Raw genomic sequence first — 71,575 nt, forward strand, 5'->3', positions numbered from 1 at the left:
CTAGGTTGGGAGCGCGGGTCCACCCGGCGCTATGATAAAAATAGGGTGGACCAGGAGGAAAGGGGGGCAGAAAAAAATGAGAGCGCCGATGATACGCTGCCCATTCCATCATATAAGACAACAGACATACCGGACGTGACAATCCTTGACCATGACATTGCTAAACCAATACTGACAGCAGATTCTCGATATCCTCCACACAGGTTAAGGCTCACTGAGGGTTTATATCTGAAGAACACTGACTGGACAATAACATCAGTCAACCTCGAGGAGCAGGGTGCCTGGCCAGTGACAGAAGGTGAGTTCATCGTTATCGGGGATTGCAAACACACTCCGCAGGAGATCGAGATCCTTCCGGGGACGCTCATTAACAACCCTGGGAGAATCTCTCTCTGGCTGCGCTGCACCCCCCCACCAACATACCTACCAAAAAATCAGATAGTTGCTCAAATCATTCCTACCCTGGGGTCCCGAAATAACTCGGAAACACCTAAGGTCTGCCCCGTGCAGGCCATAACGGAGGAAAGGCCCCGGGTAGAATGTGAGTTCAGTGTGGGTGGGGAGGCCTTGCACATCACAGGCCTGTTGGACACGGGGGCAGATGTGACGGTCGTGCCTGAAAAAGACTGGCCGTCACATTGGGCCTTGCAAAACGTTGCTGGACACGTTCAAGGTGTTGGGGGTCTCCAATTGGCGAGACAATCGAAAGGCGTGGTCCAAATTAAGGGGCCGAATGGGCAATTGGCGAACATCCGCCCATTCGTTTTGAACTATAAGGAGCCCCTGCTTGGAAGAGACCTGATGTCCCAAGGGGGGTCAAAATTGACATTCCAGACCCCTCTTCGGATTTTTCCGTTGTGGTCACTGAGAAGCGCCCTACCCAAAAACTAAATTGGCTTACGGATTCCCCAGTGTGGGTAGAACAGTGGCCGCTGTCAAAAGAAAAATTGAAGGCGCTTGAAGAGCTCGTTGAGGAGCAATTGGCCAAGGGCCATATCGTAGAAACAAACAGCCCCTGGAATTCTCCGGTTTTTGTAATCAAAAAGCCGGGGAAGGACAAGTGGCGGCTCCTCCACGACCTTCGTCAAATTAATAACGTCATAGAGGACATGGGGTCTTTACAACCAGGGATGCCTTCCCTGACCATGCTCCCAGAAAATTGGAATCTGGCCGTAATTGACATAAAAGATTGCTTTTTTCAAATTCCCTTGCACCCGGACGATGCCCCTCGCTTTGCATTCTCAGTGCCTACCATCAACCGAGTGGCCCCAAGGAGACGCTACCATTGGCGAGTTCTCCCGCAAGGGATGAAGAACTCCCCCGTCATCTGCCAACCGTATGTGGCCTCCTTGCTGTCCCCTGTCCGCGCAGCCGCGGACAAGGCCATCATCTATCATTACATGGATGATGTCCTTGTGTGTGCCCCGAGCGATGACGACCTGTCCCACGCGCTTGACCTGACAATCAATTCATTGATTGCTGCAGGGTTCGAGTTGCAGAATGAGAAGGTTCAAAGGATGCCGCCCTGGCGATATCTCGGGCTTGAAATCAGCAAGCGGACCATTGTTCCGCAAAAATTGGAAATCAAGACCAAAGTGAGCACCCTCGCGGATCTTCACCAGCTGTGTGGATCTTTGAATTGGGTAAGACCCTGGCTGGGTCTGTCCACCGAAGACCTAGCCCCCCTTTTCAATTTATTGAAAGGGGGAGAGGAGCTGAGTTCTCCTAGGGTCCTCACCCCGGAAGCAGAGATAGCCCTCGAAAGAGTGCAAGAGTGCATGTCCAAGAGACAGGCCCACCGATGCGATCCTGGCCTGCCATTCAAATTTATCGTCATGGGAAGACTGCCACACCTCCACGGGGTCATCTTCCAGTGGAGGGAGACCCCCAAGAAGGATCGTGGCAAGGAGGACCCGCTTTTAATCATAGAGTGGGTCTTCCTTAGCCATCAACGGTCCAAAAGGATGACCCGGCCACAGGAACTGGTGGCTGAGCTGATCCGCAAGGCAAGATCGCGGATCCGAGACTTGGCCGGTTGCGATTTTGAATGCATTCACGTTCCAATCGGGCTTCAATCGGGCCAAATTACGAAAGCAATGTTGGAGCACTTGATTCAGGAAAACGAATCGTTGCAGTTCGCCTTGGATTCCTTTACAGGGCAAATTTCTATCCATCGGCCTGCCCACAAAATTTTTAATCAGGACAATAAATTTGTGCTATCATTAAAAAATGTTCAGAGCAGAAAACCCCTCAAAGCCTTGACAGTGTTTACAGACGCGTCCGGCCGATCTCACAAGTCAGTTTTGACTTGGAAGGATCAGCAGACTCAGCGGTGGGAGGCTGATGTTGAAGAGGTGGAAGGATCCCCTCAAATCGCTGAGTTGGCCGCAGTCGTCAGGGCATTTGAGAGGTTCTCTGAACCTTTCAATTTGGTTACCGACTCTGCTTATGTGGCGGGGGTGGTATCCAGGGCAGAACAGTCTATCCTTCAGGAAGTGCCTAACATTGCGCTTTTCAATTTGCTCTCAAAATTGGTAAAATTAGTCTCCCACCGAGAGCAACCCTTTTTCGTGATGCATGTCAGATCGCATACTGATTTGCCCAGGTTCATTGCGGAGGGTAACAGAAGAGCTGATGCTCTCGCTGCCCCAGCCGCAATGGCCCCGTTGCCTAGCATCTTTGAGCAGGCGAAGCTCAGTCATCAGCTCCACCATCAGAATGCGCCTGGCCTTGTTCGCCGATTCCACCTAACCCGGGAACAGGCCAAAGGCCATTGTGGCCGCGTGTCCATCCTGCTCCAAGCACGCCCTACCAACTTTCAGTGCTGGAGTGAACTCCCGAGGGTTGAAGAGTTGTGAGGTGTGGCAGACCGACATTACTCACTTCCCGGAATTCGGCCGCACAAAATATATACATGTATCGGTGGACACTTTCTCTGGGGCTGTCTACGCTTCTGCCCACACGGGAGAAATCCTCGGATGCCTTAAAACATCTCATCCAGGCTTTCTCCTTTCTGGGAATCCCGAGGGAGCTGAAAACTGATAATGGCCCGGCGTATCGCTCCAGGGAGTTCCGCGACTTCCTGCAGCAATGGGGAATGGAACATAAAACCGGCATCCCCCATTCCCCAACAGGCCAAGCCATGGTTGAGAGGACCCATCAAAACATCAAAAGGGTCCTCCACCAACATCATCAGGTATTAAAGACAGAGCCACCTTCCACCCGACTGGCCAGGGCACTTTTTACTATAAACTTCCTCAACTGCTCCTTTGAGGGACTAAATCCACCAGTCGTTCGGCACTTCGGTGCCAGTCCCCAGTTCCACGCCAATGAAAAACCTCCAGTTATGGTCAAGGACCCCGAGACCGGAAAGACAGACGGGCCTCATGGGTTGGTCACGTGGGGTCGTGGATACGCTTGCGTGTCCACCCCCACGGGACCAAAGTGGATACCATCAAAGTGGGTGAGGCCCTACGTTCCGAAGGTCTCGGGGACGCATGGAAAGAAGTCAGTCCAGGTCACAGAAGCAGCGTGGAGGCGCAGGAGGAGGGAGACCGAAGGTTTGGAAGAGCTCCCCTTTTCCTCAGATTTGCCCATCCTTGATTAATTTGTGTTATAGTCTTTTTCAGTTTAAAGATGGCCTCAACCAGAGTTGCGTCCCCAAGCCCGAGGACTCTCCACCCAATCCTCGGGATCTGCCTGGCGCTCTGCATCGCCTGTCTCCCGGTCGCCGGATGGGTCATCCCGCAGCCAAAGGCGAACGTGTGGGCCACCCTGGCTCGAGCCATGGGCCAGGACCACATTTGCCTTTCGGCTGCGTCGGCGGACAACCCCCTCTCAACCTGCCTCGTGGGAATCCCTTTTAAGCCTGAGGAGTTTCCTCAGGGGCTCCTCCAGGCTCAGAAGATGGCCAACCAGGATAAGCCTTTCCGTCCATCCATCATTAAGAATCCTTTGTTTCTGTGGTCCTTTTTCCTCCGTACCCTCTCCCAAGCTTCAGCTTTTCCCGTGGAGCTGGAGCTCCTTGGTTCTGTCAATGCCACCTTTTGTGTTAAATTTGTGTACTTCCCCCCGAAAGGGCAGGAGAGTCTGTACCACCGTATCCACGCTAGTACCAACATGCCCCGTGGGTGGTGTAAAGATACGGTGGAAGTAGATGTACCCACGAATTTGGAAAACAGACCTCTGGCCCTTCCGAAGGGAACATTTTTTATCTGCGGGGACAAGGCTTGGTCAGGCATTCCCCCTCACCACATAGGAGGTCCATGCACTTTAGGGCAACTGAGCCTGTTCACCCCAAACAAAACCACTTTGGCTAATTGGCATACCAAAATTTCTTCTAATTCGGTGAGACAGAAGAGAGACCTTCGTGCGATGGACCCGGATTGTGACTCCGAAATTGTACATTGGTCAAAAGGTAAAGGTGTAGCTGTCACAATCTTTTTGCCTTGGGTGGCCATCGCAAAAACTCTAGGCGAATTGGCCCACCTAGAGTGTTGGGTTGCGAAACAGGCGAACTTAACAACAGATGCCCTGACCAACCTCCTAAGTGATGAGGAAACAACGAGGCAGGCCACTCTTCAAAACCGGGCGGCCATCGACTATCTACTACTCTTGCACAGCCACCGGTGTGAAGAGTTCGAGGGGCTTTGTTGCTTTAATTTAACCTCCAGGGCCGAAAACATCCACGACTCCATCCGGCAGATGAAAGAAATGGTTGCCAACATTAAACGGGAGACGGACGACTGGATCAGCGGACTGTTTGGCAGTTGGGGACTCTCGGGTTGGGTGACATCAATTATAAAGACTATTTTGTTATGTTTGTTCGTTTTGATGCTGGTAATCGTTGCGATTGGGCTCCTTAAAAGGATGTTGTTCAATTTAGTTAGGACCACACACTCCCCCACCATCAACCGACTCCAAGCGCCACCAAGAGGCCTCGAAGATGACATCGAGCTGGAATTGGAGGAGAGGCCGGTTACCCCAGAAGATGAAGATGGGAGGAATCCGGACCTAGAAGAGCACGGCCTGGGGTATCCGACTCAGCATGAGTGGTTCGCGGAGTTGTACCCGCAATCCGAGTACCTCCCTCCTCCATTCCAGTTCCGGTCTTTTTAAAACAAAAAAGGGGGAGATGTGGCGGTGCACAATCTGTTTAAAGGTTTTATTTATGTAAAGTTCTGTAATTCATTATAATGGTTCGTTCCTTGTACTCCCCTATTTTCTGTATGGTTTCTACTTCTTTACTGGTTAAGGAGTCCCTGTTCGTTTTCTGTCAATCATTCCCCTGCTTATTTTAGCCCTGTCAATCCTCTCCCTCTCCCCTTGGGCGCCCCGCCACTCAGGCTGGAACCCTTCCCTGGTTTCTGGAAAGATCCAGGGAAGGCGTCGTGTGATAGGTGGGTGTCCAGGGAAAACCCCTCCCCCGCCTCGGGATAGGTTGTTATGTATGAGGTTGACTCCCCCGGTTACACCCTGATGTTTCCCTATTGGCAGACCTGTTGTCGCCACCCCTGATCCCTCCCCTGGTTAAAAGTTACTGCACGGGTCTGCTCTGGGCTCTTCTCGAGCAGCAGCTGACTGAGGCAGAGCTCCGTGCGAGTCTGTTCTCTTCAATAAATTCCATCTGTGTCACCCTGCTCGAGCGAGAGTCGACTCCTTTCTTCGCCACCGTGGTCCTGAAGCCAACTAGTGCCTGTCGCTGTGTGGGGAACCAAGGCCCCACAGGGAGGAGGTGGCTCACTACACCTGCCACCCCGACCTTTAGAGCGTTTGCCGCAGTGCATCTGAGCTAGCCTGGGGCAGCGCTGGTCAGCACCTTGAGGGACACTGCGACAGACTGCAGGTGGCTCCAGAAAAGGTACAACAACAACCTCCCTGGAAATATTTGGGGGTCAAAATTCTGGAACGGACAATCCGTCACCAGGAGGTGCAATTTGTGCAATCGGTGAAGACACTGAATGATGCTCAGAAGCTGGTAGGTGTTATCACTTGGTTACGTCCTTACTTGGGACTGACCACAGCACAGCTGTCTCTCTTGTTTGAATTGTTGAAAGGGGACGCTGATTTAAAGTCACCTTGTGAATTGACCCCTGAGGCACGGAAAGTGCTGGAGGAGGTTCAGCAAGCTGTTTCGGCTTGCCAGGTGTACCGCATTGAACCTTCCATTGATGTCACTGTGTTCATCACCACTCCTGATTTACATCCTACAGGTATCATTGGCCAATGGAATGATGATTGGACGGATCCTCTGCATGTCTTGGAATGGGTCTTCCTGCCTCATCAGCCACATAAGACGGCGACGGCGCTGTTTGAATTAATTGCGCGCTTGATAATCAAGTGCCGGCAACGGTGTTTGCAATTGATGGGTGCAGATCCCTCAAAGATCATACTCCCGGTTCAGAGGGAGGAATTTGATTGGAGCTATGCAAACAATGTTTCGCTGCAAAGTGCTCTCGAGGGTTTTTCAGGGCAGATCACTTATCATCTGCCTAGCCACAAGCTATTGCAAGTGGCCAAAAATACTCAATTTTCTCTACGACCCAAAAAATAGCCAAGAGCCAGTGCAAGGTCCCACCATCTTCACTGACGGTTCAGGCAAAACAGGAAAAGCCATTGTTACCTGGCAGGATGGATCTGAGTGGCAGGTTTTGGAAGGCCATGAGGATGGGTCAGCCCAACTGGTTGAACTAAGGGCTGCTCTCATGGCATTTGAGAAATTTTCCCAGGAACCTTTCAATTTGATCACAGATTCCGCCTATGTTGCCGACATCACACAGCGATTGGGTTGTTCAGTTTTGAAGGAGGTCAGTAACCCTGCCTTGTTTAATTTGCTGAAGGCCCTGTGGTGTGCAATTCAGGCCAGAGTTCATCCATATTACGTTCTGCATGTACGGAGTTACACTAACTTGCCAGGATTTGTAGCGGAAGGTAACACAAGGGCTGACAAGTTGGCTAACCCAGCGTGGGTGGCCCCTCAGCCTGATGTGCTCGTGCAGGCCAAGGCATCGCATGGGTTTTTCCACCAAAATGCGCATACGCTGCAGAAGCAGTTCCAACTGACGGCCACTGAGGCTCGTGAAATTGTCGAGTCGTGTGACGACTGTCACGCCCTTGGTGCGCCATTGCCGGCAGGGGTTAACCCCAGAGGCCTTAAAGCCTTGGAGCCTTGGCAGACCGACGTCACCCAGGTCGCCGAGTTTGGCCGGCTCAAGTATGTGCATGTCACGGTGGACACGTTCTCATCTGCGATGTGGGCTTCTGCTCACACAGGAGAGAAAGCCCATGATGTCATTGCCCACTGGAGGCAGGCCTTTGCTGTTCTTGGCATACCTTCTGCTGTGAAAACCGACAATGGTCCTGCTTATGCCTCGCAGCAGGTACGGCAGTTCCTACAGTCATGGGGTGTCTCACATAACTTTGGCATCCCTCATTCTCCAACGGGACAGGCGATTGTAGAACGCAATCACGGTACACTCAAGCGTGTTCTTCAAAAACAAAAACGGGGAATGCAGGGTGAAACCCCACACAGTCGGTTGGCAAAGGTTTTGTACACCAACAATCACCTTACGGTGCCGCAGAACTCAAATAATCCTGTCATTCTGAACCATCATCTCTCGTTGCAGGCTTCGGACGGTGAGCAACAGCCTCGAGCGAAGGTACAGGTCCGAAATTTAGTCACCAAGCAATGGGAAGGACCCTATGACCTAACTGCTATGGGGAGAGGGTATGCGTGTGTGTCTACGGACACTGGGACACGCTGGCTACCTTCAAAGTGTGTCTGACCTGACCTGTGACCACAGAGGCAGAATTCGGCCAACAGACAAGGTGGAAGCCGTGATCAACTTGAAAGTCACCAAGTGGATGAATCCTCAAGTGATCACTCTGATGATTCCACCACAGACGGTGACTGAATTTGTATATATTCCCTTTGTATATTTGTTCATTTTTCTTTTTCTGTTTTTCTTTTTTTGTAAAGTTAAAAGGGTGAGATGTCACCTTGGTTTTTCTGAGTTTTTTATAGCCTTTTGATCATAAAATGGAGTCAGACTTTTTAGCTACTGTACAATATTAGGAGCAGTTTTCACTTTTTCTCACACATGTAACATAAACAAATCCTTTGTTTTTCATTCTCTGTCCTTTGTCTGCATATTTCTAACCTGAAAACAATTGTAACTGACAGTTGGTCTGGCCATTCAGCTGGGAGGTGATAACTCCAAAAGCCACTCCACTGTCGACCCACAAATGCATAAAAAGTAAGAAAAAAACAGGCAGAGGGCTCTCCGCCTTGTTCTCTGCTCTGGGGGGCTTTCGGCCTTGGCTCTCTCGGAGGAACCCTCTGCCCTGCGAAAATCTCTTGACTCTGTGTGATTGCTTTGCGTATCCCAGTCACACCCATTCTTTCTTTATATTAAAGCATTTCAAAATAGAGATTTCAAGATTCGGGAATGTAGTGAGTTCTAAGGTATTCATTTCCATCTCCAAACAGATAGTCTAAAAGGCTGTGAGGAATGATTTTTCTTTGACAGAGAGATGCTGAAACCTGAGTTAAAGCAACTAAATTAAGCATTATGAAAATACAAAAAGCCTTTCTACATTGGCTGTATGGGGAATTTAGGAAGACTGTGAAAACACCTGAAATGAAAGCACCAGGATATATACAAAGTAGGTCAGGTCCTACCCTCTGCTGCAGATTTAAGAGCCTTTTCTTCTTTGATAAAACCTACCTGACCAATCAGCTCTACCTCGTCACATAACACTAACTCTTATATTAGGCAGTGCTTTGACAACATTGGTTTAAAGAAAAAAATAGCATGTGCTTGTCAGCATTTTTCAGCTACAACTGCAGTGTGTCGGATGCCAAGGTGGGAGATACTGTTTTGAGAATTAATATTTTGACAATTATTTGATAATTTTGATAATTAATATTTGCTTGAAGCACACCTGCACCCAAGTGATTTCTTTCACTATTGGGTTTGTGTACTGACAAGAAGCTTATTCTTACTATTAAAAAATAGGAAAAAAAGATGATGACTCTTTAACTTTTTCTATACAATATATCAAAAATAATTTCCAGTATAATTAATATGTGTATAGAAAATTTGAACTAGCAAGACAGTCTTGTTATCCTGCTGATTAGTTTAGAAACAGGACCTGTGTTTTCTTTAGGAGCTCTTCCTAATGAAATCTCTTGAGTCAGAAACTGTCAGATGTGAGAACACAGCATCTGATACAGAAAGGCCTTGATCCTGCCAGGGGTTATGGAAAACTCTCAGGGAAGAATCAAGTCTTGCTGAGCACAGCACAGAGGAGCAGCACAGTTGAATTGTGGTTTATTGAATTTCTGTGGTTTATTGCTGTTGAGGCATTCCTCTCATCTCATACTCCTTTTTTCCAGGTGATGGAGTGCCCCTGCAGTCTTGGTCCATCAGCTGATTGATCACAATTACATCTGGACGACAATGCTCCAAGCTGCTGGAACCAAGCAACTGGGCTTTGCTCGCTGCAGGTGCTCTCCACAGCTGTGGTCCAGGCAGTGCTACCTGGAGTTACATAGCTCCTTGATTCCCTTCTTATTCCTCAGGTTTTTGGCAAATTTGCCTCATCCTTCCAGCTTTTAGACAGTGCTGATAATAGGTCACTGCAGGAACAAGATTCATTTATCCAAAGCTCTTTAAAGACTGGAAAGGATGGACTTCAAAGGCAAGAAAATGGGACGCAGTGCAGGTGAACAGGGGAGAATGGCGTGCATTCAGATTAAATGAGCCCTTCTGTATGGAGGCAGAGAAACTGATTTCTGTCTGTCTTTTCTGATGTTGTGCTATAATAGCAAGGACAAATATAAAATGGAATAGATCTCAGTTGAATGGAAAGTTTAGAGCTGAGCTAGCAGAAATGCCAAATCCACTAGGGAAGCGGGGAGGTGAGTTGGGATGCATGGCTGGAATGTGTAACTCCTCTGGTGGCTAAGAGGTCTGGGTCTTCAATACAAGTTCATGTGATTAAAAAACCACAATTGCTGTGACCCTACCTTCTGCGACCTTCATCTGAGGTTCCCTTCCTCTTGTGCTGAAAGGAAATAGTTATCCTAGTGATGCCTTGGGAAGGCTGACCTGAAACAGAGACTGGACAGAGCTAAAGAATAAAGTATTTATTCTGCAACTACCTCCTCCCATCCTTTTTTTTCTGCTGTGTGTAGGGACACAGCCCCTTTCCTGGGATAAAGCTACAGGTGACCACTTACATCCCTCAGGCTCTGTGTTTCCCTGCCTGGTATTTCCTGGCCAAATACCAATGCTCTGTAGCTTTATCTTGACTGGGCAGTGGTCACTAATAATTGCAGGCAAAATCAAATATTCAATCAGAACTTTCCCTGCATAAATTAACAGGGGAAAAAAAAAATGAGAGGACCCTTACAACTCTATTGCACTGTTACAGCACTCAGGGCCACAGCTTCCTTCAGGGCTGAACCTTGCTACAAACCAGTGAAACTACTCTGCTGTGATTTTATATTAATGACTGCAGGTCACTTCTCACTTATGATGTTTTAATCCTTTTCTGATTCCTGTTTCTGCTGAAACAACTGCTGCCTGTTGTTTCCTTAGTCTCCCAAACTGAACTTGCAAAAGGATTTTTACCTAGTTGCGTCAGTAACCAGAGTCATAAAATAAAAATAATCAAATGCTTTCTTTTTACTAAAAAAAAAGAGTAAAAGGTATCATCCACCACCTACCACAATTGTATCAGAATCACTGAAGTTTAGGACAGACAGCATTATCTGTCTATACAAAGCATCTCCTATTAAGCTGGCTATACTGACATGATAAACTTCCTGATTAGGTTATTCCAATCCGTCTCTTTTTATGGCTCCCCAGTCTGTAGTATTTTTATAAATAGCTTATCCTGTGGTGTACTTATTAATATGCTTCCACAACTTAAATGGCATAATTATCTCAGAGGTTCAATTAAAAAGTAATCTAGTAGGAGGTAGGATTCCCAATTACTGAGTGTGGGAAAGACTTCTGTTCTCACTGTCTTTCATCTCAGACATAATTGAATCGGTCTTTCTCCCAAATAAAATGCAGCTTTTCATCCCTGTGGAAGGAGGAGAGAGGCCATGGAGACCTGTGGAGACCACATATAATGATGTTTATTTTACCTCCATTTTTTTCTTTAAAGATACAATTAAATTTGTTGTACACTCAAATTGCAGCCACTATGTGCACTCTCTTATAGACAAGATAGAAAAATAAATTCCTTTCATTGCTGTTTATTGTAATTGAAGAACACTTTTTCTATTTTGGGTTCATTAGCCAGGCCCTTTACAAGTGCATTAGAAGTAAAACAAAATCAATTTACATTTTAATTCTTACAAATGTTTCACTTTGGAAACTTGTAAATAGGTACCACCACTATTTTCTAAAATGTCAGAACATTCTGAAGATATAAATCTGTAATTTAATATTCCTAACTTAAAAGTCCAGATATAATTTCCAGGGACAATAATTGTGAACAGTGCCAGGGCTTTATTAGTCATCTGCTTTTCTTCCAGGGAATTATTCACAATAGTTATGGTAAAATCAAGCTTTTGAAATGGGAATATTTCTATTAATGCTGATAAATTAGTGGCATTAAAGAATGAATTGGTTTTCCCCACTCAGTTTTTTTTCCAGACACAAAGACAAGTTTTATGTTTTAGACTTTTCAATTTGACAGGTGCCACTAACTGACGGTTAGGCTCATCCATGTGTCTTCATTATACCCAGATTGCTTCCTTTGCAGGGAATGTGCAGGATTTTTGACCAGAATGTTCATCTTAAGGAAGCTTATTTTGAAAAGAATAAGCCCATGCATCTATCCACAGTGTTTTTCAAAAATATTTTAATGAAATATTAGTCTATCCCTGTATGATTGCTATTTTCATGAAAAAGTCTTGGATCACCCAGCTTTTCTCTCTAATAATTATTGGTTTGAGTGTGTGTATGGAGTAATTCCTTGGCCATCTTTCCAAATCATATAAACTTTTTTCCTTAAAAGATCTAAAAATAGGCATAATTTAAGATCACAAGCTACTTTCCTGATTAAAATATTCCCAAGTTTAGATCATTGGTGAAGAAAAACAAAATTTAATTTCTTTGGCTTTTTTAATAAGGAATTCATTACAGAAAATTTCAGACTAGAGCATAGTTCGATGAGGAGAGTGATGGACTTCAATCCCTTTTGCTGTTTTGAGACTGAACACAGCATCAATGAAGATTTTATGGGACTTGACATTAATTATAATGGGTTTTTATACCCATGGAATGAGAAAATGAGTCAAGAAGTTTCATGGACTTCTGACATCCCACCTCACCTCCTGACTTGGCTTTTGGAATCGGAGCCCTAAAATTTTGCACGCAGGAGTTCGGAATGCTGAAGGCCAGTGTACAACAGGTTGCTGCCTAGGAAAAGTGGGAACACTTTTCTTGGGTACCCCTGCAAATAGGGATGAATATCCATTCATTAAAACAATATAACTATTGGTTAAAGTTCAGTGAGTCAGCCTAGGAATGTTGCTGTGCTGGAAGATACTGCATAGCAACCGCACTTCAAATATTTATTTACTTATTGTTTCCTTGCCGTTAATAATGGAATACCGGAGACCCTGTTTGCATTTCCCTCCTGTTAAACAAAGCACATTCATTTGTAGATTTAAACGGGCCACTTTCTCTGTTGTGAGCTGCCAGGGATTCCAGCTACTTTTATAAGTCAGGGAGAAATTTGTGTAGTTATGGGGAAAGTTTCAGATTATTTATTTCATAAACTTGTTGCTTTGTGTCCCGCATCCAAAAAATGGGGAGCTGGGTTTGCTCACCGAGGGCTGTGTTCTTCCTGGCATTTGGGATGGAGTTCCTGAATACACATTTTCATATTTTAGGTGTCAAAACAGAAGTGGGCTCATTTAAAGTGTTGTAAAGTTTTGCAGCACCACCGAGGTGAGCAGCGAAACCCTGGCACCACTGAACCTTCCAGCAAGGCTGAAGCTCCCCGCTGGTGAGAGGACATTGCGGGCAATGTGAAAGAAAATTATTTCAGAGTGTGAAGACACACATCCCTCCTCTATCCTGCATGGCGAAGCGGAGGGAGCGCTCCAGGAACACAAGCCCAACACCATCCAACTGAGCGGGAGGCTCTGGCACCACCCGCGGGTGGCGTGGCGGTCCCACTGCGTGTCCCACTGTCCGCTCTTCTCCAGGGCTCGCCGCCTGTGGATGCCCCTGGCAGAGTGCACCGCGGGCCAAGCGCTACGTCCCTTTCCCTCGGGCAGGGCTTCCCGGCATTCCGCGATCCCGGGCAAGGCCGAGAGGAGCGGCCACGGCCCCGCCTCAGCCCTGCGCATGCGCGGCGGCGGCGCACCAAGATGGCGGAGCCCGGCGAGTAAGTGCGGCATGGAGGGAGGGATGCAGGGAATGCGGGATCCGCCGCCATCCGCGGCTAAGGGCGGCCCGGGGAGGTCGGGACGTGACCGGGACGTGACCGGGACGTGACCGGGACGTGACCGGGACGTGATCGGGTTGTTCCGCCCGCAGGCCGACGCGGCGGATCCCGCTGGTGCCGGAGAACTTGCTGAAGAAGAGGAAGGCGTACCTGGCCATCAAAGCCACCCAGGCCAAGCAGGCTCTGCTCAACAAGCGCAAGGTACGGCGGGTCCCAGCAGAGCCTGGTGCTGCAGCCGCAGCTCGTCCTTCTCCGGAGGGAATCGCATTTCCTTGAAATTCCTAGGAAATGATCCGAGTGGTCGGGCCCCTCAGTGAGGGGTGCTCGAGTGCCGCGGGTGGCCAGGGATCATCTTCGGGGTTCCGAGGGGAGCTTGAGTCCCTAAGCATCATCTCCGTCGCTGAGCCTTGTAAAGAGGACAGAATTTTACAGGTTATTACACCGAAACGGAAGTATATGGAAGACTGTGAGTTGTTCCTGTTGGATCAGTTGGTGGTCGGGTGTTTGCAGCCACATGTGGGAAACTGCAGCTCTGCTGAGTTGTCTTTGCTGCCCTGGGATTTCACTGCCTGAAACCACCTTCGTGTTGTAACTCTGCATGGAAACCGTGCTTTTCTGAGGGTGCGTTTAGAGTTATTTATCTGTTAGAGCAGCACAGGTCATGCTGAAGCCTTTTTCTGTGTGTGGGAAGGCACATGTACTAGTGCAGACATACCCTGTGCACATTGTGCCATTTCCAGACTGGCAGAGCACAGCAAACCTTTCTAATTTCAAATCTGAGACTTGTTTTGCTGTACCTCAGCTGATACGGTAGATGTCTGTCTCAAAGGTTTCCCAGTGAATTTTGTGGGCAGATTATGGGGAGAACTCCTGCCATTTTTGTTTGTGTTTACATTTTTAAAAGCATCAGTGGCCTGTATTTCCAAGGTGGAAGTATAAGCAATAACATTAAATAGCCACTCTTTAAGATTCTCATTAGAAAAAAGACCTTAGTGATGAGACTTTGATTAGGTCTGCCCGCTTTGAAAATTCAGACCAATTTCATGGGTGATTTACAAGGTGAAATAGGACAGAAGACACACAACATTAGATTCTTTAATTTAAAATGGCCTGCTAATTTAGCCCGTAGAGTATCTTAAGTATAATTGTGTAATGCTGTCCATTTTCAAGTCCTACTCATATGAGAAAACACTATCTCGCTCCATTTTCCCCAGTTTGTATTTTTCCTGTCAAAAACTCTTTGCTCACTGTTCATAAGTAGTAGTTGTGTGTAAATTCATGTGTTGTCCCTCAGTTCTGTCTCCCTTAGGCTTAGATAATCAAATTTATTTTTTTACTGCTTCCGAAGCTGAAAGAACATTGTTCACTACTTCTGCATTTCATTTGGCCCTTCGGATATAAACCTCTGAGACTTTTGGGGTGGGTGACACTTTGTTTTCCTTTTATCTATAGCAGCAGAAGGGGAAACAGATCCAGTTCAGGCGCCTGGAGACCTTTGTCCGGGATTCATGGCGCAAACGCCGGGATGACACCCGGCTGAGGCGCATGGAGCAGAGGCCTGGGCAGGCAGCAGCACCTCAGGAGAGCAAACTGGCCTTCGTCGTGAGAATTGTGGAGTAAGAACCTTCCCCTCTTTTCCTTTATTGCTGCTACTCTTTGTTGCGTCATTTCTATGCCAAGGCAGTGGGATCAACCCAGACATGTCTCCTTGCAGGTGATCTGAGGCCTTTTGTTGCTGTATTAGAGAAATGTGATTACTAATACTTTTTTTATTTTTTTTTTCCCCCCTCAGTATTAAGGGAGTGACTAAGAGGGTAAAGAGAGTGATTGAGCTGCTGCAGCTGAGGAAGAATTACACTGGGATATTTGTGAAGCTGAGCCCACTGTCGCTGAAGATGCTCCGGATCGTGGAGCCTTACGTGGCGTGGGGGTATGTACCGCTCCCGTGAGTTGGGGGTCATTGGATGCTCCAGTTGCTATTACACATCCATTACTTCTCCTGTAATGGTCAAAATTTAATTAACATCATATCTAAAATTGTTACTGTCCCTTTTCTCATTGTTCTTGACATAACTTGGTTACTTTCCCACCTCTGCACAAGAAAGTGGGATGGGGCTTCCCTCTGCATCTTGTCTCTCTGTTACTGAATCTGATTTTTGCTTCTGCAGACAGCCTAACCTGAAATCTGTACGAGAGCTCATCCTGAAACGGGGCCAAGCCAAGATCAAGAAAAAGAGGGTGCCTCTGACAGACAACGTGCTGATAGAGGAGCATCTCGGTAAGGAAGAGGGTGAGAAAATTGAGGAAAGAGTTAGGCATTGAGAGTTTACAGTGTGGCCTGAAAGGGTGAGGAGAGAGAAAATCTTGCCAAACTGGAGGAAGGCAATTCTGGAGCAGTGTGAGATGGATGTAGTTGGACGTCTCTTTTTTAATTTTTCTCTTGTGCAGGGGACTGTGGTATCATTTGCCTGGAAGACCTTATTCATGAAATCTACTCAACTGGGAAGCATTTCAAAAGAGTAACCAGATTTCTGTGGCCATTCCATCTGTCGGTGGCTCGCCACGCATCACGGAACAGAGTGGGTTTCCTCAAGGAGATGGGCAAGCCTGGCTACAGAGGTGATGCAATCAACCAGCTCATCCGTCAGCTCAACTAGTCAGGTGAGCACAGGGCCTGCTGGGTTAATTCTTACAAGGTTTACCCTTCATTCCTTTTCCTAAGGACAACCACACTGCCATTGAAGATGAAGGGGGAGCTCCCTTGGTTTTGATTGTCACTCTACAAGTGACTTCAGAGTAGGGGAAACTAAAAGTGTGGGTCCCATTAGGAATCTGCACATGCTGTTGGACACCTCCATGAAGGCTTGGTTCCTGGGAGATAATATGACTTTGTTTATTTTCTTTCCTATTCTGCAGGGGTTTTGTGAAAACTTCAGGACCTATGACCTGTACTTTTTCACGTGTACTTTTCATGGCCATTACCTACATTCAGAGATCTATATGCAACTTCTCTTGACTGCTGGTGCCTCTATAAAAGAAGAAATAGAGATGATGACGGAGATGGACTTTGGGCTGGCCCTTCTTAAAGAAGAAGATAAATTCTTTTTGGTACAAGAATGAGCTTCTTGGAGCAATTTGATGTAAAATAAGTGGTTTTTATGCTCACTACTGCAGACTTCACTCTCTGAAGTGCACCTGCTTCTAGGGGTGAAGGGGTCCTGCAGTCACAATTGTGCTGACAGGCAAAATAAAACACCGAAGTGTTCTGTTACAGGAGCATAAGCCCTGGCAGTGAATAATCTTACTTTTTAAGTACCTAGATTGTATTTATTTTAAAAAAAACCACTATACGTTTTGTGCTCCTGATTTAAAGAGGACTGTCTTTTTTACTTCTGCTGGATTAGGAAGAATTATTTCCTGAAAATAGGAAGGCCCAAAAAGGTGGTTATACACTCATGGGGTGGGGTATATGTAAGCACTGTTTTTTAAATAAACTTTTGAAATTACATTATTATAACAGAAGGTCCTACATCACTGGAAAGAGTGGAAAAAAACAGAATTAAACACTCTGGAATGAATTTAGTGAAGGAAGTAAAAAAAAACATGGAAGAGTCTGAAAGTTTTAGGGTTTTAAATCCCTAATTTCTTCTACAAAAATGGATAAAAACACATGAAGAGTCCAGTGCTGTTTAACAGATATGGAAGGCACTATGCTTAGTCATTAGTTCACTGTGACTATTTCAATTGTTACTTGACGACTTGGGTGAGAGCAAAGTGTTAATCCATGAATGGATTCTGTATGGATTCCACACCACTTGGAGACAAAGGAAACAACTAGTTAAGTAACAACACAAGGAGGATGCCTTTTGGGTGTTACTTGGGTGACAGTTATAAACTAGGATGTTGCATTCATAAAACCATCTGAAATATGAAGGATTGCAGACTCTGAATTAGAGAACGCTATAAAACTTGAAGCTTTATTCTGTAAAACAAGAATACAAACATAGAAAATGCTGGACAGACAGTACAGACGCACACAGACTTAGAACAACTGTCCCCAGAACTATAGCCCAGTGGTCATTAAAATACAAGGCTTCATGTATTTAAAGTTCTGATAAACAGCTGCTTCCATTGTAGAGAGGTACAAGATTTGCTTGGTTGATTCATTTTAGGCTTATTTCTGGTAGTAAAACAGCCCAGGCTTTTAATGTGAGAATTGGCACACTAGGAATGAGATTTTTTTAGTTTCTACAGAGAACTTAAGACTGCTAACAGAATGTAGTTTTAAAATAATTTTAAAATACAAAATTACAGGATCTGAACACAATTCTAGGAGCTAACCTTAGATTTAGGCAATTTTTCTAGCAGAGGCAGTGTTTAACACGCCAGTAGTTCAGCTCATGAAGTAAAATAAGAATTGAACTATGACCATTAATACCCCTTTAAAATCTCTTTTAAAATGATGCCAGCTTAGTCTAGTGTCACATTATCACAGACAGGCATTTTGTCTTTGTGTCAGACTTCATCAAGAGGACAGTAATGATGTGTTCATGGCTTAGCTGCATGATGAACAAAAACTATACAAGGTGACAGGATATTTACAGACACAAAACTTGCCCCTGCATCTTAGGGAACAGAATCCTTCTTGTAAGCCACCGTGGTGTTGACTTTGTGGATTGTGGTAGTGAAGGAACGCAGCCGAACCTCTTCTGAATTGGCTATGAACTGTGGTCCTGACTCCTCCCACTTTTCTGGCACTGCCAAATCTTTATCCGTGTATATCAGCAAGTCAAAGGCACCTGGGAGCAAGGGAGAACGAATTCACCATAAGGAGATGGCAGGTTTGAAGTGCATCTTCCAGAACTTGAGACAAGGACCAAGGTTTTCAGAAGTTACAGTGGTATTTGTTATGTGAAAAAGACAATAGTTAAAATAAGTTTTATTCATGTGAGGCAATTTTAGTTTACTCAAGCAAGTATCATAATTTACTTTTTTTTAAACATTAATGCTGTGGAACTGACCTCTGTGTAACACTTCTTATGAACAAATTATTCATGAAAACTTGCATTCTTGAGGGCATATATACTAATTTCCTCAAGTTTGTTAAGCCACTCCAAGTTCTGTCCTGATCCCAGTCTGACAAAGTGCTGTCTCGCAAATGTGATGGTACACAATGTGCAATAATTTAAAAAGCCTCAGAAAACCAGGAAATAGCTTCTAAAGCTGGAAAGTTACTCAGGTTTTTCAAAAGCATTTGATTTCTTTAGTGCAGTTTGGAATACTCACAGGCAGATTCCAAGAGTGGCAAGAAGGTTACTGTGGCAGTTATTTGTCTGATGACAGAGCGAATTTCATCCTGAATTGCCTTCTGAGATTTCTCTCGTGGCCCACTGGAAAAGTAAGAAAACTGGTAAGAGAAAAAACTTTACCGTGTTGAGTTTCCTCTAAATACAGTTCTCTTTGTTAAGCTCTGGCAGTCTGTTTGCTGCAGTATTTTTAGAGTAGTGACACTTTCAAGTCCTTAGAAAAGTGATAGCTGGTCTCCCTTTATTGTTGCGTGTTCAATCATATAACGACTAGTTTGCAGACAGAGGGCAGGGCACTGAGAAAGGTTTGAAGGAACAAGTCCACGGCATTGATCCCGTGCCTGCACCGGTATTCGGGACAGGGAAGCGCAGGAGTGGAGGGACCGCGGTACTCACTTGTCGTCCTTCGCAGTTTTGTCACACTCGATATCGAACTGCCACCGCTCCAGGACCTCGCTGCTCTCGATGCTGGAGATGACCACCACCAGGCGCTGCACGATGCACTTGTACAGCCACTCTGCAAAGAAGCCACGGCAATCGCTTAGAGCACGAGAAGCAGCGGCAGAGACACCGCAGGGAGGGAGGGCCCCGCCGCCGGCCCGCACCTTTCATCTGCTCCGTTACGTTGTTGAGGTAGTTGGCCAGCTCGGGGTCCGTGGTGACCAGCAGGGTGAGCCCGTACTTCTGCACGCGGGTGAAGGTCTCGGGGGGGTAGATGCCCCGCTGGTACAGGATGCTGTTGATCCCATAGGCTGCAGGATTTAGACAGAGAAGGAAAGAGATGTGTACCACACCAGCGGCCATGTCGCCCCACAAGACGCCGTCTCCCACCCCCCCTCACTTTCCCTTCCACCCTCCTTCTCTCCCTCTCTCTCTCTCTCGCAGCGCGGTCCCCGAGGCCCGCCGCGGCCCCCTCACAGAAGAACTCGGCGACGAGCTCCGCGCTGCCGCGCAGGGTGATGCCCTGGTGCTCCCGGCCGAGCTGCAGCTGCGCCGCCATTGCCGCCGCTTCCCCGCCGCCCGGTTCGAATCCGGCCCCGGCCCCGCCTCTTCCTGCGCGCGCGGCCGCGCACCGCCTCGGGCAGCCCCACCAACCTTCCTTCTGGGACTCGCCGTGCCCTGAGCCCCTTTTCCATGGAAAACGGGCTGCAGCCGGGTCCCGAGGCTGCCTGGTGGAAGAGGAAAGGTTTTTCCCCCATGTTAAACTCCCCGTCCCTCCCGGTGCCGTAGCGTCTGGGGGCGGGACTGAGGGGAGCGCGGAGCGGGGGTGGAGCGACTGAGGAGCTCTGCCGCGGGAGTGCTGTGGGAAGTTGTGTTTTAGCGTTTGCCTAGATATATTCGACCTTATGAACCTGAAAATGGTACTTTCCAGATATGCATTGAACAAATACTTAATTTATGGTTTTTTGGTGGCTTTCGTGGTGTAAGTCATGCAATAGCTGTTTCAAATAAAAATACTATTGTGCAAGCACTGTGAAGAGGCAGGTGGGGAGAATGTGGCAAAGCAGGATAAACAATTTTTCCTTCAGTCCATAATAACTCCAGAGGAAAAAAAAAAAAAGGGGGGGTAAGAGGCATTTGGGGTCGTTGGGCTGCCTTGGTGAAGGGAATTTGCTACTTGGTCAAACAACTTCAGTCCTGTTACTACAGGAAGACCAAGGAAGATGTTGCAACCAGCAGTGGCCGTCACCTGGAAGAAGCCCTGGCAGAGGTTAACATGTAAGGGAGACTGAGCAAAACAAGTAAATGTTGAAGTATGTTGATAATATGAAGAGGGAAAGTTGTGGTCTGCTAGGGTAATAAAAAGGTGGCCAGCTAATTTGCTGATAAAATCAATTACAGGCAATAAAATGAAAATGAATGTATTTGCTGGGCACAGAAGAGCTGCAAAAGAAATTATTCCCTGAATGTGATTTTTCCAAAGTATTATCTGATATTATCATGTAAGGTATACCCGTGGTTAGATACCCATATTGCCCTTGAAAGAAACAAATTGAACAGTCTTAAAATGAAGTTGCATTCAAAACAGAAATATTTATACTGAGGTTAAAAGCCATGTGATCATTACACAGTTCAGTGGGCCAGCTGCTAAGAGAGTGAATTGATGGTGTGATTCCTTACTTTACTGTAATAAAACACCTTTTCTCAAAAGCTTAGGCTGTCTCTTGGTATCAGTTTTCATCCGAGAGGAAGTATAGTTTGCCTCAAAGTTCAGGTAGCTGTAATTAAAACAAATGGTGTAGTCCTGAAGTCATATGCTGAAGTCCTGAAAGGGTCTGAATAATTTAATTTAACTAGGGGAAATTTATTCTGGATCTTGTTCGCTAGTGATTGTGTTATACATAAGTATTCTGAATAAAATATTTTCTGAGTACGAGTGGTATATTTCCAATATGCTGTGATAATTGAAGCATTTTTCATCTGAAGCCTGACTTTTAGAAGTTGGATTGCTGTGAGTATCAGCTGTTTTGCTTAAAACCTTATGTACTGTGGTGCTCTTATTTATTTATCCCAAAATAGTCTCAGCCCTCTGGGGTTTTTTCTACACTTGGCTCCTTGTCTATTTTGCTTTTGGAGAGCTGCTCATTTTTGTGACAAGTAAAAGATCTTGAAAGTGTGAGACATGGCAAGATAGTAGAGCTTTTGATTAATATTTAACATATTTCTCCTCTAGCTGTCTTACAGTTAAAATCAGACAGAAGAAAGGAATCCAGGTGTTCCTTGGTTTACCACGTTAATTTCACTCTGTTTCAGTTTGGATGGTTTGCGTGCACACACGTGCAAATGCTTATCAGCTACAGACTTAATTGCTTCTTCATTACTTCTAACAAGATTCACCTGGCAGGCACAGAGAGTGTGGTTGGTGGCCTCTGTTAGAGCTCTAAGCTTCCTGCATCTGGCCTCTCTGAGTTTTGGGTCACTTTTCACTCTCTGGTTCTGTGTTGTGATTAACACTAGTTTCTGCCCTGATGTGCTCCCTTCTCCCCCACAAAAAGTCCCCAACACCTCTGCATTTTGTCTGTGCTGTAACTAAGCTGCAGTTGGCACCTGACCATGGCCCAGCCAGGTGTGATGGGGACATGCACACAAGTTCTTTGTGTTCCTGACCGCGCTCCATAGGCAGTGGCTGTAGATGGAGGCTAGGGAGTGTCCAGCAGCGGGAGGGTTCTGCAGCTCTGCCAGGGAGACTGCTGTGGGTGAGTGGCTGATTTGTGACAGGCTGCTTCCTGACCAGCTCCGAGGGACTCTCACAAACCAGCATGACAAGCTAAGTTAGAGGTTCTGGGACACAAGGAGTTAGTTGGCTATCCTTGCTTTAATTATCTCATGATAAAACCTTCATTTTCATAAGGCATGTGAAATCCCAGTTGGATTTAATTTAGGTCTCTTACAACTCTTCAGTCACTGTTCAGTTTCTTAGTTACAGCTTGATGTTACAATTTTTTTACTTCTCATTCTCGGAAAGGAAATGTTCCATATTTAGCTTGGCTTTTCTGCAACATTTAGTGATTGTTTCCCCATGGCAATTGTCAGTGAACCATGGACAATCCAAATCAGTGGTGTGCTTTCATTTTTTTTTTAAGGCAAGCCAGGTCACGTCCCAATAGTAATTCAGCACACTAGAAGACACGATCCACTTATAGAGTTCATTCCTATTATTTGTTTATTTTTTAACTTTCAGGAGGATATGGACAGGTCTCTTCTCTCCAGCATAGCAAAGTAGCCTATGAATTGAAAGTTTCAACCATCTTTGTAGCACTAAATTTTGCAGGATAAGTATAGGTGCCTCTTGTCTGCTGTCAAAATAAAATTTCTTTTCAAGTTGGCTAATCCTATTTTTAAAACATGAAACATAGAGTGGTATTATAAATAGTAATGCTGTGCCCTTCACCAAAGGCAATGAGAATACTGCAACAGTGAAAGATTGTCTTGAACTTTAAGTGTTCATGAAAAGAAATGGATATTAAAATGAGTTGGTATGGGCCAATAATCTGTACTGTAACTTTTAATATGATGAGTAGGCTTCCCAAAGGGATTTCCTTTGGTTTTGAATGCCATGTGGAAATTTTTACAGTTGGTTTTCTGAATGTATTTTGAAATTAGAATAATTCGGGTGAGTACTTATTTCTTTTAAAAAATGAAAAAGCTTTGATGTTTCAATACTTAAGTGAATGTTAGAACTCCATTTAGCTTGAAAGTAGCTATTTCCAGGTAGTGGCTGCCTTGTACAGTGAAATAAAATTCTTGTAGATTTTGAGAGTTTTGAAGTTCCTTCTGTAGTGTGGGCCTGATTTTCTGGGTTTGAGACATTTTAGCCTGCTAGCAGCTGCTAACTTTTTCTCAAGGGAAAATTTCTCAAGAAAGCTTCTTCTCAAGACAATCTTGGCAAACAACTATCCTTTCTCAAAACAATCTTTCTCCCGGTGGTGCTTTTCTGTTTCTCTAGTTTAACCAATGGGATTAGAGAGGTGTCATTCCTAGTCACCAGTCATGCTAAGTATGTATCAGAACACCTTATAAAACATCGTAAGAATTAGACAATAAAGCTTTTCTATACTCTTTGCCTTCTGAAATATTTAGTGTCTCTCGTCTTTCTTTCGTGTCCTACAACGACACTGTAGAATATAAAATTGTGTCTTTTTCATGTTTGGTTTTTGGGGAAGCTCTTCCTTCGATGACCTGACATTTTTAAAGGAAAAGAAGTTAATATTTGTGACGGTTTTACGTCTGAACTACCAGGAGATGGCAGCAGGCACATGCGTTATCTGCACCCCTTCAGTTTTGGCTGGAAGTATAGCGAGTTGGTTTCACTGTTAGGTTCTTTAATAGTTTTACATCTTTTTCTAGTTTTAAAATCATTGTTCCAGAATAAAGGGGATACTTAATGCTCAGTTTTTGTGTTTACCTTTGGTTGCTGTTGCATTAAAGACAATTTAACAAAGGAATGATTCTTTAAACATTTCATGTGAGGATAGGAATCCTGTTTCAGAATTGGGAACAAGAGGGTTTTATTGAGCTTTTTTGTGCCTTGAGAACTTCTTAGTTCTCTTAGAACTCCTTAGGCTGGATGATGTCATGTTACACTAGTAACAGGTATGTGAAATCCACTGAATCCTGCTCTATACAACTTAATCCTCTTCATTACTTAACCCCCAACCTGAAGGTTGATAGTTTGAAAGGTGAATGTTAATCCAGTTCAGTTTAGCTCCTGTCACGTCTGAAGTTTTCATATTAATAAATCAATGGAAAATTAAGGAGTTTTCAGGTAGCTTAAATTTGCTAAGCCCATATTACTGGCAGTTTAGCTTTAAATGCAAAATGAGCCTCCTTAAGTACCCTGGAACATTGATTTATCATTTATAGGTTTATCAGCAGAGGCATTTGGTGGGTCATCAGAAACTGAGGAGAAAAGGATCTTGAAGATTGGTAGCTCAGTAAATATGCCTTGGTAGTACCATAGGGAATTTTGATTGGATTCTCTTGTGTGGTTGCAACATGTTAGATGGGAATTGTTGCTTTGTGGTTGCTTTCTAATCGGGTCATTTCTGATGTATAACCATCATGGGCTTGTTCAGTTGATAGTGTAGCAAGGAATACAGTGCAGCTTATGTAATGCCTGGGAGTTTTCATGACTGAATAGGGAGATACATTGTGAAAAGCATGTTTTTGGCATTAGAAATGTTTGAGGCAAAAATATGAATAATTCCTTTATTTCCACTTGAAAGTTAGCGTCTTTATGCATTTTTTCCTACAGTTAGATCTCCAGGCCAGTTAGGTGTCCTGTTGGCAGAATGATAATCATTACTGAGAACAGGCATAAAAATACTCAAAATATTTCTCTGAAGTATTGGACAGTTTAAGAAAATTACAAAGAATGACTTTTTAAAGCTATTTACTCCTGTGTGATAGGAGGAATTCTTCTATGAACATAATTTATTTCAAGAAAACATAATTTTCTGTGTGTTTTGAGAAATTAATGCATACCTTTCTGAAAAAAAAAAAAAAAAAAAAAAAAGTCACCAATGAGTCATAATAGTGAACTGAAGTAAAATATTTTATAAGACACACAGGCCACGTGGGCTGGGACTGTGCCCTGAGCAGTTCCTCTCCACCCCATACCTGCATCTCTCAGTGTGTGCTGTTTCCCTGGGAAGTCCCATCTCATAGCATGGAGACAAGTACCTGACTCCTAAACTTTCTATGTGCCTTAGTCAGAACTCATCTGCTCTGCTGGTTCACAAACAAACTTGAGCAGAAGTAACATGAACTGTTAAAAACACCTTTATCTGGAAATCAGAGCAAAATCTGGTTACTAGCACTGATGCTTTAACACCCATTAAAGAAGCTGTCTTTGCACAAGAACAGCGTTGAAGTAGATATGGGAAGTATCAGCTACAACCCAAAGCTTACACAATTCTGCATCTCACGTGAAAAGTGAAGAAAGGATTTGCTACTACAATATGAACAAATGCATTTGATTTTCTAAGTCATTCATGAGCCTAGCAGGACACCCAATTCACTGCTTGCTGTTAGTCAACATCGGCAAAATTTTTAGGAGAAAAACTAGAGAAGGGTGTAACTATTTAAAAGTCCCATTTCAAAATTCAATTTCAAAGCAGTTACGTATGCACAGTGGATGGTCTCACCCAAACCTCATGATGCAATGTTGCTAGGAGTGTAAAAATGGAAACCAGATGGCTTCGTAGTGTGAGTAGCCCTTTGATGCTACTTGTTCCTTACAGTCTTTCTTCCTTAAAATCTGATTTGAGTGAAAACATGGCATTATTGATCAAGGTAAAGTACTCCGTGGTTGTAATCTGACACTCAGTGGAAGGTAGACCACGGGTGTAGATTCTTACCTGAAGGGTCTTGGTCACTCTGGCTACTGAGGAAAAATTCCCTTGCGGTAGCTGGGAGTCAGCAGTCTCCTTTTCCATCCTTGCTTGCCTGGAACTTTATAGGAGCTTGGGCTAATCAGTTTAGATGTAGCTTTCAAATTTTCACAAAAGGATTTAATAGTCCTGCATCTTCTACTATGGAGATGCCTTCTGTACTGACATACTTTTATTTTCAAGAAAAGAGTATCTACTTTTTTTTGTCTTGGTTTGATTTCTTTTGGGTTTGTTGTTGTAGTTTTAGAGGTTTGGCTGTGATGACAGAGCCCACACTGATTTAACATTATATGAGAACAGTCATTTAACACTGCTGAGAGAGACAGGAAGACAGAAGCTGAAAGCAGGAGTCCCAAGCCATGTCAAAAGAGGACAGTGGCCAAGAGGTGTTTCAAGGGCAAGAGGATGAGAACCCAGCAGCAAGAGGAGAGGGAATCAGCAAACTGCAGAGCACATCTCCTGCCCTGGCTGCTTCCGGAGACACCAAGGATGAGGCAGCCATGTCTCCAAGTGGAGCAGGAGCTTGCCTGCTGCCCTCAGAGGCCCCTGGAGACAGATCTCCTTCCCTCCCAGCCACTCCCGGCCCGCAGCAGCCGCAGCCACAGTCCCTGTTCAGGCGGGCGCTCAGGGCTGTGCGCAGGGCCTTCCTTGGCACCTGCCGCCCACGGCGGCGGCAGCAGTAGCAGTGCCCTGCTGCCAGTGCCAGGCAGGTGCCAGGAGATGGCTGCTCTGAGCCTCAGCAGTGTCCCTGAGAGAGTGACACAGGGATACACAGCAGGGATGGATGCAGGGACAGTGCCTCAGGCATCTGGCTGTCCCCAGACCATCCTGCTGCCAGTCTGTTCTTGGCTGCTTCTGCGTAACACCAACCAACCTAGAATTCTCCTTCTCACACTTTAGTTAGAAATAGTTTAGTCATATGGCACATAGTGTACAATTAGACTATATTTTATATTTCTTTGGATAGAATAGGGTATAGTTTTTCTTCAATAAACCTGTATGTTTATCCCAATTAACTGACTGGTGTGCATTGAAAAAAATAAATATTCAAGACCAAAAATCATGTTTTTCTATGGTTTCTTGTATGTTCCATGGAACAGCTGCGTTGGGAATGGCATCAGGGTCAGGTGCCAGGGCTTTGTGATGAGCACTGTGACATCACAGGGCCCCACTGTGACCATGGCAGGAGTGAAGGAGCGCAGAGCCCTGGGGTGCCCACTCTCGGGAGAGCACTTCCCGCAGGAGGCTGCATCTCCCCTGGAGCTCCTGGCAGCTCTGCAGCACAGGGTGTCAGAGAGAAAAATGGAGAAGCATTGGAAGCACGGCAGCTCCCTGATGCACAAGGGGCTGCTGAGCGTGGACTGGATGCAGCAGATGATGGAGGCAGCAGGAGGGACAGGCTGGTGGTGGGATGAGGCCGCATGGAGCTACCTGGTGACCGGGGCTGGGCTTGCTGGCACCGTGAGGGACGCTGTGCCATGGCAGCTGCCTCCATCCCACTGCTCTCCCTCCTGCTGCTCTTGCTTCCCAAGGGTGAATCACAGGCAGGCACAGGCAGCGCCTCTGCAGAGCCAGGCCTAGGCCTCATCCCTCCATCCCTCCATCCCTCCATCCCTCCATCCTGTCCCACCCTGTCCCTGCCAAGGACAGGATGGGACAGGATGGGACAGGGGAATGAGCCTCCCTCTGGCCAGGGAAAGCTGCTGCACTGCAGCACTGCAGCCCCATCATTCCAGGGCTCTGCGACCTCAGTGTAAAGAAATTCTGTGTCAAGCTGAGGAAGAACTCCTCCAGAAATGCCCCTCTCTCCTTTCTCAGTTGGCAGGAGAAAACATTTCTCAACCTTGGGCAGCCATTGCCAACAGGCCTGGAGGAGCTGGAGGCCTTTTCAAGCACGCAGAAGGTGCTGTGGTGGCTTGAAACCCATGTTCCCAGTGATCCAGGGAGCTTGGCCAAGGAGGACGAGGACTGGGGAAACAAGACTGACAAGGAGGAGACCCAAGGGATATTGGAAGAGGACGTCACACATCAGTGGAGACAATTGGGCTTCAGTAACATTTACATCCAGTGGAAATCCAAATCCTAATCTCCCATGCCCAGGAGAGTGTTGTCATCACAAAGTTTTAAGCTTGTTTGGCTGGGCAACATTCTTTATCCCATCTTTTGAAACTGTGCCAGAGAACAGAAGGGAGTTGAAAATCCATTTGGTGACAGCAGGGAAGAGGAAGAGATTGAGCTTTAATGGTCAAATCTGGCAAAGAGAGTGCAGAAGTACTGCCCAGCTGTCAAATTAATTTGTGTTTCTTTTACTTTATTTTCCATATATTTTCACTTTGCATAAAATTTTCAGTACCAATAAAACTTAAACAGTGGGATGTCTTGCTCTGAATTAAACTTGTGACAGAGAACCTTGTTTAATATTTCTTTTTATTGATAGTCACATTTCTTTATATAGCATTTTCATTGTAAACTATGTTAAAAACCCACAAAACAATGTCAGTGGGAAATAGTAACAAAGATGTGTTGCCCTGGATGGTTAAAAGAAATGAGGGGTATTTTTGTCCTATTATTATTATCTAAGTAATATCCTAAAATACTGCAGGATGACATACCTTGTCTGCCTGTTGCCTGTGCTAATTTGTTGGGTAGAATGCCCTGAATCCTCTTGTGCAGCTCTTCCCCTCACCAGCATGGCCCCATTGCTGAACTTTCTCTGCCAAAAGCTCCATCTCGCTGTGCTTGGCTGTCTCCAGTTACTGCTGCGCATGACGTTTGCATTACTCTGATGATGTTTAGATTTCCTCCTCATGGCAGCCTTAACCTTGCTCCTCGTCTTTGGGCATGTTTTGGCCAACCAGGTTGCGCAAGAATTTAGAAGCTGTAAAAATCTGTACTGACCTGCAACGTTACCCTTGGCGATTTTGCATTATATTTACCAAACAATTTGCACTGTATTCATATAGAGAAAAAAAGAATCCACCTCAGTTCCCTGCAGATGGCAGAGGACATGCATGTGATCACTTCCATCTCCAGTTTCAGCTGCAGTTTCATAAAAAATACAAAAAAAAAATTTAAAAATGCTGATAGTAGCAAAACTAAACCTAAACTGAAACAAAAGCCTGTAGCAGAGGAGCAGAAGCAGACATGTTACATAGACATTCTCGTACATTAAACAGGATGCTGTAAAGCCAAAGGACATGAACTAACCCACCCACATGGTGGGTAAGTGTTGTAAACAGAAGTTCTGTATAACACCTCAAAACATGCAGCAACAAATTCAGTTCTTCAGTTTCATGTACGTCAAGGTGGGGTTGCAGTACCCCATGGTACCACAAATGACATAGGTGTGTAAAAGATTGTGGTGTTTGGGCAACGTTCATCAGCCACCCCTGCTTGAAAGAGTTATTCAGGGATGTGTAGTCAGTATAAACTGAATTTTACAGCTGCTGAGCACAACTAGAACTGGAAAATTAGTGACTTGAGAGTAACATGGAGAAATCACAAATGGGAAACTATTGGCTGTGAGGGATTTTGAGACCCTCAGAAGATTTTGGCAAAGAATTAAGTTTCGTAAAAAAAGCCTCCATGTCTTAGGATGATGAATTGTGAATAAGGATGATTTAGCCAACTCTTAATATGTTAAAGGCTCAGAAAAACCCAGCTATACCTTCTTTGCTAGATACAGAGCAGTTGGTGTCTGAGCTGTTGCAACAAGGCAGTAACTTGTGTTTGTGTGCACACCTTTCACTTTCATGATCCAATTCTTGATGTGGCTTCAGAAGCATTTTGGAATACTTGACTTAGTTCTAATTTGCAGAGGACTCCTGAAATATTTTTCAGTCACTATTCAGTATTAAGTAATAGTGACTGCAAGCTACTACAGCCAGATTTGGATAAATCAGCTAGTCTGAAAAAAAATACTGACCTATGTAGTGCTATCTTAGTTTTTCTTTATACAGACTATTTGTGCTGTGTTAAATCATGCTTGGTGTGTCTAGAATAGGCAGTCTCAGTCCCTACTCAATCCTGTCATGACCCTTTTCCCTCTTTCTTTTCTCATTTGTTGAGTGGAGGAGAATGACATGGTGTGGGAATGTGACGTTAGAATGGCACGTCTCCCTTATGTCCCCTTGAGATTCGTAGCATGAAATTATCAGTACCTTTAACAGCACTAAGGTGAAATTTTCTGGGGTCAGTCTTTTTTTTCTTCTTTTTTTTTTTTTTTTTTTTTTTTTTTTTTTTTTTTTTTTTTTTTTTTTTTAATTTGGTGAAGGTGATGTTACTCACTTATATGCCTGAGAATGAATTTTCTTGTATTTGGCTTACTGTATTATTAACTGGAACACTAAAAATTATGCTTATGTTGGAATAGGACTGCTCTTTATAACAGGACTCATTTTTGTGAAGCAAAATGATTGTTCCCAGAAAAATGCATTTCTTCTCCATCAAACCTCCATTCTATTTGTTCCGAGAATCTAAAAATCATTTTTAGTAATTTATGGACTGCTGTTGCTAATATTTCCATGATCCTGTTAAAAGTGAGTGCTTTTTCCTCAGTGGCCAGTTTTTGTGTTTTAAATAAGCAGAATGTCAGTTAAACTAAAAGCAGGTCTAAATCATGTAAATACTAAAATTGGCATTGGCTTGCTGGCAGATTTTATAATTTATCAGAATCTCTCCATAGTGGTGGCGTGGGGTTTTTTCATCTCTATTTTTGTAAGACCTTTTGAATGGTTTGTTCCTATTTTTTTCCTCAACTGGATGATTTTACCCACAGTTTTCTCCTCCCTCTCTAAGTTTTCTGTCACTCCATGAACTGCATATCACCCCACCTACCCAAGTGTCAATCCTCCCTGATCCCTGCCCTTTGTTCTAGAAACCTCCCTGTCATTCCTTGTTGACCCGGCCCCCTTGCCTAAACTCCTCCCTGACTCTGTCTCCTGAGAATGCCAATCCACAACCAACCCCACCTTCAGATCTAGGAGTTTCTATGTTCTTTGATGTCCCATTGGTTGTTTTAAGATGAATCCTTCCCTTGCTGTCCCATTGGTTGTTACATTGTGAGCCCCTCCTTAAACTCCTCCCTGATGTTTCCTTAATTGGTTAATGGATTGTACCCACCCCTTGTTCCTCCCCCATTTAAAAATCAGTGTCAAGCCCTGTTTGAGGCCCTTTATCCCTGACCCTCTCTGGATAATAAACTGCCTGGAGAAGCACACAGAGGATCCCTCCTTGTTCTTTGCCTCGATCTTCAGCACTCCACCAGCACAGAGTCGTAGAGAGCAGTGGCAGCCCTGCTCTTTACTGCCACTCGGACTGTTTGTGGTGCATCCCGTCCAGGGATGACTGTTACAAACAAGTTCTATTCAAATGATCTATGTTATAGTTACTTAATTGTTAAGTAATTCCATTAAGATTGTTAATGCTAGTTCTGTTTAAGGAATTTGTCTTATTCCTGTTTTAATATTGATTAATCATCTTATTTACTTGTTTGTTAATTAAGAATTCACCTTATTACCTGTATCTCTGCTCCCATTCGCCGGATAGTGTCTGAATATGCAAATAAAAAGAACACTGGAATTCTGGGAACGACTCAAAAACGAGAGACTATAAAAAGCAGAGAACCAAAGTAGAATCCAGGACTGAAGTCGCGCTTTAGACTAGTGCAAGGGGTACGGGGGGTTTGCCGAAGCAGCTTTATTTAGTCGCCATGACCTGAGAAGGAGTCCCCCATCGCTGGATGACCCCTGATCAGCGAAGCGAAACGGACTCCCCGGCAAGGGGAAGAAGCCCACGAGGGGTGTGGGAGGCCCAGCTTCGCTGTGAAGCGAAGCTGTGTGTACCTCCTCCTCTGCATTGCCAAGGGAGCAAGCAGGATCACCCAGAGCCAAGTTAGATAATAAAAACATAAAAAAGAGCAAGTCTCCTGGCTCAGTCTCTCTGACTCTCTTTTTTTTTCCAGAACAATGACCACTCTTGGCGCGTGCCAGAGTGAAGAGCTAGTTGGGGATTTCTCTGGCTTGCACCAGTCCATACCTGAGGAACATGAAAAACACCCGATAAGGTAAGGAAGTAGGAAACATGTAAATTTACATGCTGTGTGGAAGTGAAATAGTCACAAGGAAGTCAAGTTTTAAATATTCCTTGCTTGTATTTACTACTCACTTATATACTAATTTGTATTACATGCTCTTCCATTATTTTATCTCACATAAGGTTTTATATGTATATATCTGTATCTATATATATCTCTATATGTATCTACACAGACTCACACCCACTTGCTCTGGTGGTTTCCTTTTCCCATGATGCCTTTTCCAGGTAATAGAAAGGAGAAGGTTACACTTGTATTCAACATGTGCTTATTCATAACACATCCTATTTCCAGCACTTTGAAGGAGATACAGAAACAAAGAATGGTTGAAGTTTGAAGGCATATCAGGAGGTTTTCTTGTCCAACCCCTCCAGCTCAAGCAGGATCATCTAGAGCAGATTTCCCAGGACTGGGTCCACATGGCTTTTGGATATCTTTAGGGATAGAGATCTTATCCCTGCTCTCTCAGCCTCTTCATAGGAGACTGATTGTTGCCTCATATCCAATCTGGTGTCCAGATCCTTTTCTGGAAAGCTGCTTTCTGCCTAGTTGGCCTCCAGCATATCATGCTGCATAGAAGCTCTTTTATTCTTCCACAAGTGCAGGATTTTGCACATTCCCTTGTGGAAGCTGATGAAGTTCTCCGGTCAGCCCATTTCTCCAGGTGGTTGAGCTCCCCCTGGATGGCAGCATGGCTCTCTGGTGCATCAGCTGTTTCTCCCAGATTTCTATTATCAAACTTGCAGAGGGTACATCCTGCCCTATCATCCAGACTATTAATAAAAATATGGCAAGAAACATTTGGATAAAGTAATTTACTGAACAGTTGGGTTTTTTGGTGTTTTTGTTGTTGTTTTGAGGGGTTTTTTTGGTTTTTTTGTTGTTGGTGGTGGTGGTGGTTGGGGGTTTTTTGGTGGTTTTTTTGTGGGTTTTTGGTTTTTTTGTTAGTTTGTTGGGGGGGTGTTTGTTTTGGGTTTGGGGGGAGGGGTTGGGGTTTTTTTTTGGTTTTTTTCTCTGAGGAGGAAGCCTTAAAATCCTAGCAAATCAATTTGGTAGTTTTAATTTCGTATCTTCACTTTTCTACAAGCATTGCAGTTTTTATTTCCTTTGGGCAGTCTGCACCGTGGGCATCTTAAAGGCTTTGGCTTTGGGCATGAAGACTCTGGAACTAAGCAATCTCCTTTGTCTTGGCAGTATTAAAGCATTCACAGCTGCAGCTGTCTCCTACACACCACAGAGTACCTCCAAGTCCCTTCATTTTTTCATGAAATTCGGCAGAATGGGAAACCTCAGGGAACTGTAGAAGAGTAAAGCCTGCCAGATGCATATGCTTTAATTTTTTTCTTTAGAGAGAGGCTCAGTGACCTTTTCTCTGTCAGTGGCAGCACTGTGGTTCTGCTGCTTTCAGTACCTCATGATGACAAGGTTGGCAACAAAGTTTGGCATCTTGGTAACGTGAAGACACCTTTAGTTGCTTTTGTCTAAGAAAGTAAAACCCTGAACAGAACTCCTCACCTTCCTTGGTGTCTCAGTAGTGGCAAGAATCCTAACTGGTTTTATAATGGTGCATGAAACAGGGTGTTGGTGGGGTTTGGGGCATGACCATCATCTGCCTAAGTCTCTCTTCTGTACACTAGGGTAAATTAACGCAGCCAACACAATATTGCACGTGCTTATGAACCAGTGAAAACCTTCAGCCCTAGTTTATCTACAAACCCCATGTCAGAATATCTTCAGGGATGGTGCTTCCCCTAAGGGAATGTTCAACAAGGCAAGTTCACTTAGCTAAACAGTGAAACCAGGATACATTCATAAAAATGGGAACAGGCTTTGGCACAATACTTGCGGAGCCAGATGTCTGTCAGTAAGTCACCAGAAGCAACGAGAATATCGAGTATTTGTAACATGAGACTTCTCTTTTTAATAACATCTCCAAACTGGATACTTTAATGAATGTATGTATTTTACACTAAATTATTCAAGTGCTCTTATGTTAGCAGCAGCCCTACTCTAGCTGCCCACAAAATGCAGTCTCTTTTCCTTGCATGCTAATAGCTGGTTTACAAACAAAAGCAGGTGCATGTCCCAAAACAACCTTGGGGATCTGTACAAGATTGTTGCAGCTGGGGTCCAGAGCCAATAGCACTGCATGATCTTTGATGCATGGCAATGTGTTAGACGTGGTTCAAGGACGTCTTCACTGTTCTCTGCTGTGCAGAGATGTGAAAATCTCTTTATAGCATTGGATTGGTGGTTGCTACATCGTTTCTGCCCCCTCCACATCAGTGAATCTCTGGAGTGCATATATTTGCCTTCAAAAACAAGCTGTGCTGTTCCCTGGCTGTTGATGTGCCTTGGGTTATGTCTTGGGTTATGTAACCAAAAAAAATGTGTATTCTAATTCATCTGTTGAAAGACACTGGGGAGATGTTTTTTCCTTATCCCTTGTAACTCCAGGGTGGCAGATGCCTTCTGATAATGGCCCAGCCATTAAAACCAGATGGGGCAGTATTTCTTATCTCTTTCACCACCCCTCCATCCTCCGGGGGACATCTTTTTATAATGGGCCATTAAGGCTCATCAATGACCAACACATTCCATCATCCCATTGTGAGATGCTCCACCCAGTAAGGGGGAGCCAACTGTTCCTACCTAGATAAAAATTGAGACTCAAGAACACCAGTTATCCAGTTTTCCCACTCCATCCCAGAGGAAGACCGAACCCATCTTGCCACCGCCGCACTTTCTACAAGATCATCTCTACTCCACAGAACCACATCTGTTACTCCAGGAGGATTTATTTGCACTGCTTGCAACACCCTGACCAGGTGTCATATCTGGTCATATGACAGGTCATATGACCTGTCAGGTCATATCCCTGGCTCTGTCAGGATTTCGCCAGGACTTTTGCTTGCTTGCTTGTTTTTTTTTTTTTTGTAGTACTACATTTGTATTTTTTTTTTTTTTTTTTTTTTTTTTTTTTTTTTTTTTAATATTCCTAGTAAAGGACTGTTATTCCTTGCCTTGAGTCCCTAGTTGCAAAATTATAATCATTTGGAGGGAAAGGGGTTTACATTCTCCATTCCAAGGCAGGCTCTACCTTTCCCTGGCAAACAATTGTTTTTCAAAACCAAGACAGGAGGACACTGGAACAAAGGTCTTTTCCACATGATCTCCACAAAGGAGGTCTCCTTTCCCAGGGTGAATGATTTTTTCATAAATACTAGCAAGTTCTGTAGCTCTATTGTTTCCATATGCTCAATATATCTTTCCTATGCTGTTTAATCAATTCCCAGTGCCTTCACAACTCTTACACAAGGGTTGAGTTTGCTGGAAGAAAATTGAATTCCAGGAAGTTGGGATTCTTTCACTGTTCACTCACTTTTAATATCCATTTTGCTGTTTTGCTATGAAAAACTGAATTATAGTAGTAACTGTATGAAGCAAGTCTCAATGACAATCACTCTCATTCCCATTAACTCTAACTGACTTTTTAAAAACTCAGTATAAAAACCAGATTGTCTCTAACTGACTTCCAAAGTACCCATTTTTACACTAAGGCTGTCCCAGGGGACACTTGAGCTTCTTTTGCAGATTTCTCTATGTAGAAATGTTGTGAGTGTTCAGTGTAAAGCCTCAGCATTCATTGCTGTTACGTTTCCCTTAAATGCATGTATGTTGCTGTACTTTCTGATTATTTAAAGTCACTGTGAAAGAGTTGATACTGAAGTAGTAAGAGTTGCATTCTTGGAAGTGTTCCCATGTAATTTGGACAGAGAAAATGAATGAGAAATGACAGTTGGAATTGGATTCTAAAAAGTCCACAGGACAATTAAAATGGCTTAGAAATGGATTAAGTTAGGTCTTCTAAGCTGCAAACATCCTTCAACCTTTTCCTCTCTTTAGGACATTCATCATAACCCCTGTGTAAATTATCTGATGTCTACCGAGGGTTGGGAGACACCATTCCTGTTCCACATGGACATTAGTAAGTTTTCTCCCTGTTCATGAAAACTGTAGAAATTTAACCTCTTTTGGACCTCTGCTGTTTTGATAAAAATGTTTGAAGGGGGCTGGCAGAGCTTAAAAGTTTCCTGTGAGGGATGGCTCAGTAATGGATATATACATGATACATGAGTGTGTAACTCCTGGTTCCTAAGAGAGCAGCTTTTCTGAATCCTGATTTTGGTCTTCAGACTATTTATTTTGTGATCACAGTCCTAAACTCTGCTAAGAGCTGTTTCTGCAGCTGATTGTGAGAACTGGGGAGGATGATGATCTGAAATAAAAGGATAAGAAACTGCAGCTGTTTGACTTGAGAAATGTTGGTGGTTTCCAAGGCTTGCTGTCTGTTATAAATAAAGCTGACATTCACAGGTGAAGTTATGAATTGTTAAGTCAGTATAATAAGTTGTTATGCATTGTTAATTGATATGACATGGTTAATGCAATGGGTTATGGGGCAATAAGTTGTTGTCTTGGATGTGCTGTTGCATCGGTGTGGGTGGCCACTAAGAGGGGGTAGTAAGAATCTGGTAAGCCAGCAGGGAGAGTCTTCTGGAAAGTTGTCTCAGAGAGTGATGATATCAGCTCAGACTGGGATTGGAGAACGAGCCAGTCAATAAGACCAAAGTGTTCCAGAATGATTGGTCAGAAATTGCTCCATGATATGGACCAGCCAGTGCCCAGAAAAGACCAATTGACGCAAGGATTGAAAGTGCACCAATCCCGCAGCTTTAAGAGACTTTAAAAACCCCTGGGTGCCCAGCACCTGGGTCCTTTGGTGGAACTTAGTGTCCAAATGTGCTGGCTTGAAGGCAAAACCAGCGAGAGACTCCAAGTCAGAAAAAACAATTTAATAGGAGAGGAAAAAAAAAAGTAAAATAAAATAAAACACATGCAATGGTACGAAAGATCACTGACAGAGTCAGAATACAACCTGAAACCGTGGTGGTGGCAGTCCAGATGAAGTGGTCTTGTTGAAGCAGTGTTCTTGCAGAAAGGTCTGGTAGCTCTTGTCCTCTGGGAATCCAGTGGGTAAGGCTGCCTGTGCTGTCCCAAGGCCCCGATTATATCCAGGTGGGAACGCTTGGCTCCTCCCCCTGGGCGGAGCATCTCACAATGGACTGATATCATTTTATCAGTTTTGCAATGGGTCCTTGATTGCCTATTAAACAGAGATAGCTCCTGGGGAGAGTTATCTATGAGTCATGCAGGACGGTATTGATGGGCCATTAACAGAAGATAGTCTGGAGGGAGGGGGCACGGGAAACAGTGGTGCACAACAACATTTCATGTAGATGGTGATAGAATACATACTTTGGGCACATTTTACATTGTAACCTAGGACATAATCCACCCCTTATTCTATGACCATCTACATTATACCTAAATTAATACATTCTTACAGCTAGATAGATAAATATATACATATACAGAATGAAACCCTACACTCAGTTCTCACTTAAAATTAGGTCTCCCTGTGGTACACAACGGGTTTCCCCATCTTTCTGCATTACCCACCAAGTGGAACCAGGTCCTTGAGCAAAAACAATCCCACGGATGGGTCTGCCTTTGCTTGATGTGGGATTAATCCAAACAGTTTTTCCTAAGATGCCTTTCATGTGTACCACAGGGACTTTATCTCCATCCACTGTGTGCAAGGGTTCAGACTGGGCAGGACCAGCTCGATTGATTGACCCTCGAGTGTTGACCATCCAGGTGGCCTTTGCTAAGTTCATTTCCCAATTTTTGAATGTCCCCCCACCGAGCGCCTTCAGGGTAGTCTTAAGTAACCCATTGCACCATTCAACTTTCCCGGCAGCTGGTGCATGATAAGGGATGTGATATATCCATTCAATGCCATGTTCTCTAGCCCAGGTGTTTATAAGGCTGTTCTTGAAATGGGTCCCATTGTCTGACTCGATTCTCTCAGGAGTGCCATGTCTCCACAAGACCTGCTTTTCAAGGCCTAAGATAGTGTTCCGAGCAGTAGCATGAGGTACAGGGTAGGTCTCTAACCATCCAGTGGTGGCTTCCACCATAGTTAGCACATAGCGCTTGCCTTGGCGGGTTTGGGGAAGGGTGATGTAGTCAATCTGCCAGGCCTCCCCATACCTGTACTTCAACCATCGTCCACCGTACCACAGAGGCTTTACTCGCTTGGCCTGTTTGATTGCAGCGCAGGTCTCACAGTTGTGGATGACCTGTGAGATGTTGTCCATAGTAAGGTCCACCCCTCGGTCACGGGCCCATCGGTATGTTGCATCTCTCCCCTGATGACCAGACGCATCATGGGCCCAACGGGCTAAGAATACTTCTCTCTTGTGTTGCCAGTCTAGATCCACCTGTGATACTTTCACCTTGGCGGCTTTGTCCACCTGCTCATTGTTATGATGCTCTTCATTAGCCTGACTCTTGGACACATGTGCGTCCACATGTCGAACCTTAACGGTCAGCTTCTCTACTCGGGCGGCGATGTCTTGCCAAATCTCAGCAGCCCAGATGGGTTTCCCTCTGCGCTGCCAATTGGCCTTTTTCCAGCGGTTCAGCCATCCCCACAGAGCATTAGCTACCATCCACGAGTCGGTGTAGAGATAGAGTCTTGGCCACTTCTCTCGTTCGGCAATATCTAAAGCTAGCTGGATGGCTTTAAGTTCTGCAACTTGACTTGATCCACCTTGTCCTTCAGTAGCTTGTGCAACTCGTCGTGTGGGGCTCCATACTGCAGCCTTCCATTTCCAGTTAGCGCCTACAATTCGGCAGGAACCGTCAGTGAAAAGGGCATATTGTCTTTCAGTCTCCGGTAGCTCGTTATACGGTGGGGCTTCCTCGGCACGTGTCACTTGTTCTTCCTCTTCTTCAAAAGATAATCCAAAAGTCTCACCTTCAGGCCAGTTAGTTATAATTTCTAGAATCCCAGGGCGATTCGGGTTTCCAATACGGGCGCGCTGTGTGATGAGGGCAATCCATTTGCTCCATGTGGTGTCAGTGGCATGATGCGTGGAAGGAACCTTTCCCTTGAACATCCATCCCAGCACTGGTAGTCGAGGTGCCAAAAGCAGCTGCGTTTCAGTGCCAATTACTTCTGAGGCAGCTTGAAGTCCTTCATAGGCGGCTAAGATTTCCTTCTCTGTGGGAGTGTAGTTGGCTTCAGATCCTCTGTAGCTTCGGCTCCAGAATCCCAGTGGTCGGCCCCGAGTCTCCCCAGGCACCTTCTGCCAAAGACTCCAAGACAGGCCATTGTTCCCGGCTGCTGAGTAGAGCACGTTCTTCACCTCTGGTCCCGTCCTCACTGGGCCAAGGGCTACCGCATGAGCGATCTCCTGCTTGATCTGGGCAAAGGCTTGCTGCTGTTCAGGGCCCCAGTGGAAATCGTTCTTCTTGCGGGTGACCAGGTAGAGAGGGCTCACAATCTGGCTGTACTCAGGAATGTGCATCCTCCAGAAACCTATGGCGCCTAGGAAAGCTTGTGTCTCCTTCTTGCTGGTCGGTGGGGACATGGCGATGATCTTATTGATGACCTCAGTGGGAATCTGCCCCGTCCATCTTGCCACTTTACTCCCAGGAACTGGATTTCTTGGGCCGGTCCCTTCACTTTACTTCGCTTAATGGCAAAACCAGCTTTCAGCAGAATCTGGATGATCTTTTCTCCTTTCTCAAAGACTTCCCCTGCTGTGTTCCCCCATACAATGATGTCATCAATGTACTGTAAATGTTCAGGAGCCTCACCTTTTTCCAGTGCAGTCTGGATCAGTCCATGGCAGATGGTGGGGCTGTGTTTCCACCCCTGGGGCAGTCGGTTCCAGGTGTACTGTACGCCCTTCCAGGTGAAGGCAAACTGGGCCCTGCACTCTGCTGCCAAAGGAATGGAGAAGAAGGCATTGGCAATATCAATGGTCGCATACCACTTTGCTGCCTTGGACTCTAGCTCATACTGAAGCTCCAACATGTCTGGCACAGCAGCACTTAGTGGTGGGGTGACTTCATTCAGAGCACGGTAATCCACAGTCAGTCTCCATTCTCCACTGGACTTAGCACTGGCCATATAGGGCTGTTGAAAGGTGAATGAGCTTTGCTGACCACCCCTTGGCTCTCCAGTTTCCGAATCATCTCATGGATAGGAATCACAGAGTCTCTGTCGGTGCGGTATTGCCGTCGGTGTACTGTTGTTGTGGCGACTGGTACCTGTTGTTCTTCAACTCTTAGTAGTCCCACAGCACAGGAGTCATCTGAGAGACCAGGCAAGGTACTCAGTTGTCTGATGTCTTCTGTCTCTACAGCAGCTATCCCAAAAGCCCAGCGATATCCTTTTGGATCTTTGAAGTATCCATTTCTGAGGTAGTCTATGCCAAGGATGCATGGGGCCTCTGGGCCAGTCATGATGGGGTGTTTTTGCCACCCATTCCCGGTTAAACTCACTTTGGCCTCCAATACAGTCAGCTGCTGGGACCCTCCTGTCACTCCAGAAATAGAAATGGATTCTGTTCCTACATACCTTGATGGCATCAGGGTACATTGGGCACCAGTGTCAACCAAAGCCGTATATTTTTGTGGGTCAGATGTGCCAGGCCATCGGATCCACACAGTCCAATAGATCCGATTGTCCCTTTCCTCTACCTGGCTAGAGGCAGGGCCCCCCTATTCCTGGTCATGGTACACGTTGCTTTCTTCCTGTAAATATGTTCCTGAGGTCCCTTCAAGTGGATCAGTCATATCATTCTTCTTATACTGTCTGGGGTTCTGTGCCTTTGAGACTGGAGCAGTGTTGGCTCTAGATGAGCTCTTCGTGGTAGGTGTCTCTCTCTTCAGTTCACGTACCCGGGCTGCTAAGGAGGAGGTGGGTTTTCCATCCCAATTCCTCATGTCTTCTCCATGTTCCCGAAGAAAAGACCAGAGGTTACCCCGTGGAGTGTATCCTCTCTCCCTGGCTGGTGGGTACCTGCTCCTAATGGCAGAGACTCTTGTTGGTTCTGGCGAGATGTGGTAAATTTCTTCCTTAAGTTCCTTTTTTAGTTTCTGATGGCCCTCTTCAATCAAGCTCCGGACTTGCTCAGCCAGCCTTGTTTCCACGGATGAGACATGGGTACGAAATGGGGCGGTGACAGTATCCTCGTAAATTCTTAGTTTATTGACTAAGACGCCCACCTTGTCCTCACCTTCCCTCCAATGCAGCATTGCCAGGTAACGGGAGTACATCTCTGGTCCAAGCCGTGCAAATCTCAACCACATCTGCGATATGCACTGGACATCATCTGGGCTTTTAGGAAATCTCTCATCTTCTGAGAAAATGATCTCCAGCACAGCCAATTCCCTCAGGCATCGGGTACCTTGTTCCATTGTGCTCCATTTTCCTTGGTGCACCTGGAGGTCTTCTTTACAAAGGTATCTGTCCCTCACACTTGTTAGCAGTCGCCGCCAGAGGCTGAGAGTTTGTTGGGTTCTCCCGATCCCCTGGTCAATGACCACATCCCGAGACAGCGATCCCAGTTGCCTGGCCTCACTTCCATCCAGAATGGTGTCATTGGCTGCAGCGTCCCAGATGCGGAGCAGCCAGGTTAGGATGGACTCGTTTGTCTGGCGGGTGAATTCCCTCCGCAGGTCACGCAGTTCACCCAGGGATAGAGAACGGGTGATGATCTCTGGCTCTGTCTCTTCTGCTGGGTGCGAAGGTCCTGCCACATCCTCATCAGTCGTTATGCGGACTGATTTGTTCTTTGATTTCTTCTTCTGAACAGGGGCAACTGCCACTGGTTTAGGTTGTTCTGCTTCGGTGACAGTTTGTGTGGAGATGCTGATGGCACTTTTGGTTTCTTTCTCCTCTGTGACAGCTTGTGTAGACACTGACACTGTTGCTTTGTTTTTGGTTCCTTTCTCCTCTGTGATGGTCTGAGTAGATGCAGAAACTGTTGCTTTGTTTTTGGTTCCTTTCTCTTCTGTGATGGTCTGAGTAGATGCAGAAACTGTTGCCTTGTTTTTCGTTCTTTTCTCTTCTGTGACAGTCTGCATAGATGCGGTTCCTGTTTCCTCTACGACAGTTTGTGTAGACACGGATGCCGTTGTTTTGCATTTGTTTCTTTTTCCCTCCTCCTCAAGGAGACGCTGCACCACCCCATGTAGTGTTTGATTTCTAAACATGGTGAGCATGGTGCAGGCCGTGCAGAGAAGGCAAAGCAAAACTAACAACAATATTATGCTGTCCTTGGCACCTAGAGAGAACTCAATACTTTTGAAAACTGTTGTGCCATACCTAAAAGACTGGAAAAAATCATTCTTTACCCCTCCCCACAGGGGCTGGGTGCGATTATTGAGAGCCCAGATGTAGCATTCTGGACCAGGACAAGAACACAAAATAGAGTATATATTCCGAATGATGCTCATTGCCTCAGAGGTTATCATACAATAAACATAATAGACCAATACAGCAATTCTGGTACCATACCCTGGTCTACACATGAGCATTAAGACCGGCAAATACTGCCCCATGTGTGGGAAAATGTAGAGAGCTAGGTATAAGATATATGAAAGCATGTTGAGCATCATAGCGGACAGCTGTTTCTTTTTTCCTCACTACAAAATTGTAATTCTGACTTTTCTCAGTACCTCCTGCCCCACGTTGGGCACCAAAATATATGTGCTGGCTTGAAGGCAAAACCAGCGAGAGACTCCAAGTCAGAAAAAACAATTTAATAGGAGAGGAAAAAAAAAAGTAAAATAAAATAAAACACATGCAATGGTACGAAAGATCACTGACAGAGTCAGAATACAACCTGAAACCGTGGTGGTGGCAGTCCAGATGAAGTGGTCTTGTTGAAGCAGTGTTCTTGCAGAAAGGTCTGGTAGCTCTTGTCCTCTGGGAATCCAGTGGGTAAAGCTGCCTGTGCTGTCCCAAGGCCCCGATTATATCCAGGTGGGAATGCTTGGCTCCTCCCCCTGGGCGGAGCATCTCACAATGGACTGATATCATTTTATCAGTTTTGCAATGGGTCCTTGATTGCCTATTAAACAGAGATAGCTCCTGGGGAGAGTTATCTATGAGTCATGCAGGACAGTATTGATGGGCCATTAACAGAAGATAGTCTGGAGGGAGGGGGCACGGGAAACAGTGGTGCACAACAACATTTCATGTAGATGGTGATAGAATACATACTTTGGGCACATTTTACATTGTAACCTAGGACACCAAAGAATCACCCTGTGTAGCACACAGCTGCTGTCACTCTGACTTGCTGAGCAGGCCTTAAGCTTACCTTGAGGTCATGTCCTCAGTTGTTTTCATGTTTTTAATAAACAGGCTCACTGAAGTTACCAACCTCATTTTTGCCTGTTTTTAACACTGTCCATAGGTGGAATACACTGAGAAAAGTAGAATTGCCAAATCCAGGTATTCTCTATTTATATCTTTTGGGGTTTTTTTCCACTTCCCTCTTTCTTTAGAGGAAAAAATTTGAAAAGTCAAGCTATTTTTGAAGTAGGGGGAAAAGAGAAATGCCTCTTTTTCTTCAGGATGTCCAGAGGAGAGTAAGTAAAAATATGAGTTGGAATTGCAAGATTTGTGTCAACAAGGTTCTGTCATGTGCTTTTAATTGTGTTCCCACACACACTTGTCAAGAGACAAGGTCTCGTTTTACCCACATGTCCTTGTCTGTGGTAGCATTTCAGTGATGCTCTGGCATGGTGTTGGCTCAGGACATCACTGAGGTTGGCATAAAAACTTTATTTTTACTTTTTGTGCTTTATTCAGTGATGCCCAACCAGTACACCCAGGAAAATCCAGGTTTTTCTCTCATTAGGTGATGAGAAATAATTCTGTTACCTGGATATGAGCCTTGAGGGCTGACCAGCCTGTCCATCTTAGCAGCTAACTCAGGAAGGAAATACAAACTTTGGTGTGAACTGGACATAAGTTGCAAAGGGGTAGCACCAGTCACATCAGTGTTTCTGTACAGTTCACAAGACACAGCAAACAGTTAATAACATCTTTCCAACCCGAAGTATCCAAGGTACTGTTTTTCCATTAATTACCATTTCCCAGTCGTGCAGCTATTACCAGTGAAGTCTTACGCTTATTATGTTCTTTTATTTAGTGTGCATGACAAAGCAGAAATGTGTGGGTGATACTGCTCAGTACTTCTTTACAAACAGATTGTTCGCATCATTTTTTTCAGTTTAAGTAAGATACATCACTTCTACTAACTTGCATCTTATTACCTCTCTTGAATCTGCGTATGTTCACTTTTGGAGAGTTGAATGGCTTGTTTCCCACAGAGAAAATTATAAATAAACACATTGATTTCTTTACATGGGGGGATACACTCTATGGTTCTAATACTCTTGGTATCTTTCCTAAGGAGAAAAAAATAGTCTGATTTTGTGTATTTTCTTATGCATGCTTTTCTTCTGATCTCATCGTTTTATCTTGTGGGACGCTGTGCTTCAGGAGAAAGCCATGTTAAAAATACAGTTAGAAGAAAACTGATCTTAAAGTAATCCTTTGAGTCAATTAAATAATACTGATCTCAGTAGAACATCTATTAGTGTACATATGATGTTACTGCTAATACAGCATGAATTTATTATGGCCTGGGGTAGCCCAATGAATTCCAGATGAATTCACAATAGCTGGATTCTTAAATGCTACCATGTCTACTTCAGGTTTTCTGTTTCCATGTGTAATTAATACCAGAACCCGGAACTGCTACCTGCTTCTTTTGAAAAACAAAACAAAGACATACTTAAAATCAAACTGAAAGCTTGAAAAGCTGTACCTGAGTCTTAGCATTAATAATTTAAAGTACTAGTTTAGAATCCATCTGAATACACTGGTTTTACATAATTAAAAAATATTATTGGTTTATCTCCTTCAGCAAAATACTCCAAACTGCTTTAATATACCTAGCTATATTATTAGTTTGAAAAACAGCTCATATCATATTTGGAGATACTTAAGTGTAAAATTTACTACAAAGCTATACTTCAGGGATAGCTATGGAAATGAAATGTGTCTGCAGAGCTTTGTTAATCAGACAGCCTAATCCCAGCTTCCTAGCAACCTAGCAGCTTCATCTCATAAGAGTGGGAAAATCTATTTAAATGGGTACTTTTTAAAAAAAAAAAAAAAAAACAGACATGGAAACTTAAGCAGTTTCATCATATCATGGGTTGTATTGGTAAATTATTTTCTTATAAATGTCACATGATTGTTAGAAGCTTCACCTACTGAAGTTCAGCTTTTCTTGTGGCACATTAAATTTCCCATTGCTGTGTGTTACCCATGTAACATCACATATTTTTAATTACATTATGCCAGCTTGGTGTGGTCTGTTACCAGAATCAAAAGATTTCTCTGGTCTCTTTTTTCCATCAGCCCTTACCACATGGTTCATACAGCGTTTCCATAGAATATTAGATGAGATGTGTGTAATGTGCACACTTCATCAGAAAGCAGTACACCAAGGAGTAGGCAAGAATCATCTCCAATAACCATTGAATGTATTGGTTTAGTGATGATGCAAATCAAATTATGGTCCGATCAGGGCTGTTTCTTTAATGTAGAGGACAGGCACTGGGGAGTGAGGGGGGAAGTTGAGACATCTTTATTTTGCTTTCAGTGTATTGTAGGCAGGGGATACTTGTATCACAACTATGAAACTGAAATTAGCCATTTTTTACTTCCAACTCTCCTGCCAGCTGAGCACTGTAGCACTAAAGTCAGGTGTGTATTTACACCAGCACTGTTTCCTCAAAATTTACCTAATCTTGACAGTGAGGAAAATTTGTCAAGGTCCTCCCCCAGCAATTCATAGTTCAGCGACAGCTTAGGGAAGAGAATGAGGGTAAGATGTCAACAGACTGAGAATGATCTCTGCTACTGAATAAGAATACATTTGGCACAAAGATTTAAAAATTAGTTTGCAACTCACAAACAGAGAAAGTACAGGACACCTTTTCCTTATACCAACATAGCATGAGAAGAAAGGCCACATTAAAATGTGTGGAATAGCGCTGGATGACAGAGATTTGGTATTAGCATTCCTATCCCTGTGACTTCCAAATATGCATGAAGAGGGTGCCCAGCTTTTCCTTCACTCTTGGAAAAAAATGTGTGAAAAGCAGTTTATGAGCCAGCAGTGTGTTTTCACAGCCCAGAAGGTCAGCTCTGTCCTGGGCTGCATGAAAAGAGGAGTGGGCAGGTCCAGGGTCCATCAGTCCATGCACGTTTTAGATCCTCCTTTGAGCACTGTGGTTTCTACTCACACAGGGAGAGAACAGTAAGGCAGGAAAAAAAAAGTCACATACCATCTTTTCTAGATGAAGTCTGGTTTTTTTCTCAAATACAGTGTTCACCATGAGGTTAAAGTCCTAGTTTCCTGTTTTTAACATGCTTAAAAATAATTTTTGAAGCCTTGTGCAAAGGGAGCCTGAAGAAGTATTGAATGGAGATGGAAACATGACAAAAATGAATAAAATTCAAAGAAGAGAATCCACACAATTCCCTCAAAAGAAAAACAATTGAAAATAAGTTTCAGACATTCAAGGGTTTACATAAGTTGGATGAAAAACTTGATATTCCTAAGTATAAGTGCAGTTGGACTAGTGAATTTGTACCTGATTACAACAGGGGGAAAATGTAAAAATGTTTGGCTTTTTTTGACAGTGTTCAGCGATTTATGAGCTAGTCTCTTTTCAGAAAGGGTCTGGATCAGAGTTTTGCTGACACTACAGGTCCAGTGTGCCTGTATTATTGCAAGACTTAGGCTAAATTTTAGAGGTGATTGTCAGTGAGGGGCTTTAGTTTCATGAAACATTTGAACAAGAAAACTTTTGACAACAATATCCATTGAATTTTCTAGGGACAATGAACTAACCAAGAAAGGATAATAATGGTTGTCTTGAACAAGAGGAACTTTTGCATGAAGAGAGAAACAAATATTTTTAGTTACAGGCTACCTAACATGTTCCTTCACCCTACTGCTGAAAATGTTTTAACATGAGAGCCTTTCAGAGTTAACTACTGAATATTTCACTTGAAAGGACTGTGAGCTAATGATATCCTGGTTTGGGATTTTGCAGTCAAAACCACACACGCATTAAATTTTCATGCGAACCTTGGGCCGCAGAGAGGATTAAACACTCGCCAAAATCGCTGTAGCAGACGTGAGGACAGGAGGAAGCCAAGGCCCTGTGCGCTGTGTGCCCTGTTGCTGCTCCGCTGCAGGAAGGAGCTGCAGGCTTGTGCTGGTGCTGCGGGGCGCGGCTGGCGCCGATGCCAGTGCGGAGCAGCCGCTGGACGGGGCCGAACCCCACTGCCACCCGCGAGGGCACTGCACAGCACAGGCCTCTGCTGCCTTCAGAAACGGCCTCGCTGCTTTAATTTTACACCCGCTGTAAAATAATTCCAAAGAATATCTAGCCCATTATTGGCACTTTAGCCCCTGGGGAATGGCCAAGTCTTATAAGCAAGCACTGATTTTGCCCCGGCCCTCAGGGCCTCCTATTGGGAGTGAGGCAAATGTTGCTAATAAACGCCTCCTTCAAAGTGACTTTTCCAGCTGAATCAGAGGGATTCCAGTCACCCATTTGATGGAACTTTAACCAGAAACGTGTTGGACAAATTAAATGTGGGTTAGAGTCTTGCTCTGGACTATATCAGAAGCCTATAAATGCAAAATGTTTGAGGCACAGACCATGCTCTGTAATTAACTATTGTAGCTCTCCTCGCAAATCAAAAGTAAACTAACCTGGGGAATACAATGTGTCAAGACATGGGCACTGAAAGGGTTTGAAGAAGGAAGAAGCGGAAAGGAGAATAGGAGGGAAAAGTAAACAACACGTTGTATACACATATATTACTCTTAGCTAATAACAAAAGCCTTGAATTTCTCACCTTGTAATGGAAAAGTCACATACTTAAGTATTTTAATGTATGAACTCAGATTTGGGTCTGTATGTCATTTATCCTATTGGGAATAAAAGATCTTTACACTCATCCCCTTGGAAAATAGTGATGAGCTGAAAAGGTTTTACAAACTAGATATAATGGTTTGATCTACTTTTGGGCTGCTCCTGGAATATTTAAAATTTAGTTTAAAACAGCTAGTCAGTGGGCTGTTAGACAAGCTGAAAATTGCACAGCTGATAGCAGCAAATATGACAGAGCAAAATAGCTGATGGTTGACTCTGTTTTCAGTATGGAAGGAAGGATTTCTTTGAGCAGACATCAGATAGCTTTTTTGTGTTCCTAGTCAGGAGTTTGGTGTTTCAAAACAGGGGCTCTCAAGTGATTTAAAGAGAGAAAAATAATTTGATGAACAGGTGCTGAGCCTTATATTTTAATATGGACCAAAATATAATTTTTATCCAAGTACAATGAAATAGTTGTAAACATTTATTGAAGAACTTCTGTCTTAAATTCTGTCTCAACATTAATAGTAAATGTACTATAATTGGTCATCTCTCTCTTAGCCAGCCATTTTCTGGCCAGCATATGATGTTGTTGATCTTAAGTTAATCATAAGTCATTAGTTATGACCACTTTTTTTGGAAAACCTGTGGAAGTGCAGTTTCCAGTGGTGCTCACGTATGGGTTAAATACATAAATTTGAAAGAAGTGAGACTTAAATTTAAGCTGTTGTGCTGTGATTGTTTGTGGAGGAAAAGCTGTTTATCAAAGCTGATACCTCTTTGCTCATCTTTCTTAATTTTTAAATAAAAGTAGCTGACAATAAGGAGAGAATGACAGAATAATTTTCTTTTTGCATAACGATAATGATACTCATTTCATCTTGTCCTTCCCACTTAAAGTGTATGGAGAGAGGGCGAGTGGAAGGCTCTGTGGGGTGGTAAATCTGAATCGCTTTCCCCCCTTCTCAGTCTAAAACTGCTTCTTTGTACTTATGATGCTTGTAAGATCAGGATATTGGTAAAGGACTTCCATAACTTGGCCAGAAAGTCACGTGCAGTAAATGTGTGTGTGTGTTTGTGACATGGACAAGTGAATCTGGTGTGTAAGCACCGGAGCCAGGAGGGAGAAGCAAGTGCTCTTGTTCCATTAGGAAAAAAAAAAAAAAAAAAATATAATACTGCAGTTGTTTCATTTGGGCATATGTCTAGAAGTTATAAATGTAAAACCAACATGGTTTTGTCTCAGTTCTGTGGATGGGAAGGCAGGACTTCTGGTGAAAACACTCTGGTACAGCTCCCTTCCATTGTGGTTCTAAGACATTATTTGTTACCATTGATAAAGCCGTGAGCAGAGCTGGGTGAAAAGGCAGCTGAGTAAAGACAATTACTGTAGAGAATTTCTGAATCTTTCTCAATCTTCCTGGAAAGAAACTGAGACCTTGACATGGATCAGGCATTGGACTGGTAGGGCTTGCCAGGGCCAGGAGCAATGAAGTGCTGTGTTCTTCCATCTGCCCTCTTCACATCATAGGCTCACAGCTAATTAATCACTGGTAATTTCCATATGACCTTCCAGATCAGCCTAAGGCAGTGCAGACTTCAGCAAGGAAGCATGACAGGGCTCTGTTATTAAAGTTTCTGGTAAAAGAAACACAATCTAGTGTTTTCTACTGTACTTAAAAGGCTAGAAAACCAGAAGCTATAACATTGTTCAAATGTGAATACAAATGTTCCAACAGTGATACTTGGCATGGAACTATTTTCTGCAACGTGCATATTTTCATAAATTTCATAAATAAGCTCTTCTAAAGCACTTGTTATTTCCATTCCATAATAATGCTAGAAAACTTTCAATCCTAGGACTTGTTCACAGAAACAAAGTATTTCTGAATATTTCTGAATGTTGTGTTGTATTTTTACCTAACTGTTCCATTTCATACTACACATAGAAGGCATTATTGCAAACAGTGGGGTTTTTTTCACTTCCGAAAGAATGGTTTTATATGCTGTAATCACTAAACTTGTCTTTAAGTTGCCTTGTGTTAGAAAATATCTCACTTTCTATAGTCATGCAAAGAATCATAAGACACCCAATTCTGTGCCTCTCTTAGTGCAGATGGAAAAAAAGGGTTCTTTACAAGAAACTGTTTAACAATTCTTGTCTAAATAATGGTGCTAAATCCAGCTTTTATTAAACTCAACACCATAGAAAATTTAGGTGTGATGTAGCTGGGGATGTTTATTATAAGGCTTTGTGAGTGTTTGTTTTTGAAAATTGGGTGTGGGGGATGCAAACTCCCATATGAAATTGAGCAGAATGTTTGCACTGGCTCTTGCAAAGGAAAACACCAACTCTGAACAGCTATGTTGCATATTTATGTGATTTTCCTGTGTTTGTTTTTTGGGGGTTTTTTGGGTTTTTTTTTTCATGCCATGGTTGTTAGGGGCCTTCATGTGCTGCATAACACAGTTATGAAAAGACAGGAAGCTGGAGGGGCTCTGGAAAGTAGTGAGTGATAATAAGCATTTTAACTTGAATTTTATCTGGTTGGAACCCCACAAGTCTTTTTAAAAGTCTTGATTTTCTGCTACATTGTTTCATTATGTTTTCTAAAATATCTGTCCATTTTGGACTGAAGTAATGTTTCATTTGAGGAATAAAAGTTGGTTCCTTATGGTATTGCAGCTGTCCGAGGAACTATTGCAGATTATGAACTGTTTATGCATTTTGTGACAGCTGGCAAGACTGCTCCTCAAAACCAATGATAATAACCAAATACTGCTTTTTATAAATTGATGTGTTCACATATTTTACTGCTGTGCTGACCTGTCTCTGTTATTACTTGCTGTCCACCACAGTTGTTAGTAAGAACATAAGAATGAGTTCATGGAAATCTAATATTTCTTTTGCACGCTAAATGACATTTAAAAAGTGCACTTTCTTGGCAGATAATACTTATCTGACATGGGTTTCTTTCTTAAACATGTACTATTAATTCAGGCTATACCTGAAAGGATAAAGACCTAAATGTTAAAATGAATTAGCAAAAAATTAATTCTGTGATCAAAATATTTTGCATTCTTCTGCAATTCTTGATAGACCCCCTAGTAATTTTTACTTTCTTTCATAAAATAACTTCTGTGTTTATTTATGTTATAAAAAATGAAGTGTCAGAATGTGGGTAAGTAAATTAAAACATATTTCTGTTAATTTGGGGATTATTCAAGATTTTATCTGGAAAGGGCCTCTCACATCAGATCTGACTGTGGGCAAGTTGATTATTTGTTCTCAGCAGCCGTTTATGTGTGGCATTCCAATTTCCCTTGGGTCAAAACTGAGTCTCAGATTTGCTGAGTTTCAGATGCAAAGTTGAGTCTGTTACATAGCTTGTATCTCTTCAAATCTTTTCTGCATGTTCAGAACTAATTAAGAGTTACCAAGTGATGTGTTAGTTAATATAATTTTGTAATTATCAGCACAGGAGTGGGGTTTTTTGTGTTACACTGCTGATGTAAACTTGATTCTGTCCAAAACCCTCAGTGGTGTTTGAGGAAAAAAAAATCGCCACCATAAAAAGGAAACATTTTTCATAAGTGTGTAGGAGTGTGCTGCCACTGCTGCTGGAATGACAGACCTGCCCTTGGATTGAGCGTGGGTGAATGTGGAAGTAGAGTTATGAATTGTTTCCTCTCTGAAAAACAAAAGAAATTTGAATTCCTTTATCTCCCTATTCCTTGTAACTCTTGTGTCAATTGAGGTAGGAAGATTGTAGCAATACAAGAGTAGAACATCCTAGACAGTGATATTTTAATCTTGCTTGTCCTGAAGGATCAAAACAAGAAAATAATGTGATGAATATATAATCATTCAGGATTGTGAGTATGCATAATGAGAGAACATTAGTATTACTAATTTTGTTTTGGAAACCAGCGTCCTACTGTCCACATAGAATTTCAGTTGCTGTGCTCTCTCACAGCTGGGCCATGAAACTGCTCAGTACTCTGTCCTTATACCTAGGAATAACAAGAAAGAGATGATTTTGCTGTACTGTGCCATTTGGTTCCACTGAGCTCCAATACTTAAATATGGTGCTTATTTGATCCAAGTATTTGTTGGTGGCTGTTGTAGCTGCCTCATAACTCAGCATGACTGAAGCTCCATCCAGCATTCCTGGCCTCTCTGGTCAGTGTCCCTGCTCATTCCCTTTGACCCATCCAGCTGTACTTATCTGCATGAGACCATGTCTGGTCTGGCTGCCCTGCCTTTGTATTATCCCGATTTGTCTTCTACTTTCCTGTTTGTTCCTTCAGCACATCATAAGCAGATCCTCTCCAGTTCCGTTCTCCTTTTCTGCAGGGTTTTGTGTCGCTGATTTCCTCCTCTTTTGCTTCTATGACTTATCCTTGGATAATCTCTCAACAAGGGCATTCAGTGTCCCCTTTAGTCCAGGCTGAAATTTTTGTTGTTCTCCATCAGCTTCTCTTCGAATGAACCCAAAGTTCAGTTCAGCAGCACAGCTCCTCTCCTCCGCTGCTTCCACTGAACTGATTCCCCCAGAGATTCCCAAAGAAACATTGTGTACTTTTTTTCTAAGATGTCCTTCATACTGAGAAGGTGCTCCTCATGAGTTAGCAAAGGCACTTGAGAGGCTTCACCCTCTGATGTTTCTGCTTTGTCATGACGCCTAATTGAAAGTAAGTATGCAGATGGTGTGCTGAAATAATTGATTGTACTGTTGACTAGTTTATTTTCTCCTTTTTTTTGGTATCATAATGTATTTGTCCACATTTTGAGAAAGCAGCTGTGTTCTTTGTATTTGTTTGTGAACTGGAGTCTCCTCAGTAATAAAAATAATTATTAATAAGAATAAAATTTTAAAATAATATAGTTCATTAAACACAGTATAGGGTATCACATATATTATAGAAATTACAATGATAGAATTACAGAAAATGGAAACATTTATTTTCACCCATACAAAAATTTAGTACAATCTGAATGCTTTCTATATTCGACATTACTTTTTGCTTTTATTTGTTGCCTCTCACTGAATACTCTCTGGTTTTCCTCCACCCTTGTACTGATATGCTCTGGGGGTCAGAATGAATTGCTTTCAGGTTCTTTCCTAATGGCTTTCACTTGCCTTTCACAGTGTTTTAATACATTGGCTTGAATCTACCTCTGTTTCTCCTTAAACTTCTTAAAGAAATAGCTGCCCTGGTATTCTTGTTAAATTTCTGAGCCAGTTGGACAATGAACTTTGCCAGATCTTCCTAGGTGATTTATTGAACTGAAATCTCCCCATCCTCCAGGGCATGCACTCTGGTTTTTATGTATAATAACCTTATTTACATTATTCTTTCTTATTTCTGGCCAAGCAATCCTCTTATTCTCCCAAATGGAGTACTCTGAGTGCTGGAGCAGACTGTATGGGTTTTAGTTGGCTGGCTTTTTGGAGATCTAGGAGTTCCTAATCACAACAGTTTCCTGAAGGATTAGCAAACAACACATCTGTCCTGTGGACTCTTTTGGCTCTGACCAAGACCTGCTCTACTAAGCACATTTGGGTTTCCTCCATCTGCACAAGACTATTCCCACTGAAGTTTCTGTATTTGTCTCATCTACTTTGTTTCAGCAAAAATGGAATGTGAAAGGTTGTGAAATTTGGACTACATTTATATTAGCCTAACAGTGTTACAAGTGACAATACAAAGAACAGTGTTCTTCAGGGAAGAGTGTGGAGTCCTGTTTTGAGGAGACTGAAATCTGATCTCCCTCCTTGACCTAGACCCTAAGACTCCTCCTCTAGAATACCTGATAAAACCCACAAGCCTGCCCCTGCTCGCTCTCTTCATCTTCACACCTCTTCGCTCCCACCCCCTCCCCAGCCCGGGGTAGGTGGGAAGAAATGGATTCTCCTGCTAAACAACAAAGATTTGTCTCATCTGCTTCCCGGCTGATGGTTGTAACCTCCCTGGACACGATGGTCACTGTTACCACATGATGCAACAGAAGAGCAGCACGTTTTAATCCAGAAACATGGGCTGTTCAAGTCAGGCACTGCAGTGCTGATTAAAGGAGAGGCTGAAACTCAAAGTAAATGAAGAAAGCATTTCATGAGTAAATCCAGTGTGGTGGACTACTGTGTAACCCTTAGCACAAGGGTTATAGCTCAGCTTCTTTGTAGGCTTCACCTGTCTTTAAATCCCCTTGGTCCCATCCTTTCTTGTGTGTCCCAGAGAAATGAACTCCACTTTGAATATACTTGTTCCAGTAAGAGAAGAGATGCAGCTGAGTAGATGCCAGCAGGCAGTTCTTGAGTGATGCCAGCAGGCAGTTCTTGAGAGAGCATCTCAAGTGAAGGGTAAATCCCTAAATACCTTGTTTTCCTAAGCATCTGCTATTAAGTTTGCTGTGGACCTTTGGTCTGACCAGAGATGATTTTTTCATGTGCTGAACGCCAGTAGATAGAGGAAAGCAGGAGGGATGAAACAATTAATCAGGCTTCCTGTCTTAAATTTTTGGCATTTTCTTTTACGGATAATGAGAGCACTGTGAGACATAATTGATGGAGACATCAAGCACATGAGCACTCATAGGACTGATTGTTAGCAACTGCAATGTTAATATAATTCTGTAATGTTAAATGTCAGAAATGGTACAAAAGTTGGGGCCTCACACCACTGCCACAGAATGATGTTATCCTGCATGCCTTGCTCATCCTTTGGTCTTCTAACTTGTCTTTGAAAAATCTTAGATAAGTCTTCTAAGACTTTTCAGTCTGCTTATTTTTAGCTTTTCAGCAAATGGCAAGTACTTCTCTTTATTTCCTTTGCAAAGCAGAACCAAAATTTGCAACTTTTTGCGCTTGCGAAGCTGTTTCCCCCATAGATAACATTCTTAAAGTCTCTCACAGGGAATAAGAAGTAATCTTTCTTTCCTATTAGATTATCAGCTAAAGCTGTCTAGGAGAACCGGGCATATGGTGTCTTCCCAAACTTACTAGAAGCAAGATGTGCCTAATCTGTATATTATCCACAATTTCTGAACATTTGGTAGCAAAAATTCTCTAATGCGGCTAATAAGCAGTAGCAGTGAAGGCTGAGTTTTATGGAGAATGTAATGAAGAGATCCTTATCCTCAGCACTGAAAAAGACAGAAAGCTCTGCTGGCAAATATAAAAAAAAAATTCAAAATTTGGACCACAAAAGCATTCACCAACCTATTCTAGTCTTTCACTGTTTGCAGGGACCACTCACCTTTTTACTGGTTGCAAGCTTATTGCTCTTTTATCATGAGGATTAGCATAATCGTGCATTGAGCCCTGAACTTTATGAATAATAGCAGAAAGCTTATTTGCAACTGAAAACAGGCATTTTCACCTAAGACTGAGCCTTTTTGGACTTGCTCAGCAAACAGTGAGGGAAATCTTACGTTTCAGCAGTTACAGCTCTGGATGCTTTTGGCTGTAGAATATGAAGAGTGCAGAGTGATTAATCATATTTATACATAATATATAATGTAGCAAGGTCTGTGTGAAAATAAAATGTAACACAGCAATGTCTCCCTCAAAATCAGCTTTTAGGGTGAAACCAAGGATTGTGTGGTGTGCAGCACTGAGGTTACAGGTACTGTAATTGCAGTGTCACTCTTTGTGCAGAAATTCAGAAGATAGCTTATTGCTAGAGTATACATCAAAGTCCATGTGGCAGTATGTCTGATCAAATAAATGGACATCATGAAGCTATGATTCATGTTTTAGGGGTTTCCTCTTATTAAACGAATTTCTCATAACCCTTTCAGGAACAGTGTCAGTCCTGTCCAGGTTTTGAGACTTGCTCTCTTTCTCCCCTTGTAAATAAGACAAGTAAAAAAATGTAGTTTTGGTCTTCATATTGCAATTCTCATATTAACATAGTCAATAACTTTATGGCAAGAATTTAAAGGAACCACTTGAGATACCATATACTGTTTGCACTTTAGACAAATCCTCTGCCTTTACCAGTAAAAGGATACTCTGATGTTGTTTTATTGATCTTCCTTGCATTTGGTTTGGTGGTGAACCCATGTGCTTTGTGTTTGAACATTTACGATGAGAAAGCCATAATTTTTTCTTTTTATTACCTGCCTCTGGTTGCAAACAGATTCTCATCTGAAGATCTAATCTGCCTAGGTCAGAGACATAAATATCTTGGCAGGATTTGCTATCTCACGTTACTCCTAGTTTTCAGTCCCCCTCCTCACTCCTCAAAATATTTAAGCCATTCCAAACTTCCATACACTGGGCCCCACTATAATTTGCTTATAGGTCATGGACTTCCCCTTTCTAATTTTTCCCTATTAGTATCTGCTGTGCTATCTGCAACAGAACTTCCTACATAAGGTGCTGCATTAACACAATTCCTAAGTTTGACACCAAAGAATGTGTTTTGATTAATGAACAATGCAAATTTGTCATCCCAAATACTTCGTATTCAGTTTGGCCCAGCTCACTGGCAGCCTTGAAGAAGATGGCATAACATTTCATCCAAGCAATTCTCCTACTCAGTTAGGAAATACTACGGACTTTTTATGGAAACACAAATCAATGTTTATCATCTTTCAGACCAACATGGGTAAGAACTGTAAATTCCTAAACCATAACAGAGGAAATCACTTGTGTAATGCCTTGTACTGAGGACTGCTTCACTGGCAGCCCACACTGCTTGCTTGCTTTCAAGATTGAGTAACTTTTCTTCAGCTAACAATTCCCTTGTTTCTCATAGCTATTCTGATATGCCATTAATCTACCCTAATAGGAGCAACCTCAAATCCCTTTATTCCCTAAGAGCTGTTCAGCCAATATGTTGTCCCATCTGGCCTCTTTCTTAGCACAGAATTCCCATGTTAGAACTGATTGAAGGAAGAAAGCACAATACTTTTCAAGCACACATCACTACCAAAATGTGCCTTCCCCCTTTGATTTTCTTACTATATATGTTGTGATAACATTGCATTCAAATTCAAAATGTCCATATCATATTTTTAAATGTGATTTTTATCTAGTCTTAAGTAGTAGAGAATGTACTGAAAATTTATTGGGGGCCCATAATTTACTTCATACCTGGCTGAGATTGCCAGATGGTTCAAAGTGAAACTTAAAACTATGAATAGAGAATTCTAATGTTTCCATTGGTGTTCCTAGTGAAGCCATGTAACATGAAGTGCACCATCAAAAAAGATTGCTGATGTCAAAAGTACTACATTAGTAGCCCCATGTGCATTAATTCAGAGAAGAAGAATGTCTGAAATGCATTGTGTCCCTGCAATCCAGCCTGAGAATCATTTCATTCGTGCAAAAGAAAACACAGTTTTCTTAGCTATAACCCACAGAGGGTAATATGGAAAGTGTAAGGCGCATGCGGTAGCAAGAAGGCCATTTTGTTGTCACGGCCAGGTGGAACCCAGAGGTTGAAAAGTGGTATGGAAACGTGAACTCCGGGTTTTGATTATCATGGGTTTGCACAGTTTTATTTTCTAGTTACAGAGAAATGTGGAATGTGTTTCCCTGCCAGGACCTTAGAGTTGCTTGCGGGGGGGAGGTGGGGAGGACAAGGACCTATCAGAAAGCTATCCAAGATATTGGCAGCTGGTTTAACCAAAGAAGATGCCAATGCAACAGTGGAAAGGACATTTAAAACTCTCATCTCTGGCAGATCGCTCTCTTTTTCTGTTGAGATGGCCCTGAGGTAATACCGTGGGCAGCCGCTGCCGTCTGAGCGGCTGGGCCGGGCCCGGCCGGGCCTCCGGGAGCTGCTGCACACACGGAGCGGCCTGGGCTGAGCCCTTTTCTCCTGGCTGCCGGCGGGAAGAGAAAAAAGAACAGCTCAGCAATGCCACGTATTTACAGCTTTGTGGCAGCTCCGAGCCGGACCGCCCTGGATGAGACCGAGGGGTGGAAGAGAGGGCCTCCACCAGCTTCCCCTGTTGGCACAGCTTTGCGTCTCTACAGCCCTGCAGCCCGGGGCAGAGTGCATACGGCTTCTGCAGGCCTGGGCGGATTTAACTCTTTCCTAGCAACTTGGAGCTTCTAAGGCACAACCCTTCCTTGAGAGAGAGAAGAAAGAAACAGGGTACATAGAACAGACACCGCATGAAGTCAGCGGATTAGAAGTGAAATAACTGATAATATTATTGGAATAGGATTGAAGAAGTGGACATTTTTAACTGGACTTCTCTGGGGTAAACTGTGGAAAAATGGACTGTAGCATCTTGGTGTTGTTGGAGAGTGTGATATATGTCCTAAAGTTAATTTGTGTTAAAAGGATGTAAGATGTAATTCAACCCCTAGAAATATAAGTTTTGTTTCTAATCCAGTATACCAAGAGTTAACTAAGACGAAAGCTGCACAGAGAGGGGTGCAGGAATTTCTTTTGCCAGAAAAGACACAGGAGGGACACAAGAAAACTATGATAGGAATTACCCAAAAAAGGGACACGAGGATACCTCTGCCGGGAATCGTTGAAGGGAGAACAAAGACAACGGAAAAGGGAGATGGAAGCCCGGAGAACCAGATGATTACATCAGATCGATATCTCATCCGTCTCCTCCCGAGATTAACATCTCCACACCACACCTGGACACAACGATTAAAGGCATTATCTTCTCGAGCAACTCTATTCAGAACCCCAGAACTGGAACATGAATGTCTAATGAGGCTGCCTCGGAAGAGGGAACCATGAAGTCCTGAGTTTCTCTTAGCGATCCAGTGTATAAAAAGAGACTGCTCCAAGCCAGAAATGTGAACTTGGGGGGTGACATACTGACTAAATGTGTTGCCGCGTTCACCCAGCGCCGATCCCGGGCTTGACGCTGTCCTTTTAATTGTGGCTGTCCGAGACTGTCATTCTGTCTCTCAATAAAATTCCAAAATTTTGATTTATCGAATTTGGTCGATCGTATTTATTACAGAGAGTATGCTAATTCTAATCAAAATTGAGGACTGATATGACTGAGATTTAATTGAGAACTTTAAAACCCCCACTCCTAGGTTAAAAGGAGGCCTCAGCCTTTGAGACAAAGATGATTTTAGACTAGAAGAAGTATTCGTAAATAATACCCCAGATACACTGAGAGGCCTTGCTGACGGAACATCACAGTCTGCAAAAACTCCGGGTGCTAGCAGATGTGTGACATTAGGAGCCACTGACTATTTTGTCTTGTGGCAAACATCTCCATGAAACCCTAGAGAGGCTCTTCTCCTAAAGTAATGAATGATTATGTTTAAATACTGAAACTGACTGAAAATAACAAGTTGTGTCTTTCTATGTTGTTTTGTAAGAAAGTTAATAGTTTATAGAGAGAGGGTAGAGTGTTTTGAAGTTTCATTCTGTTTTGGTTTAAGTTTTCTTTTTCCCAACTTTTTTTTCCCTCATTCTTTTAGTGTGTATTAATAAAACTATTTTGTTCATTTTTAAGCTTAAGCCTGCTTTGCTTTTTCTCCTAATCTCTCTCCCACAGAAAAAGAATAAACACCAAGACCACTACACTAAATTGGCTACCAAAATTTGGCAAACATAAAACCCCTACATTAATTGGTGTTTCTGCCCAGTTTCATTAAATTGAAACCATTACATTGATCTGTTAAGGCTGTGTCTGAAGACATCAACATGATTCCAGAACTTACTGGTTTGCATTCACTGAGGAGCTGAGTTGAAATGGTTGTGGTCATGATTAGTTTGGAGTAGACAATTCTGCACCTCTGAACTCCAGTATTACCTCTAGGGCCTACAGAGAATATGCAGATTCAGAGGTCAAAATTTCAGTTGAAACTGAAGCTTGAAATATTTCACCACCTTTGTTGAAGTGTTCAATATTAAGAATGTTATAGCAGTTGTCCTCAAGTGTGGCAGTCTAAGTGTTTGATATTTTCTTCTTTAAACCTGTTAAATCTGTTCGGTGCCTTCTCAAGAGAAGAATGTCTAGACTGTGGTAACTGTTGATGCTTTAAAGGTGATACTTTCTAAGTACCTAATCTAGAGGATTCGGGTAGGTTTGCTGTTAGTAGATTTGAGGCTATTTCAGCTCACTTTGTGAGGTTTTGAAAGACACTGTGAGTTCAGATTCCTTTATTGTCATAATTATCTGAGGCAGAATTTCTGATCACCACAATGTTTCCAAATGCTGCTTTTAATTTTCTTTTTTTTATCAGTCTCTTTTTGCATGAATTAAGTGACATATCTTTGGTGTACTAGTCTAATCTACAGCTTTGTACACTTAAAAATATGTACATTTTTACGTACATGGAATACAGTAATTCTTGGAGCCCCTTTGACCTGGTTTAAGTAGGAGAAACTAGAAGAGGACACCTTGCTTTTCCTCTGGTCTGACAGTATCTTCATTCTGGGGATCTGCATTTTGGAGCACAAAGATTGCATCCTCCATCTGTGCGGTGACTCCTAACAATACAGTGCTACTTCCTTGGCTCATTATCTGAGCCTTTCTTAGGATTTGGTCTGTAAACCCCAAACACACCACCAGTCAATATGAATTTTCTGTCCTTTTCCCCATTTTCCCATTGATTTCAAGAGTCTAAGCAGTACATGTGGAACTTGTTCTCCCATAAGACTAACAACTAGATTTTGAGTCAGGCTAATTTGAGTTTCCATTTTATTTTAGTCCATATGAAGTAAGAATTATATTCAGTGATCCAATGAAGTTACTATGAGATAAAAAGATGGGAGATCAGGAATCAAAGTTCATTCAGTCAGTCATGCTGTGTGTGTATAGGCACTATTTAAAAATTATTTATTTATTCCTTCCCGTAAAACACTGTAATAACAAACTTGTATGAAGTCACATTTGTGCATGATCATTTATGTCCAGTGATTTCCAGAGGTAGGTATGTAGCTGTTTCTTTCCTGCCCTTTGGAGATTTGAAGTGTATTAACTTTATGAACTTCATGGGAAAATTATTGCTTTTTAGAAGGATTTTTCAATTACCCACTTAAAGCAAAATACAATAAATCTTATGTTACACAAAAGCCAAGCATTAATCAGCGGGCCCTGTAAGCATGACAGCTCTCTTCTTCTGAATGACCAGCAGGTCTAAGACAGTACTCATTGTCTTCATTTCATTCCCCAGAGCTATAGGTGATCAATTCTCATTATTCTGCAGCAGTTTTTACTTACCAGCCTCTGCCTTCATCTTTGGTATTTGCTGTAACCCTTACTTGTCCTTATGCATTTTGATTGAAGTTTAAATTCTGTTTCCCTGCTAAGTGGGGTAAGTAAATTCATACAAAGGCAAAATATTTTACATGTAACTCTGAAAATTATACAAGGTTTAGGAGTAATTTTCAGTATTTTTATATATATATAGTACAAATATTCTCTGAATAGTTGATTTTTCAGTAGTGATGAAAAATTATGAAATTCAGCTTTGGTGTTTTTCAGTAACCTTAAAATCCAATTAAAAGTTTCCATTTGTTCTTGCAAAGATATTTTCAGCCTAAATATTAAAATACATTCCCATATCATTTATGGTTTTGTAGTTAATGCATGGAGAATATTTTCTGTCTAGAAAGGGAAAATGAAATATTTAGCAAGGCAAGAATAAGAAAACTGTTTTCTAAACTAAAACTTTGTGTGAGGTTTTATTTTTGCATTCATATTTTAATGTATTTTGCACAGCTAAGTAGATTCCTGGCAGTTGCAGTAAAGAGCTCGTTCCTCCTCAGTGTCTCTGTGGTGAAGAATTGCTTGCAAAGTGCGTGCAAGCAGCTTTTTGTTTATTTGTACTGATTATCTTACAGACTGGAAAGATCCTGTTACATTTTATCACTGCACTCTGATGAATGTCAACAGTAATAAGAAGCTAAGAAAATATTTTTCGAGGATGTAAATTAAAGCTGTCTTGCTGATGAAAAAGTAGAATATTCACACTGAGAAGAAATCGGGGTGTATTTCCTTGATTAACGTGGCCCTTCTTTCTCTTGCAGTCCAGGCGCTTTTATGCCCAGGTCAGTAGGTGGTGCCAGAGTCAAAGTAACCTCTCCTAGCTCTGAAAGGCACTTGCTGTCTTTGCTATTGGTGTTAAAATGTTATTTCAAAGTACTATAAAAATGCTGTTAGTGTGTGTAGATATGGAAGAAAGAGGTTTTGTATTAGAAAGATCTGGTTTTGAATTTCAAGATACTTGGTTTCATCTTTAAATGATTGATAGAAGCTAAGCTTAGAAAGCCAAGAGCTGGGATGTCACAATCTAGGCATAAGCTGGTCCTGAATCTGCTTTATGTGATATCTGCACATTTTTACATGGGAGAGCAGTTGCTGCAGGAAACAGGGAAATACAAATTTTAAAAAATCAAACTGATGGAAAAAATGCTCACACATTCCAGCTCACGCTGTGTTACTGTGTTAAGATCCCAGCTGGAATGCATGTTTGGATGCAGCAGCACAGAGCAAGTTTCATATGTATTGTTTGCTAGCTAAATAAAGGCAAAAGGGTTTTTTGTTTTTGTTTTTGTTTTTCCTAAACTATAAAACTATTTGAAGGTGAGATCAACTAATTACTTAGGATTTTTCTACATGGGAAGATCATAGCTAATTTCGTGGATGTCCTGGTTTAGGGCATATTTGGGAGAAAACGCCTGAGTGGGGTCCCTCTGGGGAGCAAATCTAAACGGCCCCTCCCCCTAACCGGTCTGGTAAAGAACTTCCTCGGAGAAAAGTGGAAAAAACTATTTTACTTATCAAACAAAGTGCGTACAAGTATAAAGAATGAATAATATGAAACAATAAAACCTCTCGTTCTGGGGTGAGATGGCAAATTGAGAAAGTCCTTGCTGTGGGTGTAGCTCGGCTCTCTCTCAGTCTCTCCTCAGTCCCAGTCCCTCCGGCGCTGCTGGAAAATGCCGAGCTCCAGGCCCCGGTGGGCCGCAGGTGCAGCCCCCAGTGCTCCCCTGGGTTTTCAGTCCAGAGCAGGTTTAAACAGTCCCAAGAAAAAAGGAAAAGAAAACAGTCCAGAGAACTTGTCTGCTCTAGCTAGCTGGACTATCTAAAAGCAAAAAGATCTCTGTCCTGCAGTCTCTCCAAGCCTCCGCCGAACACCCCGTCTGCAGAAGAGTGTGGAGGAGTCAGGCAGTTTTCTCAAAACAAACTCCGCGCTTCTCCTTGCTCTTAGAACCAGTCTTGAAGGCACAGAACTCAATATACAGCACAAACAGAACAGACGACTGGGGATACAAGCATCATAAAGTCACCCTAGGACATTCCACCCCTTATCCCCATATTGTCAACTTATATATAAATATCATATAAATGTCAACTTATATATGAAACTTATATATATATTCTAGCTCTACACACACATACACTACACATACATATATCTATATACAAACAATATACAATATGCAGCTACATACAATAGCAGTGACATTTAGCAGACAGTTATAATTACACACGGTTCTCACCTAACAATCAGATCCCCCTGAGGTACACATCGTGTGGTTCTATTTTTTTGCATTACCTACTATGTGTAACCTGATCTGTGAGCAAAGACAATCCCATGGATGCATTTGTCTGTACTTGAAGTAGAATTGATCTAAACTGTCTTTCTTAACAAACCTCTTACATGTACTACTGGGACTTTATCTCCATCTACTGTATGTAGGGGCTCAGATTGGGCAGGGCCTGCTCTGTCGGTGGAACTTCGGGTGTTAATTAACTAGGTGGCCTTTGCTAGATGCTGCTCTTAATTTTTGAAAGATCCCCCACCTAGAGCTTTTAGAGTGGTTTTTAATAGTCTATTGTATCTTTCCACTTTTCCTGAAGCTGGTGCATGGTAGGGGATATGGTACACCCACCCGATGCTATGTTCTTTAGTTTAGTTGTTGATGAGGCTGTTCTTGAAATGAGTTCTATTGTCTGACTTAATCTTCTCAGGGGGACTATGCTTCCAAAGAACTTGCTTTTCAAGGCCTAGAATGGTGTTACGGGCCGTAGCATGAGGCACAGGGTAGGTTTCCAGCCATCCTGTGGTGGCCTCTACCGTTGTAAGTACATAGTGCTTATCCTGGCGTGTCTGGGGCAGTGTAATATAATCAATCTGTTAGGCTCCCCCTTACGTATATTTGGACTACTGCCCACTGTCCTATAGGGGCTTCACCCGCTTGGTCTGCTTGACTGCAGTGCATGTCTCACAGTCATGGATAAGCTGAGAAATACTGTCCATGGTTAGATCCACCCCTCGGTCTCGTGCCCACTTATAGGTGGCATCTCTGCCCTGATGACCTGAGGCATCATGGGCCCATCGAGCTAGAAGCAACTCTCCTTTGTGTTGCCAATCTAAGTCTGTCTTTGACACCTCTATCTTTGCACTACCTGTTAGTTGTTTTAGTTCTCCTTATTAGCCTGAGTCTTGGGGACACGGGCATCTACATGACAGACTTTCACAGGTAGCTTTTCTACCTGAGTGGCAGTCTTTCCACTTATCAGCAGCCCAAATTGGTTTTCCTTTACGCTGCAAATTAGCCTTTTTCTACTTTTTCAGCCATCCCTATGGAGCATTGGCTACTATCTACGAATCAGTATAGAGGTAGAGCTTTGGCTACTTCTCTCTTTCAGCAATGTCCAGGGCTAATTGAACAGCTTTGAGCTCAGTGAGTTGGTTTGACCCACCTTCTCCTTTAGTAGCTTGTGCAACCTGTCGTGTGGGGCTCCATAGAGCTGCTTTTCACATTTGTTTTATCCTAACAATGTGACAAGAACTGTCAGTGAAAAGAGAGTAGTGTGTTTCTTCTGCTGGCAGTTGGCTGTACAGTGGAGCTTCTTTAGCACGTGTCACTTGCTCTTGTTCCTCTTCATCAGTGAGACTAAAGTTTTTCTTTTAGGCTAATTTGTAATTATTTCTAAAATCTCAGGATGATTCGGGTTTCTAATACATGCGTGCTGTGTAATGAGGGTAATGTATTTGCTCTCTGTGACTTTGGTGGCGTGGTGGGTAGAGGGAACCTCTGCTTTGAACATCCATCCCAGCACTGGTAGTCAAGGTGCCAGCAGGAGTTATTTCAGTGCCTATTACCTCCAAGGCGGCTCGGACTCCTTTATAGGTGGCTAAGATTTTCTTCTTTGTTGGAGTATAGTTGGCTTTAGACCTTCGGTAGCTTCAACTCCAGAATCCCAGTGGTCGGCCCCGAGTCTCCCCAGGCCCCTTCTGCCAAAGGCTCCAGGACAGGCCATTGTTCCCGGCTGCTGAGTAGAGCACATTCTTCACCTCTGGTCCTGTCCTGACTGGGCCAAGGGCTACTGCATGAGCGATCTCCTGCTTGATCTGGGCAAAGGCTTGTTGCTGTTCAGGGCCCCAGTGGAAATCGTTCTTCTTGAGGGATAGAGAGGGCTCACAATCTGGCTGTACTCAGGAATATGCATTCTTTAAAAGCCTATGGCGCTTAGGATAGCTTGTGTTTCTTTCCCTTCTTTCCTTTCTTTACCACAGCAAGTGCTGGCGTCTTAGCTTCACTGTCTGGTTTAGTGGCAACCTGAGTAGCTGTGGGGTTGGCTGCAGCCTGAGTGACTGATTTATCTCCCTGCTCCTCTGCTTCTATCTGCTGCCCTGCAGTTTCTAGCAGTGTGCCATAAGCATATGCTAGGGCTTATTGCAATGATCTTTTTCTCCTTAGAGTCATCGTGGCAGTTCTCATCCTGATATTTTGTCACCTCTTCTGGGTTCTGAATTTGTTCACGTGAAAATTCCCAAGCTGGGTGATCAAAAAAATCCTTCAGGGTTTGGCCCATTCTCTCCCATTCTCCACACCACTTAGGATTTTCCACAGCTGAGTGGGTCTACTTCTGGGTCTATTTCTGGGTCAGCAGTCTCATCAGCCCCTCTGGAAAACTCAGATCTCATTCTAGAAAAGCTACAAATTGTGTAGAGGAAGCTCACCAGCTGAAATACCAAGAAGGTGGTATCTTTAACATTCAGGGGACACTGAACATTCTCCAAAAGTGATGTAACTGACTCAAAAGAGAAGAAGGAAAGGGGAGGTTGAAAAGCCTCATGCCCTACTCCTCCTCTAACAAACTGGGTGCAATTATTGATAAATCCCCAAACATGCTGCTGGAATTAGGATGCAGGGTAGGACAAAGGGTAGGACAAAGAAACCATAAACTAAACATAGCTGGCACAAACTCCAGTATCTTTATGAACTTCCTATAAATCATAATCACTGAGCCCAACAAAATAGCTATTCTAATTTGTGCATCTCTAGTGTAAAAGCTATGTGTTAGGGACAATATTGGAGTTATTTCTGGATAAGAAAACAAACCTAGGGACTAGAAAGGTATTAAAACTTAAAAAAAGCCTAGGGAACAGACAGAGAGAAAGGACTCTGTTCCAAGAAACATTAGGAATTCAAGGAGCAACATAGCTACGGACTGTTTTATCCCCACACAAAGTACAACAAAAATGCAATCAATAATCAATACAAGCTTTTTCCACTCTCTCGAGCCCCACATTGGGCACCAATAAAAAGGTATTGTCCTGGACTGTAAATGTTTTTAGCTTTTGCTAAAATTCATTTGCTTGCAGGTATTTCTCAGAGGGAGACAATCAGTGCCCTGGCTTTGTCAACTGTGTGTGCTGTGTTATGTGATTACTAATTGTTTATTTGTTTAACCTTGGGTTGTGCGTAAGGCTGCAAACTTCTGCTTTCCGGTATTTGGCCTGGGTTAATGTGATGCAGGACAAGCAGACAAACACCTTCAAGCTTGCAGTATCTTCAGTCCTGCTCACGCATCCTTGTACAGTATTCTTCCAGTGTTGTGGCCCCATGGCCAGTGGTGTTTCCCCAACAGGACCTCATCTCTCATTTCTGTGGTAAGATAATTTCACAGACACCAAAATGTTGCTTCATACTGCCTTCAGGATAGGACAAAGGGATTTATGGATCGCTGGCTACAGTCCAGTTTTTATCTAGGACAGATGACATTCCTTAGTTGTCCACTTTGAAATGCAATAAAGTGACTGGCCTAGTTTATCATACCCCATGATTGTCACTGCAGCCTGAGAGCTGACTAACAAGATGTGTGACTCCAGTGCCATTCTGTTAGCAGGCAGCTGGGGCCACCATCTCCAGCATAACTTGGATTGTCTGGCAGATCTTATCACCTGCCAACCTGAACGTGGTACAGATTCAGCCACGACTGTGTGTGATGTGTCTGACTCCCACTAGCAGGATTATTCAAATAAGCAGTCAGGAGCTTCCTCTTGACTTCCCAGCTGTTTGATCCAGGGAATTCATGCTGTGTGCATTACTCCTTATAGTCCCTGGTTGTTCAAGTAAGGACTCAGAGAGTTGCATGCAACTACAAAGTGTTTGGTACCTTTCTAGCCAGACTCGGTGAAAATTCGTGCACCCCTCCAGGCCTGTATGTAGCTCCCTGGGAAAAAAAAAAAAAATAATGTAATTTGGCCACAGTTTCATAGTGTGGCTCAGTTGGTGACAGGCAGAACCATCCTAGTGCAAACAAATGGTGATTTTGACTGATTACAGCAGCACAGCTTTTAAACTCTCCTGCAGTTTTGTGGAGTTTGAAAAGAAAGGTATTTTTTAATAATAATGACTTTTTTTTTGTACAGCTTCCTGCACTTAAATAACTGTGTACTATGCAATCAAAAATAGTAACCAGGGGAGGAAAAGTGATTTATCCAAGACTATTTATAAACTAAGCAGAGGATCCTGGGCTAGGAATCCCTCTCACAAATCCCTGTGAGTTATCTGCAAAGCAGTTCAGAGTCACTGCTATAGCCATAGACAGGTAAATTTAAAAGAATTTATAAACAGAATAACCATGTCCTAATGGATATGAACCCATCAGACCATTTCCATGTTTGAAGGGATTTGAATGCAGCACTCAGTGTAATTTCTTCACATCTGTGTGAAGAGGTCTTCCATTCTCTGCAGATCATCCAGAGGGAAGGAAGTAAAGTGCTTCCTGCATTGCACGAAGTAATACAAAGGTAATTTAAAAAAACAGACAAGTATTTATTTACTGGCAGGATCCAGTCTTAATGCCAGTCCAGTTCATCCAGAAAGGAAACCCTTCCACACTGCAGTAATAGTGAAGAAGTATGGCTGCTCAGGCCACTGAGTTCAGTGATGGATTAGCACAATCACTTCCTGAGAGCCCAGAAAGCCTCGAACTGCAGAGAACCACCCAGCTCACTGGCTGGAGTCTCTCCAATCACAGGGAGTATTTCTGACATCCTCAAACAAAATCTAAACTGTAGTGAAAGGCTAACAGCTAAACTTGGGATATCTTAGAGGTCTATCAGGGAACAGAGCAGATGACTCTGTGCATTTCATCTTGTGCTGTGCCTTGTGACTGGGTATTTTCTTCAAGGTTTTGTGGATAAAATGGGTTGGCTAGATAAAAGTGACTGGAGAGTTATAACCACCTAAAACCCCTTTGGTCTCCAAGGCTTGGAACCTTGTGGCTGCAATACTCTAATGGAAAATATTTGTGGGCTGGTTAAATCTATGGCTATTGTAACTTAAGATAAAGGAAATATTTAATAATGTGTTCCTGCTGTTGTCCAGCACATTGCTGGCTGGATGGAAGCATGTGGACCCCTCTCTGTAGCCAGTGAAGGTAACTCAGTGCAACGGGGTGGGAAAGAGGGTGTCACTGCTTATAATTCAGTTGTCACAGAGTGCCTGGGGTTATTCCAGCAGACAGCGTGTACAGCTTTGAGATCTGACAGGGCTTTTGGTGATCCGAAACATGCAGTTGCTAAATGCTGGATTTGATTTGCTTGTTGGAAGCTCAGAATAAAGAGGATAACTTTAAAAGGGGTGTTAATTCCTTGGCCAGGGACAGTTGCCATCTCACCAGAGGCACATGTGTGTAGGATTAGCTCCTCTCCTAGGCACTTGAAGCTGATTTGTAATATGAAAAAAAAATTTTGAAATTAGTAGAATCTGTGCTGACCTTCCCATACGAGGGATAGGACTGGGCAATGACCATGTGGGTGGCAGAGTGAAAGCTTCCATGAAGTATGGGTGGGAGCTTCTCTAATAAATTCCATTTATAGTGGTTGCAGTTGCAGAAGGTTGGATCACTGGCAAGGGCAGTGCCCCATCTCTAATTCCTGTCTTGTTCCTTCTTGTGGGTTTATGGGCCCTTGTTTTGGGTACCTAAAAATGACAGCCCTGCTTAATTCACTGTGAATTCAAGTGTGCAAGATGCCAATCTTGTGATCAGTGTCACAGCCATGTATCGGGATACCCTCGCTCTTGGGATCAAATCTTGGCTAGCTCCAGACCCCGGTGCGTTCCCCTGATAATGGACAGAAGGTAATAGACAGAGGCACTTGAAGCGGCTCTCTCTCTCCCTCAGAGCCCGTGCTCTGCTTTTGCCTCGGCTAGCTTGAGAGAGAAACCACGCCAGAAGGAATTTCCCCTTCAGGGTCTCAAAGATCCCGGGGAGGCTGCAAACCTTTTCCTTTAGAGAGAGCAGGCATCTGTTGATGGCAAAAGGAAAGAGTCTGCCCTTGGTCCTGGGGGGAATCACGGCTTTATTCTGGGCTCCTGCCCCCACAGAGTCCAGAGCTCAGACTGGTAACCGTCCCCACCCTGGTCCCAGGAGCAAGAGAGATCTCCCCACCTGGTCCCAGGGCTTTTTCCCAGGGGGAAGGGGCTAGAGGCAGGAACAAGCCACTACCCAATCAGGGACAAGGTGAGAGTGGAACATGTCGGGTTTTTTCCCCGAGATTCAGGTGGTTTGAGAGTCTTTTGCCCTCTGCAAAGCTCTGAGCTAAACGCAAGAAAGAGACGGAGTCTTCAGGTTCTGATTTTTCAAGGTTGCGCGCTTCGTTTATTATTTCTTACCTTACAATTTTCTCAGTGCCCCACAAAGGTCTGTGCAGCTGCTCGGGCATCTGGTGACTCCTCGACTCCTCCCAAACGGGGCTGTCGCTATCTTTTATACTAATTGCTACGTATTTTTTATTTATCATTACTTGCCAATACCTATCACTTATACTAAAAAGGTCATCCCTACTTTGACCCAATCTCTTTAAACTACTTTGTGCCGCCGTCACTGCTGAAAATGGAGTGAGGGAAGAAGAAAGAAGAAGCAGGAGACAACGCCCCAAATCCTCCATCTTGCTCCCATTCACTTCAATGCTAAAAACCCAAATCTACTGTTTCCTCATCCTGTGATAAGCTTAACTACTATCTTTCACACTCTTGTGGCCTGCAATCCCTCCTGCAGTGCAGGAAGCCTTTCCCATGGACTGAGATCAAAGCCAGTGTCCCTCTGGGCTCTGGGCCAGGGTCCCAGACCCCCCTGTCCAGGTCTCTGACCCTCCAGGGCAGCCAAAGGAATGCCCTGGACTCCAACAGAACAGAGTTGTGTTACATTCAAGTGTGGGAGGATGGGCGGGGAGAAGCATCAGGGGCGGACCTCGTGATACATTTTCCAGGGGAACAGGGTGGTACAGAAGAAACCATTACAAAACCCAATATAAAATGCACTACAACAGGCACTCTTTTTCTTCCTCAGGACTGTGGTCCCGCAGCTTTATTGCAGAACCCAAACTCCAGGAGGAATAGAAAGAGAGAGAAACTCTCATGGCAGGGATTTTCAAGCCAGGGGGGAAGGGGGCAGGGAGAGGAACCACAACCAATGGGAAACAACCCGGGGGGGTGCAGGAAGGGAGGGACCGATTAGAGGATACCAACACCAGAAGCCAGAGGGGCTACAGAACATACCATGTGCAAAAATGATAAACCACCCAGTGCAATATAATAACAAAAATGAACTAACTATTTAGTGCACTACAGCAGCCATGCCTGTTCCCTTGGACACAGACCTGGCATTTATGGCAGGGTCAGAGATAATTGTGTGTCACCATCAGGACATCTACACAGCCAACCGGGATGGTGATCCATGCAGGAAGTGATGGGAACAGGTTGGTAATGCTGACAAGCAGAGGAAAAGAAGCTGCGGTTTCGTGAGTGCACATCCCTGCTTTGACACCCAACATTCTTTAGCAGTCCTTACAATATCCTCCTGGTGCACCACTGCCTTGAAAGATGCAATCTGCAGATGCTGCATGTGGGCTCAATTTTCCCTACATTATGATAAAGTTAGAGATTAAGTATTTCCATTTGTTTTTATCCATGGTGAAAAAAAAAAATCATTAAGGCATAAATAACCTCAGATAAATTTTTTGGTTTTTAAAAAAAGGTTGTTTTCCTTCATCTGATCCAGGCTTTTATCTTCTTAAATGTACATATGGACGTGGTCAAACCTCCTCTAACTTGGAAGCTGTGTGAATATCTTAAGTGTGAAATCGTGACCACACGTGTTTTATTACCACTTTGCATAGGAGAATTGTGTGTATGTGAGAGGAAAATCAGATGCATATATGAGGTGAAAATAGAAGCAGTTGGAAAAGGTTGGAAAGAAATAAGGGAGACAAAAATAAATAAATAATATTTTGTGTGTATGTTGTGAATATATATGATATACATATATTATCTATATTATTATATATTATTTTTATATATTACATATAATATAAATTTAACAATCTAGTCCATCATTTCTCAACACATCAGAAAATTTCTCATAATCTACTTGAAAAATAACTGATTCCCTCTTAATAGAAAAACTGCAATGAGTGCTTTTAATTTGCAGGCAGCAAAATGATGGTGAGAGACTGAAACTAAAATAACAGTTCTTGAAACTATCAAAGATCAACAAAGATCAAAACTGTGCAAAGATCAAAAGATTTTTTTCCATTTTTGTTGCAATAGAAATGAAAATTTTCTATGTAAACCAAGAAAAAGTTAACTGACTTCCCCTAAATTTTGAAGTATAGGTGCTATTTCTATCTCCTTTTGTGGGAGCC

At 43.3% G+C, this 71,575-nt stretch overlaps 2 protein-coding genes across 2 annotated transcripts; one reads left to right on the plus strand and one right to left on the minus strand.

Annotated features, from left to right (window-relative positions):
• Positions 1-13,371: 13,371 nt before the first annotated feature.
• RPL7L1 (ribosomal protein L7 like 1) lies at positions 13,372-16,972 on the plus strand. Its single transcript, XM_040065575.2, has 7 exons — positions 13,372-13,416; positions 13,569-13,677; positions 14,929-15,092; positions 15,269-15,406; positions 15,645-15,754; positions 15,925-16,137; positions 16,393-16,972. Exons 1-6 carry the CDS (start codon positions 13,400-13,402, stop codon positions 16,131-16,133), a joined length of 747 nt encoding a protein of 248 aa, XP_039921509.1. The 5' UTR covers positions 13,372-13,399; the 3' UTR covers positions 16,134-16,137; positions 16,393-16,972.
• A 467-nt stretch (positions 16,973-17,439) lies between these two features.
• MAD2L1 (mitotic arrest deficient 2 like 1) lies at positions 17,440-19,815 on the minus strand. The gene is made up of 5 exons (XM_040065576.2): positions 19,701-19,815; positions 19,388-19,534; positions 19,179-19,299; positions 18,763-18,866; positions 17,440-18,275 (listed from the first exon to the last, which is right to left on the minus strand). The coding sequence occupies exons 1-5, from the start codon at positions 19,780-19,782 to the stop codon at positions 18,103-18,105; spliced, it is 627 nt and encodes a 208-aa protein (XP_039921510.1). The 5' UTR covers positions 19,783-19,815; the 3' UTR covers positions 17,440-18,102.
• Between the last annotated feature and the right edge of the window lie 51,760 nt (positions 19,816-71,575).

The sequence above is a fragment of the Hirundo rustica genome, chromosome 5 (assembly GCF_015227805.2).
Source record: "Hirundo rustica isolate bHirRus1 chromosome 5, bHirRus1.pri.v3, whole genome shotgun sequence".
Lineage (NCBI taxonomy): Eukaryota > Metazoa > Chordata > Aves > Passeriformes > Hirundinidae > Hirundo > Hirundo rustica.

Bases quoted from the DNA above. Each gene is read 5' to 3' on its own strand.
- RPL7L1 (XM_040065575.2), top strand. The intron at 13,678-14,928 runs GTACGGCGGGTC...TTTTATCTATAG, and splicing joins CTCTGCTCAACAAGCGCAAG to CAGCAGAAGGGGAAACAGAT. The intron at 15,755-15,924 runs GTAAGGAAGAGG...TCTCTTGTGCAG, and splicing joins GCTGATAGAGGAGCATCTCG to GGGACTGTGGTATCATTTGC.
- MAD2L1 (XM_040065576.2), bottom strand. From the start codon at position 19,782: ATGGCGGCGCAGCTGCAGCTCGGCCGGGAGCACCAGGGCATCACCCTG. The intron at 19,535-19,700 runs GTGAGGGGGCCG...TAAATCCTGCAG, and splicing joins GCTCGTCGCCGAGTTCTTCT to CCTATGGGATCAACAGCATC. The intron at 19,300-19,387 runs GTGCGGGCCGGC...GCTTCTTTGCAG, and splicing joins CGTAACGGAGCAGATGAAAG to AGTGGCTGTACAAGTGCATC.